Genomic DNA, 72,089 nt, shown 5'->3' with positions numbered 1-72,089 from the left:
AGGGCCGCCTTGTAAATACAACGCTGTTCTCATACCTCTCTCTTCCTTTTTATATTGTCATAGGAACACCTACCTTGCCACTGAGAACGCCTACATTGCAACTCATTGGAGATACGAGGCGAGCCCTTAGCAAACCGGCTGATAACATGCATTAATGCATATTAGCTTCGCCTAGTAAATAGGGCGATATAATTTTCACCGCATTTTTGGCATTTTAAAATAGATTGCCACAAAATGGCACTTGTTAATATGCCCTCAAGTTTGCTATGACACAGCGGGAACCTCGACTCTCGCCCTGCCATAGCAAACAGCAGTGTCCCGGTGGTAGACACCCCGAGACACAACAGGAGCCACACCTGGGGGTTTGGTGTTCCCCAAGGCTTTCGACTGGTCCAGAATGGGGACCACGCGGCCCCCCCGCCCAAAATATAAAAAGCCCCGGAGGGTGGTTATCCCAGGGGCTTAGACGGACCTTTCAGCTCCCTCACCCATTTAGTAACATAAGGCCGCGGAGAACAATTCCACAGATGCCGAGCTGAATCTAAAAAAGTGTTTGAGAGATGTCTTCTGCTGGATGGATCGGAACCACCTTAAATGTAACACCAATAAGACAGAAATTCTCCCCATGGGAAAAAACCCAATTCTGTCCCAGCAAATGGTGGCCTGAGGACTCCCCTGCACAGGTTCCCGCTGTGTCATAGCAAACTTGAGGGCATATTAACGAGTGGAGAGGTGTGGCTCACTGGTTAGAGGCGGCAGACCCGAGTGCAGAGAACGGCCCGGGACCAGGGTTCGATTCCCGACGCGGCAGGGTCTTGGATCAGGATCAGCGGACTGATAATTCTCGCATCGGTGCCTACTCCGACCAGGGAGCACACTCGGCAACTCTGGGCATTAGCTTGCCTCATCTCCACAACGGCCCCACACAAACGCCGGGGATGCCTGGTTTCACCTTGGAGACCCCCAGGAGGGACTATCTCACAGGGAAAGCCAGGACGGGTTCCCCAGCGGTCTATAGCGCTACGAGGCCTCCGGGTAGCAGTGCGCTTTATAAGACACAACAATTCACAATTCACCCCCTCAAGCTGTGGTATCAGCTAGGAATCTGGGCGTTCTATTTGACGCCGATTTATCCTTTGACCAGCACGTTAGGAATGTTGCAGGAATCTGCTTCAATATTATTAAATCACTGAAAAAGTTTTTTTGACTTTCTACCCATAGACTCAAGAAAGGCAGTGGCAGTGGCCTTAATCCTTGCACGTCTTGATTACTGCAACGGCTTGTGTTAAAAAGAAAACCACTCTTAAAAACCTTCAAGGCGTTCAGCACGCAGCGGCCAGACTCGTTCTCAAGTTACCCAGGAGATCATCCACTTCGGCCGCCCTGAAAACCCTCCATTGGCTGCCACTCCCCAAAAGAATATTGTTTAAAATCCTAATCATAGCCTTCCGTGCATTCAATCGCACCGGCCCGACCTACCTTATCAGACGATTTCCTCACTATAATCCTGCAAGGACCTTAAGATCCTCTGGTCAAAACTTGATTAAGTTGCTGAAATTCAACTACAAAACTGAAGGAGGCAAGTCTTTATCCTTTTTATCTCCCAAAGCCTGGAATTCAATTCCCAACAATCTCAGATCCCTAACTCAAGAAAACCAGTTCAGAAAGCAGCTTAAAACATGGATCTATTCTCTCCCAGATGATCATATAATGACTTTCATCTAGTCTCCTAATTTTAACTTTTGCACACTGTCTATTTATCGCCGGGATGCTCCTTTCGGAGATTGTTGCGCTTTAGAAATACAAAATACAAATACAAATACAAATACAAGCCAGGTAAGATATTTCACAGCTGTTTTCTGCTGCTATATTCCACCATTGGATTTCCCGGAGTTAACTAAATTGTGTCAAGTATTTTAGTGACACGCTGAATATCTGCCTGAACAATACAATGGCATTTATCTTATAGTGACACACCGAGCTCCTTTTCAGCTGAAAGGGTAAGAGTCTACTGTTGACACTTTATCGAATACTGGGTAGCCACGTGGTTTTCTAAGGAATAGCACGGAGGCTCTGTAGTGCACGACAGTGTTTGGAAACGGTTGCACTTTTTTGTTTATGTTACTGGATCTTAGCGTATGTGCATTTTCGCTACTCACAGGACAGCATGCAGAGTATATTTGAACATATAACTGTTTGTGTAATTTATTGAAGACACATTCGGGAGCTGGCATAAAGATCATATCGATGTGGGCCTGAGTGTGGTGTGCTGCTGAGGTTGAGTGTATTGGGTTTCCTGCGGGTTCCATGTCCTCCATATGTCATAAATACTCATGGTTTCTGTCCAGGTTTCCTGCGGGTTCCATGTCCTCCATATGTCATAAATACTCATGGTTTCTGTCCAGCTTGCCAATTGCTTGGCATATAGAACCCATGAGGCAGAGGGGGTCCCTGTGGTGTCGAGACTGTGCTGCATGACTGCATTGAAGTCTCCTCCTACCACCTTTGTTCCTGGCGGCAAGGAGCTAATCACTTCACTGGTGTAGCCTAGAGTCTGCGTGTGCGTGGCACAGATGGTGAGGACAATGAGGGCGTTTTTGCCCATTGTTCCGGAGAGGGCAACAAAGCGTCCGTGGGATCCCTGGTGATTTGAGTAGGTATGAAAGGCAAGTTACGCCTCAGGAGGATCGCCACTCTCCGTGAGCCCCATGTGAAGGCTGAGTGCCAGGTTCTGTCTAACACATCGCGAGGAAGGGATGTGAAAAGCAGCAACTCTCCTAAGACCACCAATGCTGCTCAGCGCAGAGACACTTTTAATTCACTTCTAGTTCTCTATTAAAAATAACGAGGCAGACGCTAGAAACTGGAAGGCAAGAAAAAGGTTTATTACTCCAGAGGAGAACACATCGACTCAGACACTGGGATGTCTGGGGGAGGTGCTCTAACTGCATCTCCGTGGCTCGGCCTTTTAAACAGTTTTTAGGTACATTGCATAAGTTTATTAGCATGGTTACACATCCTTGGAATCCCCGCCCCCGGCAGGTTCCCCACACAAACCCAGCAGCAATCGTCCCCCACCCAGATCTAACAGATAATCGTTATCTCGCAGCTGGACATTCCGACAGGATCTAAAAACACGTGGGATCGGTCAGATCTAAGGGTCCGTGCCATTGATTAAATCAGGTCCCTTTGTTTAGCAAAACAAGTCCTGCCGTTTGTGGGTAATAAACCATGTCCGCAAGGGTCAGTTAGTGCCTGGGACCGGATTGAGTAGCCAGGTGCGGTGAGGGAGAATATCAAAAGGACTTGTCTGCACCCAGAGATGAAAGGACGAACAAGTTTGGGGCGGGAAGTGGCACCGGGGCCTTGTCATGATAACAAGGTTTTACAGCCCCCAGCACATCATTCTGGTTTAGTCAGAGCGTTGGGGGGATGATAGCGAGGACAGGGTGAAACATAGGTGACCAGCAGAGTAAGAAATTGCCGCAATGTCTAGAATGGCGGCCGCTTACGCGCACGAGCACGCAGAGGGTCTCGCTAAGCAAGATGGCGCAGGCAATGTTCATGTTTGTCGTTTTATAACTAAGAGGGACAGAGATTACCCATGAGATGGGTTGACTGGAGCAAGAGTATGTTGGGCATGTTGCAGAACAGCGGTCCGCTTGATTCTGTCCAGCAGGCCGTTGACATTCCATGACACTCCGCGGAGAGAGTCCTCTCTATGTACCGTCTATGCCATGGCCCGTGTGGGGGGGCCCAAGGAATCCCGGGGTCCCGCCGTTGTGAAGGGAATGCTTGGGGACGATTACTAGTGGAGCTGGAGGCCTCGCCTGATGGTGTGTAGTTGGAGTGTAAGGTGGTTTTGGTGCAAGGCTGAAGTGCTGTGAACCTTGACCTGCTTAAGTAGGTGCAAACCCAAGCCAACGGTCCAAACCCCGCAAACCCCCACCCTATACTTAGAGAACAGAAGCATCTGTCATCCTATAACTGTAGAAGAAACAGGCTAAACTATAATGTTTAATTTCAGGGTAGCATGGAGGACCCCCCTCATTACAGTATAAGATCGTATATCGTCCGATTTATCTGATTGGCGTGGTGTGTTGTGTCCATGTATAAAGAGGTTGTCTTGGCCTGGAGGGCACCGGTCATGGTTCCTCGCAGGGCATGTCAGCCGAGAAATGCCGGGCTCTGGGAGAGGTCTGAGTCTGTGGATTCGGCGCCCAAAGTCTTAGGAGAGTTGTCTCTCATGGACGAGTGATCTCGAGAGCCGGTCTGCAGTGGAGAACAGGCTCTGGTGGACAGCTACCGGCGTGGAGGGTCCAGGGCCCCAGTTGCTGGCAAGTCTGCTTGTTCTTCGACCGTTGCGGGAATTCCTACGCCTTCTCTTGAAGTAGGGGTGGTAGTGGAGGTGGCTCGGGCATTTGAGAGCAGGATCACAGCTCTGAGTCTGAGAGGGCATTCTTCGGTCAGCCAGGTCCAAGCCGATTCCAGGGTGTCAAAGAAATATGTTTTATCCTGAAAGACAATGCGTAGCCGAGCCGGGAAGAGCAGTCTATATTGTAGATTAAGAGTGCACAACTTTTGCTTGACTTCCATGTACGAATGTCTTTGGGTTTTGACCTCCCTTGTGTAGTCTGGGAATATCATAATAGTATGGTTTTGGTAGGATAGGGTTTTCTGAATGCGAGCATGCCGTAAGATAGAGTCTCTGTCTCTGAAATTGAGGATCCTGGCAATGATGGGCCGGGGGGGAGAGAAGGTGTTTTGTGCCAGGGAGCGGTGGGCCCGATCTACTGCGAACTAAGATGATAAAGCGTCTTTGGGCATTCATGAGGTGATTCATTGCTCAACAAAGGACTCCACCGGGCCTTGTTCTTAGCCCTCCGGAAATGCCACCAGGTGCAGATTGTTGCATCTAGGTCTGTTCTCAGCCCTTTTATGTAGTTCCTTGGCTTGGGTTTGTAGTTGGGTTATCTGTTCTTTCAGTCTCTGGGCGTCATCTTCAAGCGAGGAGATGCGGGATTCAGTTTCAGTAATGGGGGACGTCACATTGAGGTATTCCTGTCAGAGCAGGGCCATATCCACTCGGACCTCCCCGATCTTTTTTGCCAACAGAGGCACTAATGGCTTGCAGGATCATATGAAGGTCGTATCCGGCAAGAGCAGGCCTCTCGACGGTCCCCGACAGGGGCCGAGCATCGTTGCTAGTGTATTGGTTGATTTTGGTCTGTATTGCAGGAGGTTTTGGACCGCGGTCTTTCCCCATGGTTTGCAGAAAAGAAGGGCAGGCAATGGATATTGTTGGGGCTACTTAGAATCAGGTGGTCTTTACAGTGATTCCTGTGGTTGGTTTGGTCCAGGTGTCCTGTGGGTTCACGTGAGTCCTTGCTGGTCTTTTGGGCGGTTGGGGGGGGGACCCTGTTATCACCCAGGTCTGGTCGCGTGGTGGTGTTGAGGTACGTCCCGATGTTAGCAGAGCAGGGCCCCAAAGTTGATGCCTCAGAGCCACAATAAGGATGGGGTAGGCAAGTCCTTGGGATACGGCCACTTCAGCCCGAAGTTTCACTAGATTCTCCGATATGTGAAGTGCAGGGCCGATCGGGTTGGCAGGGGAAAGACAAGGTCCTGGAAGAGTTTAAGCCAGGCGTTGCCGCCGTGGCTGTAGTGTGCGTTTCTCTTCAGGGCTGAGCCTCCAGTGGCAGGCATGATGGGCATCGCCGGGGGCAGTGGTGGGGGGAAATTGGACCAATTCCACTCAAAGTCGGGCCTTCCCCACTCAGCCACCCGGGCTGTCCCCCGCCAGCAGTCAGGGCGGTCCAGATTAGACTGGTGACAGCTGCACACCCGGTAAGGGATGCGGCTGCTGGAAACCAGTTGCTCCCAGGGCCTAGTCAGGTATTCATCCCCTGCTCTGCTTGGGGACTGCTGCCTGTAGGATGCAGGTGAAAGAGTTAAAGTCTACAGCCTGTAGGATGCAGAAAGGATCTACTCGGTTCCCCTTGGGCATCCAGAGTCCGGTTGGGGTTTTCCGGTTGGATAAATGGAGGGGATAGTGAGCATTAGCCAGGTAAGGATGCCAGAATGCGGAATATCGGGGAGGTATGGGGGGGTCCGGTCCTGTTGCCACTGCGGGCTCAACGGGGGAGGGAGGGAGGACAAATGCCCACTGCTGCATGAGCTCGCAGCTGATCTCCCTTACCTGGAGGTAGTCAGGTGTCGACCCGTGTCGCTGCACAGTAGGATGACAAAGCCGGCTCCTCTCCTCTGGCAGTGTCAAAGCACTGGCTCTCCCTCGTAGAGCTCACCACCCCCTCAGAGCCAGGGCAAGTACCCCCACCCCGGATTCCCCCCAGTTAAGGAAGAGGGGCTCCCATGAGTATCCGAGCTCCCCGGAGCAGGAGACGGCAGCAGCCGAGGAGTCCCAAGGAGACCCAATGGTCAGGAGAGATAGAAGTGGGTGTCTCCACCCGAGGCCCCACTGCGCGACCACCACAGCCAATCCTTGGCCTTTAATAGGTGCGGTTGGGTAAGTCTTAAGTCACAATCTCCCTCAGGGTCAACTCCAGTGCACGATCGGGCACCAAGGGCTCGGATGTAGGCCGGTCTATACGGAGCCTCAGATGTGATCACTCCAGTCGTGACAGGCTCCGGCCAGGAGGGCCCCCATTTGGAATGTGTGTAGGACCCCGTCACTCACAGGTCCATAAGAGAGGTGACACCGTGGGGGGGGAGGGGGGTGGTTCCTGTTTCGCACCAGGCCAGGACCAGAACACCAGGCGTGCCCGCGGGGCAGAGCCCGATTCTGGGCTCACCTCGGGGGTCGGAGGACTCAATCGCCATGTAGTTTTGTCCCCGGTGCTCCCAGGGCCTCTGATTGGTGCTTATGTTTGATGCGGGGGCCTCAGGAATGTGGTGGGCCACATCTACGTCGCTGTGAGGTGGGAGGGTGATCTCTGGCCTTTATGATTTGGTGTGTTGAGTGTGTGCCGCCAATTTGTCAGGGGTGCAGTCGGGAGGACCAGGGCGGAACCGACTGCTGCACCCTGCGTTGCTTGGGTCGGCTCCATGCCAAAATCCGCCCCTGGATGCTGTTAGATGGGTATCTCTGCTGGAAGGGAGGACAGCTACTGATGGTGGCGGATACTCGGAGTGGATGACATAGGGGTCTGCAGAACTCTCAGAATGCGACCGCCATCTTGACGCTCCACGCCATGCCCTCCAAGAAATTTAGTTTTAGAATAAATATCTCAAAAATAAAAATAGTACCTTTTGCCTGGAAATTAGGAGGCACTCGAGTAGATACAGCATCTACTTACATTTATTTAGGAAGAGTTTTCTCCCAGTCTATTGGAACTGCCTCGCATTTTCAACGGACTGAATTAAAAATAGTATCCCATGCTTGTGCTGTAAAAAATTTATATTGATCTACAGAGAGGCAACATTTTTCAGCCCTCTTGGAAATTTATTGGACAAAGATTACATCTATTTTTAGGTATGGTTTAGAATATATTCCTATAAATCGATGTTTTTTTTAAATCTCAAGGAGGGAAAACTCTTACGTATGTTTACTAGTAAGAGTCCAGCCACTTCTATTCACGCACTCCGACTGGAATTAGGGGTAGTGAGTGCATATACAAGAGCTTTGGCAAACCTTTTCAGGTGGGCTTATAACATATTGCATGCACCTGAAGGTACGTTGAGAACAATTCTATGTCAAGAAACTTTTAAGGCTGGGCCAGGAATAAATACGTTTAAAGGAAATTTAGAGATTGCTTTGGAGCACTTCCAGTGCTTCATTAATCTTTTACAAAGTTGGTCTCCTCAAGCTGTCTAAATAGCAGCTTGGTCCATGCCCGCAATCGATTCTTAAAACCGATTTGCACAAATTAAAATATTTTTAGAACAATGGATCTGGATTGAGAGCCCGGAGACTGAAGGCTTTACAGGTTTCTCACAGTGCTGCCCATCTATGGTGGAGTTTTGTGAGATAAACAAGCAGGCACACTCTTGTATTCCCACATGTGAAACTGGAGCGGTGCACCTGGCTCTCGTTAGTACTGGTAAAAAATATGAGAACTCCCCTACAAACGCAAGGGGTAACAAAGATGGGAGATCTTTTTCACAAAGTAAAGGATGGGAATGGGAGGAATATCCCTGAGCAAGGCACCCGCCATCAGCCCTGACTCGATATCACTGCCATAGAGTCCGGTATGAATTGGGAGAACTATTAGGACAAGACTTGCAAGAGCCACCAGACATGCCGGCACGTTCTGCCGCGATACAGAAAGAAGCCCCTGACAAGTTAGTAAGAGTGCTCTATGCTGATGTGCAGGAAGCGCGCAGACCCAGTGTGATTGAAGCAAGACCAGACTCGCCGAGAGACTTGGGTAGGCCCTTAGAAGATAAGGTATGGCTGTAAATGGGAGACACCAGTTGATACACTTTAAGTACATAAGCTGTGTGTATTACACGCTGGAAAGATTATTCCGATATGGTCTACGGCAGTGGTTCCCAAACATTTGACTCCTGAGGACACCCCCATTGAGTCACCACTGGAAGCTGGGGACCCCCAAGCAATTTGTAGGATTTAAATTTAATTAAAACAGTAACTTGAAAAAAATAAACATGTGCACACTAAACAAATACGCGAATTACTAAGGATTTAAGTATTTTATATTGAAAGAATTGCAAAAAGTGATATGTTTTAATAGGAAGGTTGGTGCTGCGTCTCCCCGACTGATTTTTAAATGGTTTGTTTTATTTCACGGTAAGAGGCTCCTGACAGGGGCGACTGGAAACCGAAAGCAGTCCTGGCAAATGTTTTCAGAGCAGTCCACATACGGCGCACAGCAAGCAGCTCTTTAACAGTTTATAAATCACGGTGTTAGATTACGATTGTAACTTATGAACTGTGCAGTAACAAAAGAATCTCAGTGAGAAAAGCAGTAACTCACTGAGCTATGCACATAAAATAGTTTTTTTAAACTGCATGGTACATGTTCTTTGCAGTAGGCATATTAACCCTCTGTGCTACCTTAGATAACTCAAAGCTGCTACTGGACAAAACTCTAATCTCTCTCCATCAGGTACACTAATCACTGGCGTTCTCTTGCCACTTTTATTGTTGCCCAAAAACTGCTAATTATACAAGGAACATTGCGGAGCTTATAAACTGTGGCCTGTGGACCCCCTGGGAATGTGTCACAGACCCCTGGGGTTCCGTGGACCCCAGTTTGGAAAATACTGGCCTACGGGAATCTGCAAACTGCCTGCGATGCAATGAGCAGGAAGCAGGGGTTATACATGTTGCTTGGTACTGTCCAGCGATACTTCAATTCCGAGAGAGAGTTTTCCAGGCATTGACGGCTATAACAGCCTCACTCTACAGATGGAACCAATGCTCTCATCTTATTTCCTCCTATTGTTTCCTTTTTATCTTGGGTTAATTTCCCTATATAATTTTCTATACTATACGTTCCATTCTTTTATAGTTTTCTGCATTGATACCTTTCCTTTATTATTCATAATTTTCTTCCTACCCACATTTGCTTAAAAATTACTTTTTATCTCGCCATAAGTCATCGGAGTTTTTCAATCAAATACCTTATGGTTTTATTCACAACTGAATTCTTTTATCCTCCTTTCATCGTATTATTGTATTACTTGTATTAAAATAAGATACAGTCTTCATCCTCATGAATTCATATATATTTACCTTTATGCGTTACTTCCAATGTAATTTATGTTATCATATTGCACGTTTCTGTATTTTATTGCTTTTATTGTCTTATATTTAATAAATGCTAATAAACAATTTCAACACAAAAAAAGCTACTCGCTATTGGACTACTATTAGCTAAGCGCAGAGTAGCGATGCGCTGGGCAAGGGGCCCTGCCCCAAAATTGGGGGATCGGCACTCGGACAAGGCACACTGTAATGAGTAGTTGGATACTTTTAATGAGCTTCAGTCTGCGGAGACCCGCCCTAGGGACTACTGGGCCCTTTATAAGGCATACTTAGTGGACAGAGGCGAAAATGCCGAGGAGGAAGGGCACGCAGAGGAGTGATGCTGGACAAAGGATACTAAAAGATGATTGCAGGTTGCAGCGTGGTGGGCTATGGAATTGGGCTGCGGTAACACCAGACCCCTGCAAAGGACAAACAAATGTATGCAGTTGAAGAATGTACGGATGACAGGTCCTGTGGGGCAGATGTGCGTGGGGATAGGTCTATCGAATGACTGTCAGCAGCAGAAAGGTATACTGAAGAGCGCCACTTACCACTGAATGCTTTGTGCTACTTTCTGTATCATACAAGAACTATGTTTTAAAGTGGGACTAAGAGGTGGTCAAATGTGCATGTGCGATCTTTAACATGTTAATAAAAAAGAATTTAAAAAAAACAGCAGCAAGGGAGTTGGGCAAGAAAAGAAAGGAAGCCCCTGAGAGTGTGAAAGATGTTTCTGGTCTATACAGCCATTTCTGATATTTCAGGAAATGCCTTAAATAAATAAAAGCTCCAAACTACTTGCGCGTGGAACGGTGGAGGATGAGTGGAGCCTGCAACCTGCAACCAATTCTCAATTGCATTTTGTTTTTGGTGGGCTGGTAATGGTGAGCCGCAGCACAGTGAACATGAAATGCAAAGTGCCACAGAAAGAAAGTGCTTGTAGCTACTAAACAAACAGGTTTAGGCGATCCTCTAAAACAAAATGTTTGTTGATCCTCAGTTACAATTTACACACATACATTGTTGTTCCTGTGTCGTAGCAAGCATGTAATGTAGCGCAGATGGTTAACGCATCCACTGCGGATATCTGCAGCTCGCAGAGCACAGGCTTGAAGCCTTTTAAGATGCAACACATCCTTGACCCTTCTTTTGTGAAGGCGTCCCCTCCTTGTGATGGGGAATGCTATACAACACGTGGATTGGAGTATAATGGACATAAGGTGTGGATATTCTTAAAAGTGTTGATGCGTATGTGTGTCTGTTTTGTATTTCCAAAACGCTTGCAGGTATAATCCAATGTGCTGTTCATTCCCACTAAAATCTAACTTTGCAGTTGCATTTAGGAAGAAAACTGTGTTGTTAAATGAAACATATGCGAAACTTATTTTAGGTAGAATGAAGTCCTGCATGAACCAAGAAGAAGTAGACGAAGGGTTCCTGCTGCTCAGGCGTCGGCACTGCAGTGACTCGTAATAATGATCATTTTATCTGAGCATGGTCCTGAGAGATCGACTCTCTTTCCAAAATGTACAGCCCTCCATCAGTGCTAGCAGTGACGCCCAGCTCAGGTTTATGCATATTTGTGAAAGACCAGGATGCCATGAACATTTTGCAAAGGCTAAATAATTTACATTTCTCAATCTATGGCCGTGCTAATATATTAAAAATGTTGATTTTTCCAAAATGTTTGCATTTATTTTGAACAACACCTCTTTTGTTTTCGTCTTTTTATTTTATTAAAATTGATAGAATGGCATCCAGGTTCCTTTGGAGTTATCATCGAACCAGACGGGCCCTGAAATGGTGCTCTCTTCCGAGAATGAAGGGTGGCTGGGGAATCCCCAATTTCAGGCTATATTATTGGCTTATCTCATTAAGATATATGGGGATATTAATCTTTCCAGACGATATCACGGAAGAACCGATCCATCCTTCAATTTATGAAATGCTATTAGGTGAGGAAGTCTCTCAATATTTAGTAAGAATTGTAGAGCCCAGCTACTATAAAAAGACTAAGTTCAAAACTTTAATAGCAGCCTCGGTAATCTGGAGGCAGATAAAAAAGAAAATTATTCGGTGTGGTGATCTAAACCATTTCTCTCCAGTTTTGAATAATCGTATGTTACCTGAGATTTTTAATGACCAAATTATGAAAAGATGGCATCTAGCTGGGATTTGTTTATTTGGGGACTTCTATCAAGGCACTCAAATCGTCTCATTCTCTATTCTACAACTAGAATATAAACTGTCTAGAAATGATTTTTTCAAATACCTCCAGGTACGGAGGTTTCTGGAATCTAAGGGTCTTCTTGACCATAAATGTATGAGTAAAAATAATATTCTAGAAATCAGTAGAAGGGTAAAGAAAATAGGTTTTGTTAATCAGATGACTGTAAATCAATTGGATGACGATTTGAGTTTGATTGAGAGTAAATGGCAGAGGAAACTTGAAATTGAAAAAGTTGATATATGTAGATCTATTGAACTATCGATTAGGATGGAATTTATTTGCTCGCGTCAAAGCGAGCATTTCATGTCAATTTATGATTTATATTACTCTCCGGCTAAATTGGCTAAATGGAAAGTCAGTAATGGGGATCAATGTAAACGATGTGATGCAGTAGCTGCTGATTCTATACATATGTTTTTTAACTGCCCGAAACTTTCTCAATTTATCTTAGATGTCGAATGTTTCTTAAATAAAAGTTTGGGGATTACTATAAGATTAACTGCCGAAATTATTATTTTTGGTCTCCAAACGGATCATATAGGAATGAGATCAGCCGCTGAAGAAGGCTTTTTATTTATCTGTATGTCAGTTTTTCGTTTTTGTATTACTTCTCGCTGGTTAGATCCTGAGCCTCCAGCTTTTAATCATTGGCAATTAAAATTGTTATCGATATATAAACTAGAAATGGCGATTTATAGATCTAAAGGTTTAAAAAGGAAGACATTTGGTCAAAAAGTTTGGGCTCCTATTTCAAAATGGATATGATTGGATTTGATCATGTTACGTTATGCCAAGTGCTCTCTGCAAACATATTGTTATTATTTGTGTATTGACTGTATAAACCATTATGCTATGTACCATGCTCAATTCACAATTGATTGCTGAATGAAATTAAAAAACACATCTTTTAAAAAAAAGACCAGGATGCCATGAGCTTAGGTGCAATCAAATTAAATCACTGTTGTTGGGCTGCTAATATACAGTAATTTACAGGGTCAACGGGCCCCTCACAGTCCTGGGCCCCGTGCCACTGCACCTGCTGCACCGTTAGTAAAGTGCACAGAAGCATGAAGAGTCAACAAGCACCAGCAGGAGTGTGCGATGAATGGACCAAGAACAGCAGGAGCTTCTGCCATCCGCTGGGAAAACACAAACATGGAATTCAAACAAAATATCTCCAAGTCTAAGGCTGAAAGAGATATCTTCCATCATGAGGAGCACATATAAATGAATGCTTGCAGTGATTTATTTGTTTAAAAAAAAATCCCTGTGCCAGTGCTCATGCCACCGCTGTTGCTGCACACGTGCAAAGCTGGCGCTGCACCATTAGTTTAGTGCCCTATTGGCTAGTTCTCCAGCTGGGGGAGTAAATCATTAGGGGCCCCTTGTACAAAGCATTTTTGCAGTCGGAAACGTCCAACCACAAAAATGCTTTTACAAATGTACCAAATACAAATTGTGATTCGGTAACACGCTACTTACTTGCAATTAGTGTGTGCAATTTGGTATTTAAAAGGGGCGGGTGTACGGCATTCCTTTCAATTACTGAATCTGAATGGGCTGTATGAATGTTTTGCGACTGAATCATGGTCAAATTTTACTGACTCCCTGAAGTAGGTGGTACCCCATTTGCAAATAGATAGGAGTCCTTTGAAGAATGGATAACAAATATTTTTAAGAGCAGGCAGCTGTCCCACGTACCCCAATGTCTACTCCTAAAAAATTAAACGAAAAAGCGTATTTTTTTTCCCTTTTTAAATGCATCCCATTATCCTTTAAGGAAAATGGGCTGCATAAAAAAAACAGACTGCTTATTTTTTTAATCATTTTAAATGCATCCCATAATCCTTTAAGGAAAATGGGCTGCATTAAAAAAAAACAGACTGCTTTTTTAAAAACCAAATCATAGACGTGGTGGTATGCTGACCTCAGTAGGCTCCATCTCTGTGATGGTTTTGATTCCAAATGGGTCTCGAATTGCGACCTACCACACTAATATGCATGAGGCAGGTCTATTTGACACTCGCTAGCAATCGCTAATGAAACTTAAAAGAGTTTCATACATTACGAATCCCAATTTCCAAATTGCAAATCGTAGAATATCGCAAATAAGAAATCGGTATTCCTGATGCTAGTTCATCCTGCCCTAAGTCTTGGTGTATTTTGCATTCTTCGAATGAGGAAAGCAAAAAAGGGCTGGGAGCTGAAAAAAAGAAATTAAAAAATCAGTCTGGACACAGTACTTACTCCTTACAGGAGGTAAATCAAGTTATACCTGGCGGCACTCATAGATAGAGGGCTGCTCAGTGGGTTAGCTGCTTTCCATTTGGTTGTAGCCGCACTCTTCACTACCGAAGCCTGAGCGCTGTAGAGCTTACAGAGCGACACAAAAATAAATGCGCGCCCTCTAGGAGGGGATCTTAAATGCACAGAATGCTGACTCAAACCCATTGAAATGCAAGATACAGCAGGATTTATTTAAGAAAATATGTCTATATACATCTGCAATAACCACAGTTCAACTACTAACTCTTAAACATATGTTGTAAAAGGTGTGAAGGGAATGTAAAAGAGCCCCTGTTTCTTTCTGCAGCTCCAACGGTAATCATGCACAACAAAGAGCGAGCAGCACCTGGGCTGAAGACAGAAGCAAGTCTGTTCCGCGAGGCGAGTACCTCTGTGCGCTGCAGAGGGGCATCGGGCTTCGATTTGTTAGCACATTGGCATCTGCAAATAGGGGGCTGTGCTGAGAGCCCTAGCTGTGAGCTCAAAGTTGTTGTGACGTGTAAGTAGTAGTTTGGTGTGTGATTTGTAAGATGGCAAGAGAGCGTTGCGGCTGTGCCCTCATGTAACGGCGTGAGCGAGGTAGTAAATGAATCCTATATTCGGTTGGTACAATAGAATCAACTAGCAGTGAGAAACACTCTGGACATTTATAAAGAAATAACACGAGGGTGTGATTGGTTACCGATCATATCTCCTTACATTCTTGTATGGGCGCTCGCAATCACGCTTCACAGGTGACCAGAGCTGCAATTACGGAACCGGGAAAATGACTCATCTGAATGATGCTGCCTCACTGGGGGCACATATGACTAAGCATGCTTGCGGCAGGGTCAGAAATTACTTCTCTAAATACGTTTAGCACAGGCATACCATTATGCACCGAGTGCTTGCTTTTTGAACACTTTTAGCTGGGACTTAAACATTAGTATGCCGCACATCATGCCCTTAAATACCGAAAAATGCTAATTAGTGCATGGCCTTTTAAAATAAATGAATCTGAAAGGGACGGATCACGCCCGGAGAGCCACAGCTGCCTGTAAAGCCCTGCAGCCTCTCTCAGAAACTAGTGCAGCAAACGGCATGCGAAGAAGAAGGATGCTGCACAACTTGTGTCCCTCTGCAACTAAATACACTGCCATTTAAGAGGTATGCTGCAACATTCTCCCTCTTCCGCTGTGGTATGTTGCTAGGCCCAAGATCTGCTCTCTGTGCTCCTTCACGCAAGAGATCTTTTTTTCCACGCTGCTCGCTTGTGAAAAGCAAAAGCTGCAAATGGTGCCTCAGTGATGAGTGAAGTGTATGTGCTTTGCAAGGCAGTTTGCGCACTCGTGGTTATTACACTATATGCACGTACCCTACAGGGAACACTGGCCATTAGGCATTTTTGACTATAAGCCCTCGCTAAGTTACAACATTCCAGTAAAACTTACTTTGGGGTAAGCAGGACATAAGATTGTTACAGTGAAAATGGATCTATCTTGTTTGTATTAATTGGTGTTGTAGAAACTTTCGTTTTGAGTGAAGTTCCTGGCATAAACTGTGCAGTGATAGGGTTCAGTTTAGTGTGTATTATTTGGTGCCGTTGCATATGTGCCTTACCAGTAAAGCTCTTCCCACACACTGTGCAGTGATAAGCCCTCTTTCCTGTGTGTGCACTTTGATGCCATACATGGCCTTTCTTTCTAAGAAAAGCGCTTGGAAGACACGTTGCAGTGATAAGGTTTCTCTCCAGTGTGTTTGGTGTTACAAGACTTGACTTTTGATTTAAGCTCGTCTCGCACACAGTGCAGTGAAAAGGCTTCTCTCATGTGTGTACGCTTTGATGCCGTACAAGGGATCCCTGATAAGCAAAGCGCTTGGAACACTTAATGCAGAGATAAGGCCTCTCTTCGGTGTGTGTTCTTTGATGCAGTACAAGGGTTGCCTTCTGAGAAAAGGTTTTTGAACACACAGAACAGTGATGAGGCCTCTATCTTGTGTGTACGATTTGATGGTGTACAAGGGTCGCCTTACGAGAAAAGCACTTTGAACACTCAGTGCAGTGATAAAGCTTCTCTCCTGTGTGTGTTCTTTGATGCCGTACAAGGGAGTTCCTGTCAGCAAAGCGCTTGGAACACAGAGTGCAGTGAAAAGGCCGCTCTCCTGTGTGTGTTCTTTGATGCAGTACAAGGATTTTCTTATGAGCAAAGCGCTTGGAACACACTGTGCAGTGAAAAGGCCGCTCTCCTGTGTGTGTTCTTTGATGCTGTACAAGGGATCTCTTATCAGTAAAGCGCTTGGAACACACAGTGCAATGATAAGGTTTCTCCCCTGTGTGTTTTCTTTGGTGCTTTAGTAGATGCACCTTTTGATTGAAGCTCTTCTCACACACAGTGCAGTGAAAAGGCTTTTCTCCTGAGTGTGTTCTTTGGTGCTGTAGTAGATTTGCCTTTTGATTGAAGCTCTTTGCACATACAGTACAGTGATAAGGCCTCTCTCCTGTGTGTACACTTTGATGCCGTACAAGGCTATTCTTATGAGCAAAGCGCTTGGAACACTCGGTGCAGTGATACGGCCTCTCTCCAGTGTGTGTTCTTTGATGCTGTAAAAAAGTTGCCTTTTGACTGAAACACTTTTTACACGTTTCGCAGGGATATGGCCTGAGGCTGGTATGTCTTTTTTTGTGCCTCACAAGAAGTCTCATATTGATAAATTCTTTGTCACACACATTACAAGCAAAGCGTCTCTCCTTCATGTGCATTCTGCGCCGTTTCCTTAAGTAGATGTTTTGAGTAAAATTCATCTTGCCTCCGGAACCTTTATGGCTTTCTTTCCCATTCATATTTTCTAGATGTGATTGTTGTTCTGCAAAATAGAAAAAACATTTAAAATTACATGAAGAAATTATTTCTTGAAAAAGCTGCTTTGATATAATATGGAGAAGTGAACAGTTACAATTCAGGGGAAAAAATGGATGTTCTAGGAAAAAGTCACACTTCCCTTTGAGACACAAATGGTGGCTAGTCCTCCTACACAAAGTGCGTTGACCTGGTCCTGCAGCAGGAGCATGCTGGGAAATCAAGTGATTCCCAAGAACCACTGTTCGACATGGGGTTTCTGGTTGGCTAGGGTAGGCACCTAAGCCAGGCAGAATCCACCAGTCTAGTCAGGGTAAGCCAGATACACACCTGAGATAACCTGCGCTCACCCTCTGGTAGCTTGGCGCAGAGCAGTCAGGCTAGTTTAAAGATGCAATGTGCAGAGCATTTGTGCAACACACTAGTGCAGCAACACAGTGAGTAAACCACAAAAGGGAATCCACGCAGGATTAAGTAAAAATAGATTCTATATTACACACTTACTTTTATCTTCGCGTTGCAAGTCGTCACAAAATGATTCGCTTTACCACAGTCTATGCATATCTGTCCAATGGCGGGACATTTACCTTTGTGTGGAAATTACAGTCCGTATCTGTAACACGTTTTGTTTTTCTGTGGAAACTGGACCTTGTTTCCCTCGGTCTTGTACCTTGGCTTACTTTTCGTGCTCATGACAGACGCACTTTGGGCACCTACGGCCTCCATGTCAGTCACTTGGCGATAAGTACGCTTGTCAGCGCAAGCAGCCATGAGGACTTGATACAAGCTCAGTTTCCCTCAGCATTCGTCGTTGAAATGCTTCTGACAGACATCCATTGATCACTCTGAGGAGGGCAGCCTCCTCATCATAAATTAATTGAATTTACAGTGCTTTACCAAATATCCAGTCTTTCAACAAACTCATCAACGGTCTTACCTGGTCTCTGGATGAAGATATATCTTTTACATTTCACATTTGGCACTGGCTTAAACTTGACAATAAAGGCCTTTTCGATTTGATCATATGTCTTTTCACCTTCTTGTAAATTCTTTTTCATGGTTTCTTTCACTCCTTTATCGGCCAAGATACTTTATACTCTTTTTCATCTATTGCATCTATGAAATCTTCAAAAGTCTCTATCCATCCATCTATCGCCAATATTCTGTTTTTTTTCGCAATATCAAACACAGTTGGCGGATTTAAGAATGCAGCAGCCGTGTATACATTGGAGGACAGTAGTGGTCTCTCAGGCACTCCCTGTGGAACTTCATCAGACAGAGCTTCTCTAGCGCCTCGCGATGTGCTGGCTTTGAGGTCAGCCTTAATGACTTTTGGAGCTTGGATCTCGTCCTGGCTCTCCATCGGAGCTCTGTATGTTATGTTGCTATCTATGGAGTTGTTCTGGGCCCCTTATGCAGCAGCTTTGGTGGTGGGCCGCTTCGTCTGGGGAAACTCGGCAAACCCAACCCGACCCTCTTTCTGGGACTCTTCTCCGGCATGTTGTGAGACAATGATTTGGTGATGATTTAGAGAAGGAGATACATCTTTGTACACTACAAGTACATGAAAGCAGATAACACTGGTCGATTTTGTGCTTAAATGTTTCTTCAAAAACATCTGGTTAATCTCTGCTTCACGGAATGTGAATTTCAGTGTAATGTGAACTGAACTATTTCTGTGTGCTTTCCTTGTCCACCTTTAGTTTTCTTACTCCACATAGCGTAATCGTATTAATTTGCGTAATGGCGTCATATATTCTATTAGAAGCGGTTTCGTTCAGTTCCTGTCCAGCGACATGTGGACTTTCAGTGTCGCTGTCTTTATTTTTAAGCATTTTATTCAGGCTGGCATTGCACTGAGACTCCACCAGTGCCAGCATCGATTCTGCACTTCAACTGAGGCACATGTGGCACGCACGAGCAGTGTGCTTGACCACGGCAAACTCTCTGGAAGAGCGCTTTCAGTGTACGGACTTCATATCCCCGATCTTGTCACCAGTTATAGCTTCCTGCGAGACCAGGTACTCACCAATAACCAAGCCACACGTGGAGAGTAGTTGAACACATCTTGATTACACTACGTGACTTCTGACCATAATCAGATACTGTTTGAATTTAAAACTGTGGATAGTAAACAAGCGCCCGACAGTTTACATTCCTTAGATATTTATTAACAGATTCTGAATGTATTCTTGGCATTAAAAGGCATACAAAGGAATTCATAATATTGAATATTAATTCAACAACTGTTAATTTTGTATGGGATGCATGTAAATGCAGCATTAGAGGCTATGCACAACAATATATTTTAAGGGACAACGCTGAAAAACGTGGTGTAGAAAAACTGAATACATCTAATATTTTATTTGTTGAACAACAATTGGCTGATGCCATAACACAGGGCAAAACTAATATTGAAGAGTTAGGATTAGGATTAGTGTCATTGAGGGCGGCACTAAAGAGAACCCTCAGGGAGAAATACAGCTCAAAAATACACAAATACAAGAAGGCACAGTACGAAGGGGGAGACAGAATTGGCAAAATTTTGGCTTACAAGGTAGCCGATAAAAAAGCCAAAACTACTATAAAAGTAATAAAAGGGCTAGACTCTAAGGGATACAGAAAATCGGAGCAGATTCTAGACCAATTCGCTAAATATTACTGCCACCTATATACTCCAGAAAACTCACCTACTTCAGAAGAAATTAGACTATATTTGGAGAAGTACCTACCCGGGAGATTAGATGTGGAAGCAATCAGACAACTTGGCTCCAAGATTACAATCGAGGAAATTGAGATAGCTATACAAGCATTGCCTTCAGGTAAGGCCGCGGGAGAAGATTGTTTGCCTATAGAGATTTATAGGATTTGTGAAAAGGAATTACTTCCTCGCTTCCAGCTGGTGATAGACTCTATGGGGCAAACAGGAAGTGCTCCTATATCATAGCGTACTGTTAAAAAGAACAAACCGCCGGAGGAACAGGGGTCATATAGGCCAATCTCATTAATTAATACTGATGCGAAAGTGTTTGCCAAAGTCTTGGCAAATCGCCTCGCTCCTATTATGCCAGATTTGGTCAACTGCCAACAACATGGGTTTGTGGTGGGGAGAGACACAACTATCCATATTAATACTGCTGTTACTGCCTTCGACGTGGCTGCAGCTACTCTCACCCCACTCGGAATGGTTATGTTAGATGCGGAGAAAGCATTCGACCGAGTGGGGTGGGAGTATTTATGGGCAACGCTGAGTGCATTTGGTATACAGGGGCAATATCTCGGATGGGTCCGATCTTTATATGAATCACCAACGGCAATAGTTAGCTATGTAGGAGCCAACTCGGCTAATTTTTCAATCAAAAGGGGGACTAGGCAGGGGTGTCCTTTATCACCCCTGCTTTTAGCTTTAGCTTTGGAGCCATTCTTAAATGCATTAATAGCTCAAGATAATATAATCCCAGCAGAACATGGAGGCAAGAGTTTGAAAATTACAGCTTTTGCTGATGATATAGCTATATTTACCACCGACTTAGTCCTGGCCATTCCTACGATAATTGAGGAAGCTTGCAAATTTGGGGGCATATCGGGGTACAAGTTAAATGTGAGTAAAACTCAAGCAATCACCAACTATAAACCTACGCAACCGGTATTAGGGCTTTGTCCAAATGCTATTTATCTAGGAGTTAAGCTTACTGCCGATATAGAGAAAATCATAGCACTGAATTACGACCCTCTACTCAATGAGATAACTGCCACTCTTACAAATTGGCATAAGATACCACTTAGCTTGGTAGGACTTATAATTCTAATTAAAATGAAGATTGTACAGAAGCTATTGTATCTATTTAGGTCTATCCCTATGCAACTGAATAATCTATATATTAAGAGAATAGAGAGCATATGTAGTAGCTATATTTGGGGCTATAAAAAAGCCCGTAGATCAATGGCCACATTGAAACTCTCAATAGAAAAGGTAGGATTACATTTCCTGGATTTCAAAATCTATTTTTTTGCAACTTTTGTCCAACGTATACGTAGTCTTTTGTTAAAGGAAAGTTCCTTATTCTATCACCAATTTGTTTCGTGTGCATGACCCCAATTACTACAAGAGGGTCAAGTTTAAGACCGCAAGAGATATTAAAAGAATGTGGGATCAAATTATGATCACTGACAAGATCTCATTTTTTAATGCTGAGCTACAAATCTGGGGGAATCCAGGGATTCCAGGCATATTTTCTGATGGCGCCAGCGCACAATGGATAGGTCATGGCATAAATACTTTAGGCGATCTATATGGGCCGGATGGTCTTTTGAGCTTTAGTACACTAAAAATACTGTATAAAATTAGTGATGTTATGTATTTTAAATATATACAGATACAAGATTTCTTGGTTAATAAAATGAAAATAGAGAGAGTAGAACACTCAGACACTTTACAATGTATTTATTCTAGGTATACTAAATCACTTATTAGTAAGAGCTACGCTTGTCTTAATAGTGGCCGGGTAGGGGATTGCGCGAAAATGGCGGATAAATGGACCAGCAGACTAGGAGTCAATATCAGTTCCAATCAGATTGCAGGATCGCTCAAACAAATAAATCGAGTGGTCCAATCTTCAAATTTGAGGTACAATTTCATAGAACGGTTACTCAAATTTACGATACGCCTCAAAGAATTGCTAGTTGGACCTCTGGAAATATTTCTAGTGAGCGTACTAAATGCCCAAAATGCAATATGGAAGCTGCTGGTATAGAACATATGCTCTATCAGTGTCCGGAACTTACAGCATTCTGGAAAGGAATAACAGGGGCTCTTAATAGTAGGCAAATAACAGTACCGGCACATTTGATATTGTTAGATATACAAGATATTAATAGTAACTATAAAGACCTGACATCCATGGTCTTTGCTTGCGCTAGGTTGGTCATCGCGCGGACTTGGATCTCGAAGGAACCTCCTAGTGTCATGGAATGGTGGAATCTTATCCATGAAATACATACAATGGAGTTATCACTGGCTAAACTTAGTGGTACTAAAGCATTGAAAGGGAGGGAAAAATATGGGGAACGTTCATTAGATAAACATGTCATTGCTTTGAGAGACCAGCACATTAGCACTACTGTTAAGTCAAGTCAAGTCAAGTCAAGATTTGTATAGCGCACTACTCACCCGGAGGGTCTCAAGGCGCTTGAGGGAGGGGAGGGGGTGGTTGTTACTTATCAAATAGCCAAGTTTTGAGTTGTTTTCTGAAGGAGAGGTGGTTCTGTGTAAGGCGGAGGTGGGTGGGGAGAGAGTTCCAGGTTTTGGCCGCCAGATAGGAGAAAGATCTTCCTCCCATGGTGGTTTTACGGATACGCGGAATCGTGGCGAGGGCTTGATTGGACGATCATAGTTGGCGAGTGGGGGTGTAAAAAGTCAGGCGGGTGTTGAGGTATTTGGGTCCTAGGTCGTAGAGGGCTTTGTGTGCATGGGTGAGAAGACGGAACGTTATTCTCTTGTTGACGGGGAGCCAATGAAGGTCTCTCAGGTGACCGGAAATGTGGTCGTGGCGGGGTATGTCTAGGATGAGTCTGGCGGAGGCGTTCTGAATGCGTTGGAGTTTTTTCTGTAATTTGGCTGTGGTTCCAGCGTAGAGGGTGTTTCCGTAGTCCAGTCGGCTTGTGACAGGTGCTTGAGTGACTGTCTTTCTTGTTTCAGTGGAACAACCTCACTGGGATGTTAAAGAAAGCCCTCACTCACCACCTAGTGATGACATGCTTCATCATCGGGCTCCACCAAAGAGACCAAGTGTCTCTTTGGTGTGCTGCAACGCTAGATTTACTGCAGAGCGGGATGGTGAGTTCAGGACGTGTTGTGTGAAAGTAAATTAGTGAGTGATGAGGGTATTAAAATAGTCAGTAGTGTATCAGAAGGTAAATATTTATTCTATGACCACTAAAGACAGTATTAAAATTTTTATGTGTATGGAAGCAGTCCACTTTTAGTTGAATGGTAGATTCCTATATATTGGTAGACATGTTTCTTGCCATAGAAACGGTGTGATTTTACTCGGCAATTCTTCAGGACTATAAGTGTTCTATACCTTGAAGTTGTGTGGCTCACTGGTTAGAGGCGGCAGACCCGAGAGCAGAGGACGGCCCGGGACCAGGGTTCGATTCCCGGCGCGGCAGGTTTCTGGACCAGGGTCAGCGGACTCGATAATTCTCTCGCCTCGGTGCCCACTCTGATCAGCGATCACACTCGGCAACTCTGGGCATTAGCTTGCCTCATCTTCACTAACGGCCCCACCAGACCGCCGGGGATGCCTGGTCTCACCCTGGAGATACCCATTAAGGGACCATCTCTCAGGGAAGCCAGGAAGGGTTTCGCAGCGGTCGAAGCGCCTTGGGACCCTACGGGTAAGTAGTGCGCTATATAAATGCCAATACATTTACCTTGGCGGTATGGACACGCTAAGGCCCACCCTTACCTAGGGACGTGAAATTAGCTCTGGAGGGTAGATTATCCCCTGAGTGCAGCTGGGTTCATAATTGCTACCGCTCAAACATTAGATGTAAAAAACTAACCACCAAAATGAGCAGACATTTTTTGAAACTGAACCATACTACCAACGACATGCAATGGACTATCATTGAACATTTGCATAGCGGCAACAACATGAACAACCGCCTTTTCGAGAAAGAACAAAGGTGGGTGTACAGACTTGGTACCCACCTCATTGGTTTGAACGATGACATCCCCTGGAATACTGTGATCAAGTGAAACAATTAGTGAGTCTAGCATCGGTCGCATGGAGTCAGATTAATCACCCCACACGCCTCTATCATTGGTCATTTGACAGGAAGCTAAGCTCCACTTCACTCACAGCCTGGAATAAAACCAGCACTTTATATCACACAAGCGGCATGCTGTATGAATTTTAACCAGGGGCAGACATCCCTAAAATCATTGATTGTCTCCTTGTTCTTATTTATCTGCCGCCCGTTTTTATCTCCAGGCCTGCTAAATTTCACCTAGCATCAGCTATGAGCTCTTTTGAAGTAGTAATGATATCCGATTTATGTGAACCATTAATATAAACGAGCCGCACCAATGTATCACTTGATTCCGTCTCTTAAGACTATATACAAACTAATTCAGGCTGAAGCGCGATCATCTTGTTTATTTTTGTTCACTTAGCAACCAACTCCCAATGATTTCCACTCATGTGACTACAACGTCACCAACCCCCTGTCATTCTGATTGGCTGTGACAGGCCGATGACGAGTCACTTTTCAAGGCCACGCCTACCTGGAAGCAATCGCCGCCTCGCCGCTTTACTTACATAAACAGCAACCGGACCCCAAGCTTTCATCTTCAGGGTCCGGTTCAAGGGCGATGCAGGTAGACTGAGGGTGCCGAGCGTCAAGGGTGTGAGTAAATCCATGCAAACAAGACCGCTAAGCTAAGTACCGATCCTGCTACTAATAACTATTGGTATTTACAATGATGTTACATCTCTTGTCTCTTCCTATGTCCTGACATTGAACAGGGTGTGCCGAATACTCTCCCACCCCCCTCCTGAGACCCATGGTGATTTATTTTAATACCTACAAAGTGAGACATTTTAATTTGCCTTTTGCGATCGTTCTATGACCATTAACTTGATCGCTAAGCTGAAGATTTTCTCCTTGAAGATTCTCTTCTCTCTTTTTCTTTTAATAAATCCACAGTCACACTTAGTTCATATCACGCATAGTGCACTGCATTTCCCACGGATTAGCAATTATGAACCCAGGGATAAAAGGTGGTGATAACAATAGCGCTATCTAACCACATTCGTTTCTATGCCACCAAATGGAGCACCATAGACGTACAGTTGCAATCAGTACCAGTACTAAATGTCTGTTATGTCCTATATGTATGTCTTTGTCCCCCTTTCTATTCCAGGTGCAGAAACCGCAAAGTTGAAGCCTCCTAAACCAGGAGTTATTAGGAAGATATTTATTCTTCCTAATTTTTTGCACTGTTTTCACCTTTTTGTTCTTTTTCACTTTCACGTCCCTAGGTAAGGGTGGGCCTTAGCGTGTCCATACCGCCAGGGTATAGAACACTTATAGTCCTGAAGAATTGCCGGGTAAAATCACACTGTTTCTATGGCAAGAAACATGTCGACCAATATATAGGAATCTACCATTCAACTAAAAGTGGACTGCTTCCATACACATAAAAATTTTAATACTGTCTTTAGTGATAATAGAATAAATATTTACCTTCTGATACACTACTGACTATTTTAATACCCTCATCACTCACTAATTTACTTTCACACAACACGTCCTGAACTCACCATCCCGCTCCGCAGTAAATCTGGCGTTGCAGCACACCAAAGAGACACTCGGTCTCTTTGGTGGAGCCCGATGATGAAGCATGTCATCACTAGGTGGTGAGTGAGGGCTTTCTTTAACATCCCAGTGAGGCTGTTCCTGTATCTTAAGTTTGTTGCTCCCTACTGTGGTCAAGCCTACTCCTTAAGACACTCTTTTGTTGTTTATTGATGATTAACCGGGGAATAAGAGTGTCACACTACTCTCCCTACCTCTCTTCTTGGTGAAGTACAATTGTAATCAATGCAGGCAACGATACCAGGTACAATGCAGGTCGCTGGCACAGATAGCAGGGCAGAATGCAGGTCGCTGGCACAGATAGCAGGTCGCTGGCACAGATAGCAGGGCAGAGTGCAGGTCGCTTGGCACAGATGGCTGGGACGAGCTGCGAGTGGAGCGACCAGTACTGTAACCCTCTGCTTGTATATTACTGGTTATTTAATGTTCAGATACTTATGCAATGATGTATGTATAACAAAACATTATTTTTTTTTTGTTTTTCTCTTTCTTGCGATAAATAAAAAAATAAAAAAAAGATTACACTACGTGTACGCCAGAACTCAACGTTTTACACTGGCCTTTAACTCCTCTCTCCAGCGCTTACGTCCTTACCGATGATATACCTTGGAAGTCACTCATGAAGGATCGATGCTACTACTGCAAGAATAAGCTTGTTAGTTGCACTGAAGAAAACAGCTATTGAATTTGGTAGACATTGCCCTCTCTACAGGATCACCCCCAAACTGGTGCCTCCACCCTTCCTATTATTGCGGAATTTGTTTCTGTAGGCCTTAGGACACCCTCCTGTTCTACGCCACTGTGAACCCATGTGGTACCCTTCGTAAAAACTCTCATGACCAACTAGGCTACACCACTGGTACTTACTAACTGCCCGCGGCCAGGACCAGGCCCTAGACCATCCAGATGCCACTGGTCCTTGCCCATCCACAGAGTGGGGGTAGATACCCCTGGCACATAGTAGCCATTCTCCACTTTTCCCCTCATTAGGGCAGTTCTAGACAGCCACTGATCCTCCAGCCTAGGGGCCGTACCCTCAGGCTGACCAGAAGTCACGGGCGAGGCTCTCCTCCCCCTACCTCTCCTCCTATGGTTCAGCACTCTCCTCCATTGAGAGGCCCCCCAGAACACAACTCTCCCACCAGTTCAGGACCTCTCTCCAGCAACTGGTCTCTCAACCTAGGTCTAAACCCTCAGGTTGCACCGGGGTCAGAGACGAGGGTTCCCTCCCTCTGCACCCCCTTCCAGAGTTCTGCACCCTCCCACCTGGAGTGGTACCCCTGGAAGTCAAAATGGTTAGGACACTGGTTACAGATGTCCCTCCCTCTAGGTCAGGCAGATCCTGAATCTGTCCTGCCAACCAAGGGTCCAACCCCTCCCATTGAATACTTGCCTGGTACACCAGGACTTCTGGGGGCGCACACAGCCTCAACCCCATGAGGGTAACACATGACTCATGTGTCAAGTGAAAGTCTGCCTGGCGCAGATCTCCGACCCCTGTTCATCTGACAGCACGCGAAGATCCCCCAGGACAGAAGTAGTGTCTCCATTGCCATTCAATGGTGACTCAGTCCTTCTGGCTGGCCCCTGACCCACTGGTTCTTTCACTGGGGAACACATCCCCCTCTCACCCCTCAATCCGGACTTCTTGCACCCTCCCAACTGGAGCGATACTGCCAGACACTAGGAGATCCCCCTCAAATGGCTTCCTAGTAAAGCCTAGGCCCTCAACCTGGTGTTCCCTTTAGGGAACCCTCCAGGCCCTGAGACTGGGTTTCGGGCACCTTGGGACACACAGTCCTACACTCACTCCTACTCCACTGAGACAGGACGTGAGCCCCTACACCCCTCCCACTACACTGGGACCTAGCTGGGCTACACTGAACCTCTTCCCCCACACAGGACGGGAAGATACCCAAGCCGCTACTTTTGGAATCACTCTCCAATGCTTTAGCAGAACTTCGGGCACTTACCCAGAAGTGTGCCTCCTGTGCAAGTTCCCAAGGATTAAAGGATTCACACTCCAACAGGTGTTGGCACAACTCTGGCAAACAACGACTGAGCATGTGCTCTTTGATAACCATATTGATCAGTCCCTAAAAATCCTGTTCCGGGTTAACCGTCACCCAATCAACCAGTGCATCATAACATTCATCCGCAAACTCCCCCCAAGACTGGTGAGACAGTTTCCTAATGCCCCTGAACTTTAACCTGTACTCCTCTTCTTGGGAACAAGGTACCATACTTTGGGAACTGGGAATGGGACTTCCGGCACTGGACTCCATATTTCTGCCACCACTGGACCCCACCCTCACTGGTGAATCCAGAAAACCACAACTGCACTCAGGGGCTAATCTCCCCTCCAGAGCTAATTTCTCCCTGGCAAAGGCCCTCTCAGCCTCCGCCATCTTCTCCTGCGCTAAGACCCTTTCGGTCTCTAGCTTTAACTCCTCCACCCTCAGCTGTGCTATCTCCTTGGCATGCTCTAACCTGAGCTTCTCCACAGCCAGCTGATGCTACCGTTCTTCCCTCTTAACTAGCCATTCTTCTGGGGATAGGGAAAGGGACACTGGACCCAGCTAGAGACTCCCTATCTATTGGGTCCTCACTATCTACTTGCGTCCCGGTCCTGTCATTTTCTACCTCCCCTTCAAACTCCACAGGCCCCCCCTCAGACCCACCATCCTTGGCGGGCGGCCAGGGCCCTCATCTCCTCATTGTGCTCACGTTCCCATTCGTCCTTTTTCCATTGGATCAGGTTTTTGAAGTTTTGACGTGGTGTCCAACCCACTCACTGCTATATCTCTCTCCTCACAGAACCCCATCAACTCCCACATACTGTATCTAAACAGACCATAGAAATTAAAGGCAGACTTTATTTTGGCAGGACACTCAGAGAAACGAGCAACACAGGAGACCTAGGTGCAAGAGCTGCAACAGGGGTACGTAATTCAAAAATGACACTTTTAGGAGACAAAAATAAAATAAAATAAAACTCGGAAACAATAATCCCCAAACACGTGATTATCTAAATGCAGGGTTTGTAGTGCAACCAGTTGTCGCTGTGGTACAGTGCAAACGCAAGTCCTATCCTCACCGCTGACCACCAATGTCAGAAATGGGATCTCTGGTTGGCTAAGGCTTGCGCCAAAGCCAGGCAGAGACCACCACTCTTGTCAGGGCAAGGGAGTTACACACCAAAGATAACCCCTGCTCACCCGCTTGGTAGCTTGGCACGAGCAGTCAGGCTTATCCCGGAGGCAATCTGTAAAGCGTTTGCGCAACACACACATACACAGCAGCAACACCCTAGGCACACCAAAAAAGGAACTCCAAACAAGGTTATATAAAAAAAGCCTTTGTATTGTCATAAACCCATTCGAAACATAATCACATAATATACACTGTGCCAACTGGCACTAGGCAATATTCACAGGGGATTATATACAGGACCAGGCCAATCGGGCCCTGGTCATAACCATCAGAACAGGCAAGTAAAACACAAGTAATGAAACAACCAGTAACTACTGGTACCATAATGACCCCAGCATTATCATCTGTAATAAACACATTATGTCTGCATCACTTTGGCAATTCACACATTACACTATCTCATTAGGCATAAACACATTAGGATAGACCTCATACTCCTAAATCACCTTAGGGCCTGGCGCCCTACAAACCTATTAGCCCCCCTGGCCAACTGGCCTTCTCAGGGGCTCTAATGCCCTATGTTCCAAATGTCAGGGCTGCTGCCAATGCAGCAGAATTTGCAGTGTGCAATTGTGCTGGGCAGAGGAGTGCATCTCACTCCAACCTCATTCAGAGATGCCCCCAAAGGAGTGCTGTCCTAAACGTGGCAGCTGCCCTCTACTTGCTGGGCAGCTGTGAAATCCAAAAAGTTGGGCACTGGCACCCTCTGTTCCCCACTGGGACTCTAACAAAATAAATGGTCCCAAACTTTGCAGCTGCCTGCGCTTCGCAGGGCAGCTGTGGGAATGCACCGGCTGTCCTAGCACTCACTGTGGCTCTGGTGCCCAAAATAATGCCCCACAAGCAATGACGACGGGCAAAGTGCACATGGGAGTACCGCCCTGGGACTCTGAAAATAAACTCTGTTGTTGTTGCCCACTGTCACGCGGGGCATCTGGAACGAAATCTGGCCAGCACGGGCCTCTAGTTGGAGATTAGACTGGAGAAGGGCCCAAAACGTTGCACCTGCCCGCTTCGGCGGCGCAGATGAGAAAATGCCACAAGTACCAACAATGTGCTCGAGCGGCACCAACATGGCGGTGCATTCAGCCCCCCTCACTCACTGCACCGCACTGGCAGATTTGTCTGGGTTCCGGTGGGTGGGGTAGGCACCGACAACGTGACTCGTCTCTCTCCCAATCCTGGGCCCCTCCTCACCTAGTCGGGCGGTCTCTCTCTTCTTTTGGTCCAAGAAACGCGGGGTAGGCTCCCGTCCGCTTCCTTTCTCCTTTTTCCACAGGAGCGCGGGGTAGGCTCCCATCTGCTTCCGGCTTCTTGCAGAGCGCCCCGCTCACAACCAGGCCGCTCTGCCTGGCTTCCAGCCCCTCTTGTAGATCCTCTATGTTCTCTGCACCTCACGCGGGGGGCCAGAACCGGCGGGGTGGGCTCCCACTTCGTTTTTTTTTTTAAAGTACTAATACGTGGAAACAGCGGCAATGCGGGGTGGGCACCCGCTCTTTCAATAAAGATGATTGCGGGGTGGACACCCGCCGGCAGCACACACATTTGCAGGTGGGCTCCCACTTCAATAAGGAGCTCATGGGAGTATCCCACATGCTGGGATTCCCTCGCAGCCTCGCGCTGCAGCAGGCCCTGCTCCTCTCCCTTTAGGTGACCCAAATACAGCGCTCACGAGGCGCTAGGCCACAAAAGTCCTCAAAAAGCCAGAAATAAGAGTCCTTGGTGCCGGGGAGACCCCAGCAAAGTGCAGCCAGTCAGGCCAGCACGGAGGGCGGTTCCTCCTGGCAGAGTGTCCTCCCAAAGTGAGACCAAGCACAACACTGTCATGGGGTCATAGCCCCTACATTAATAGGCCAATTTCCTTTGTGTTACAGCATTAGGCTTGGGAAACCAGATGCAACTGATTTTGGAGCACTCTGTTTACCAGGCTCCTCTTTCCTATTGTTAGGTGGGGGTTTAGTGATCAGACGCACCACAGGGGGCGGAGCCAGCATTGTGGAGGGAATGCACAGCCCTATTCAGGTCCCAGGTGCAACTCCTCCCTCCCATCTGAATGCAGATCTCTCTATTCATTACTGGGCGGACTCACCCTGTCTCCTGGAGCCACTCACACCATCCTGCCCATGTCACTCACAAGCCAGACATGCAATTCACATCAGGCAGGCAGACACACAGCAATGCCAACTTCTAAAAGTGGCATTTCTCCACCACTCATCATAAATTTGTGCACACCATTGCGCAGCATTTATTCTCACAAGTTCATACGTACTAAACTCGACCCTGCACTCCTCTCATACCAGTAATTACCATGGACGCACATATCCCCCATGCATTCCTATGGGAGGGCAGGCCAATCTCACCATGCACACTCTACACTGGGCCACAGTTCTAAAGTGCCCAGAGGTCTAAAATCAATACCACCATGTCAGAGCTCAAGGCAAAAAGTTCAGGGGTGAACCTGCCAAAAGGGCCAAGTCCAACACAGATGAAAAGTGGGTGGAGTCTAGGGAAGAGCGAGCGCCGCACTCAGCTTTAAAGTTACAAAATAAGCCTTTAATGGCACGGCTAAAGCGGCAAAAGGAGAGGGGGTTGTGTGTAATGTTGCTTCTGGTGTGTGCGGCAGCAGGGGGGTAGGGTTGATGGAGCAATGAGAAAAAAATATGAGTAGACTGACAGCAACATACTGGTTACCTTGAACTTCTGTGCATTATATATAGGGCTCCCGGTTTTTATGGTATTTCTTTTTTTGCCATTTCCGTCTGTATTTATCCATATTTATTATTGGGGCATTTTTTCTGTATTTATCCACGTTTATTTTTGCCACAAGCAAAAGACGACGCTACAGCTAGTATTTTTCCACATTTATTTAAATTGACAATGCACACATGCGCTCACTTAAACTAGCGATTTGTTGTGGCTTTAGTAGTACTTTAAATGGTCCGGTACTGAGTAATATGAAAAGGAGAGTACCTGTGCTTCTCATTTCTGATATAAAACACTTTAGCATTGTGAATGGGTCAAAATATGTGTAGAATGACGTGTTGAGAAAACAAAGCAACATTAATACCAACGTGTGTACCTTGACGTGGCAAGGGGAGGTTGGGTTTAAGGAGGAGACCTGTGGTTTCTAAATATTCCATCCCTGAAGATCATCCTTTCTTATCCCTATGTCGTCGTTACAATTGTGTAAGATACTTTCTATATCCTCTTGCAGCCTTGAAAAAGGCTCTATTACAAAACACGTGACGGCTGCCTGTCTGTAATGGATTTTACGTCTCCAACGCAAGAAAGGTGAATAATTGTGGAAACAATAAATCACAACAAACATCTCTGATCTTGCAGTACTTCTTTACTGGCCACAAGGCATGGCCATTGGACTTCGCTGAGTGCTTCGGTATTCCTCTGCTCATTTGGAAGCGAGGTGCTGGCAGGATAGGCCTCTTTGCCTTAACGAGGGGGAGCAGCTGTCACTTATCACAGTTGCACATCACAAAGGCTCTGCATCAGCCCTCGCACAAAGGAGTTATCACTGGTCTTTTGTGACTCCAGACAAGCTGGATCCAGGGCAAGGAGGAAGCGGATGCCTGACCGGTCATGGCGGTGGAAGCCTCTAGAAACTCCTACTAGTGGGCGCCAGGTATAAATATTGGACTCCAGACCGCAAAAGAATAAATGAGGTCCCAGTGCCACCTACTGTCCCTTCTAATACTTTATGAAAGTAAAAACAACTCTCAACAAAGTCCCACAAAATTATAGTGTCAGAGACAATTTACATCAATGACACCTAGTGACCCCTCCCAACATATCTCACCATTAAAATGAACTCTCAACGAAGTTCCACAATGCTAAAGTGCAAGATGTTATCTTGCGAGTAACTGTGGCTTTCTATCTACACTGTTATCCTAAGCCTACATGGGGATTGTTTTGCCCATCTTATTCCAATATTATCTCGTGCATATACTGTCATCTCAAGTTGATGCTGCTTCCTATCCTACCATGTGCCTATAGCAGTGACCCATCCTTTGTGATGTCTACTAGTCTACGCTGATATTGATATACTACCTATGATGTGGGTGTGTAACTTGTATATATGCCCTCGAATATAAAGGACGTTTCTGCAGACTGACCAATAAACTCCATCACAACCTCCAGCTCAAAGATACCATGGCCAAGAACCCAGTGACATCAACAGCCCCTACCGGTGCTTTTCGGCATTCAAGGCCCCCTTTTCCTCAAAGGGATCCTACCAGACCGCCTTGGTGACCTTCTTCACAAGCCTCTGACACTTGGATCCCACTCTTCCAAAGAAGTGCCCACCAACCGTCCACTGAAAGGGCCCAATGTTACAATCAGGCAGCCATCTCAGCTGTTGGAGGCTGCCTCTTGACCACTATGCACACCTCTGAATGCTTCTCCTGAAGTCTAACCTTGGTTATCCCCAGAAACAACTTCTGAGTATCACTTCAACTTCGGGAGCGTGGAAAGATACGCCCCCAACTCATTTCTGCAAAACCTCTCCAAACATGCTGCCTAAAAGTACAAACACAAAATCCTTAAAGAACACCCAGAGACACTAACAACAGACATCTACAATCCAACACACGGAAGTCTTAAAATGGACTTCATCTTCTACACCACGAAACCCACCAAAAGGAGAGAAAACGTCATTCAACACCTTCATGTAACTAATGCCACCAATGTCCCTTATGGATCTAAACAAACTATATCCCTATCCCAGAACTTTAGCGGAGATCTGTCCATCGTTATATACAGAAATGGGAACATCCTAATCCAAGCCACTGAACAAAATTATCTATTTTCCACTTTCCGGCTCTCTGCGCCGCCATGCCATTCACTCCCACCACCACCTTTCCACCCTCTCCCATGCACGCCCTCATCTAGAGAAGTGTGGCTCAATGGTTAGATCGGCAGACCCTGATGCAGTAGTCTGGCCGGGACCAGGGTTCAATTCCCGCCTCGGCGGGTCTCGGGCTCAATTTCCTCGGACCTGATAATTCTCGCTTCGGTGCCTATTCTAATCAGGAGTCCCACTCTGAACCTCTGGGCAATAGCTTGCTTAATCTCTACAACGGTCCCAACAACGCTGAGGATGCCTGACTTCACCTTGGAGGTGCCCAGGAGTTGGCTCCTCACAAGGAAAGACCAGGAAGGGTCCCTTGGCGGTATTCGTACAAGCGCCGAGATGCCTACGGGTAGTGATGCGCTATACAAGTGCGTAATCATCATCATCTACTAGCTGAACCTTCTACTCCCAAACCCCCTTGCACTGCCCCCCCTCCACCTCCCCTACAGCCTCTCTGATCCCCAGACGCAATGAACCTTCTGTTTCAATATCAAAACGACTTGCCCCCTCTGCATGGCACACTTCCACTGCCCAGCTTGACTTATCTATCCCACCGGAATCCTCTCAGTCCTCCAACCACCGCAGGCTAGATACTATATTAGCCCAGGAGTGGCCAGTGCAGGTAAGAGCGGTGAGGGGCCAGGGGGAATGCGAGAGACGACGACAAGGGAAAATCAAATAAATCATTTCCTCCCTCATGGTCGTCTATAGAACATGCCACCCCCACCTGGCCCCACCGCTCTTATCTGCACGGGCCGCTCCTGCATTAGCCTCCGCCCCAAACTCTGCCGAGCGCCATCACACTCCACTTCCTACCACTGACCCAACCGCCACTCAACTGATCCCTACAACAGCCCAGCTTGAACTCACAATCAACACTATTCTGGATGAAATCTCATCACTACGTAAGAACGCAAAGATTACCTACTTCCTGCCCCAGCTTCACGCATCTATAGCAAACACTGATCCTGCCACAAACATACACTCTGATCCCCTATCCTTTACACCTAGACAAACTATCCCCTATATCCATCACCAACTCAATCATAGATGCACCACGACTGAAATCACGCAACGGGAAGCTGAAATGCTGAGCAACACGTATGACAATGCCCCGAGCAAGCCTTGCCGCCGCAAGATCCCGGTCATCCTTGGCACGAGTAGATCCCCGAACACCACTCGCCCGCCCAGGCGGCCTACCCAAATAACAACCATCCAACCCTGTCAGCCTGGTCCAAGATCACTACCTACGCGTTGCTGCATGCTACTAAACTGTCAGTCAGCAGTCAAGCATTCCACTCAAATAGCCAAAACCATCCTAGGACACAAAATTGACTTCTGCTTTCCAACTGAAACATGGCTGAATGACCACTCATCCACTTTTATCAACTTCCTCAACCCACAGGGCTTCTCAATCATCCGTACGACCGTTAGGATAGTATTGGCGGTGGATTAACCATTATACACAAAAACTATCTGTGCTTAACTCCATTCCTCAACACAAAATACCTTACATTTGAATATGTAGGAGTTCAACTCTTGTCCAAAGGCCCCAACTCTATCAAAATTCATGTCATCTATCACCCTCCTGGTGAAAAATGACAAATCTTTGAGGACTAAACAAACCTATTAATGCAAAACTCCCTTAAAGGCAGCGCAGATGTTCTACTAGGAGACCTGAACCTGCACTTGAACAATGCCGATGATCCAACAGTACAAGCCCTTTCCACCCTCCTGGAAGCGAACGATCTCACCCAACACTCAATAAACAAACTCATACCAAGGGCTCTACCCTTGATGCAATCATCTCTAAGCAGAACACCTTATCCCTCCATTCTATCCTATCCACCGACTGGACTCACCACTACCTAATTCTTTTCAATCTCAATGCCATCCAACCAAAGGCCCAAGGCACAAGCACTGGCCGAGTAACATACATTGAATCTCCCAGGCAGAGTTAGAAGCATTAGTCAGTTCCCAAATTCCAAGGTGATGATTCACCGCCCACTACAACAGAAAAATGGGAGACCTCCTTGACATAGTCGCCCCTTTGAAACTCAAGAAATCAAGAAGTATCCCTTCCAGAACATGGTTTAACAACAAACGTAACAAAGAGGCAACAATGCCGATTAGCTGAAAGAAACTGGAGACAACAACCCTTGTTAACACATCTTGCGATACCGGGAGCTAAACGCATAAAATACAAAAAACACATCGTCAGAGAAGAATCCCCCTTCTTTTGAGCCCACTTTGACCGTTCTAGGAACAGACATAAAGACCTTCTCAACGTCATTAAACAGCAAACCTCCTCTTTCCCTCAACACTCAATAAATGACTCTACCATGCGCTGCGAAGAGTTTGCAACATTCTTCTCTGAAAAAATATCTAACATTGAAATCTCTCTTGACCCACCCATCTGTCCGTCCTCCACCAAAGATGTCCCCCTTAGCAAAGAGTGTCTACCCACGGCCCCACCTCCAACTAATGGTCATCTCACCAAACGCACCCTATGCCAGTTGGACTGAATTTGACAATGTCTTTTCAGAAGAAGTGCTCAAATTACTCGCTTGCATGTAATCAACTTCGCACATTTCTGATCCTCTCCCTCCTGAGCGTGTCAAGAATCTCAGTTACATCATATCTCGCCTGCATGGACCAAAATCATCAACTCCTACTTTTCGAGAAGCTCCATGCCAACCTCCCTCAAACTTGGCCAAGTCACCCCCTCATCAAACAACGCAGACGCCGACAAGTCACTCCCCTCATCAAACAACAGAGACGCCGACTAGAACAACCGTAACAATTACAGACCTATATTTATACACATTTACCTTCGGAAGCAAGTCTCATCAAAGCATAAGAGTGCCTGACGAACTTAGTAGTCCCTACGCTGGTACTTTTCAGACTTGATTATTGGAACTCTTTCCTGTCTGGCCTTCCCCGAGAATATTAACATCACTGAGAGAAATGCTTCATACAGTTATCCACTTTGTGACAGGTCACAACATGTTTTAATCACATTTCTTCTATACTTCGCATCCTACAATGGCTTCCCATTGAAGCAACAGACCAATGTAACACTGAATGCATCACCCACAAAGCCCTCCACAACTCCACACCCTCCTACGTGGTTGAAAAACTCAAAATCTCTGGATCTGAACAAGGATCGAGAATTTGTAAAGTCCTCCTGCTGGAACAAGCGACATTCAGGCAAGAACGCTTCATAAAGCTCGCCTTCTCTGCCAGCGCTACAAGGATCTGGAACTCCCTCCCACAACCACCTTGAACAACCACAAGTCTTGCCACAGTTAAAAATGAACTCAAAATCCTCCTACTTGAGAGATGCTCTGAATAATAAATCTGTGGTCACTTTTCTGCATCCACTTTTCCAATGTATCCAGATATTGACTGTTTGAACTTTCTCCCCTGACGTGAACTGTGGGATTAGTCTATTGCTTATCTGTTATTTTATGGCACATCTAATCTGCATTTTGGTCTTTCTTCTTTAGAAAAGTGCTTCAATGCCCTTCGGTCAAGATTGTACTGTATAAAACCACAAAAATAAACGCATTTGGTGTAATAAAGAGAAACCAGAAAAAACATCTTTTTGAAAAGTTTGTGCAGATTTGTCAAAAGATTCCAAGATTATAAGCAAAGAAATAATTGCTTTTCAATAGAAACTCTTATAACCACGATGTGGGAGGGAAGGAAGGAAGAGCAGAAGAGAGAGAGTGATAGAGCAAGAAATAGGAAGAGAGAAAGATAGAAAGAAAGAGAGAGTAAGAGAAGGAGAGAGAGAGAGACATAGAAAGAAAGAGAGAAAGGGAAAGAGAGAGAAAGAGAGAGAGAGAGACAGAGACAGAGAGACTATGGTTTAAGTGAGTTTCAAATACTTTTAAAACATAAATTAAGATGTTAAAAACAATCCCAATAATAACTTCATTGTAACCTTTGTGTTTTAGATCCAAGACTGCCAGACAGCGCTCAAGACATCGTGGGGATATTCAGGAAGCATCAGTGGGAATACATTCCACCCATTCCTTACTATTGGATTTGTGGTTCGTAACTCAAATCCGTCCCTCCCGCTGCCCAAAACCTTGTTTACTGTATTTTTCCACAAACACACTTTTCTTTCTTTGAGGAAGCTTGCTGTTCACTTTTCTTCCTATGACTTTCAAAAGGAGAGAATTTATGTGACAATTCTGCTGAGTATCCATGCAAGAGGAGAAGGTGTAAGATTTTTTTCCTAGCACACAACAAAAAAATAAGCACAGGCAAAGCCAATTGGTCTTGCCTTGCAAACCTACTGATTTTGCAAATGACTTTTAGCAGTGGCCTACACCATCATTCAAAAAAGAAATATCCTAGTGCATTTTGCGGGGTTACAAAGATTGGCACGTAGTTACTGAGGCCTACCCTTTGAATTTCAATCAAATGTGGTGGATATGATTAATGACAATAGAATGGCGGGAACAGAGAGTTATTACTGTGCCATCAATAAGCTCCTTAGGTGCTGCACCTAAAAATGCTGATATTACATTTTTTTTCTGAATGCAGGGAAAGGGAACTATGAGTCTGATAAGAAACTAGATATGGTTGCTCTCTGTTGCAGGGAATCCCAGCCCACAATCAGAGCCTGAGAAGTCTCTCCCCAGTGTGAGGATGTTATTTTTGAAAAGTAGTTTGGCCGAGCCGTCATACTTTATTTGACTGTTTTCCTCAAGATACCACTAGCAATGCGCCCAATAATTTGCAAATCCGCCCACGGGCTTGCCGTATTGGATGTAAATGCCTGAGATGTCCTGATGGTTTTCTGCTTCAATATGGCCACCACGCAGGCAGCATCGAGGGCGCTGGCCTTACAGGGCGTGAAGGTAATTTTTCGGCCCTCACACACCTTCTTCTCAGCAGGCACCATGTGTGTGTGGGGGGGGTCTCCCCACACTCAGGTAAGTTATTCATTTATTAATTCAGTGTTTTATATAGATTGAACATGACCCAAATGGGTATCAGAGTGCTTCACAATTCTATAGCATTGTACTTCTGACATTTGGTTTGATTAGTCCTTTAAACAAACTACCAAGTACATATATTCAATGTTAAGTGGAAAACATTTCTACTTTACAAATAATACATGTCCTGAAGATTACTAGAGATCAACTTGCATTACAATAGTATGTGTCCTAAATATTACAACATTTGACATTTTAAAAATACATGTACCAAGAATGCTTCATATCATTTAGTACAGTGGATTGTACATAGCAAACAGACTGGTTACAGAATACATAGCTATTATCCTAAACTGCTTTTGGCCTGGAAACATCGTACAGATGTGGCAGGGTCGCGTCATGATGCTGCTGGGGAGATTGCCAGAAGATGCTTTAATGGCACGGCCCTCTGTACATGCCGATGTCCCCTCCACCCCAAGCCGTCCTTCCATTACCTTAGGTGCCAACTTTACAGTCAACAGTGAAGTTTCTGGTCGGCAGCAGTAGACATGAGCACTTTAGTTGAAACGGCTGCTACCATTATGCGAAGGGGAGGTGGTGAAGGCAAGAAATTGAAGTAATTTGCTTTTATAAATAACCAGCAAGGAGAGGCAAGCAGCGATGAGTGAGACAGTGAGGAACTGGCTCTCTTACTTGGAAGTCAGAGAAAGATCAGGCTTTTTAGGGGAAACATCATCTGACATTTGATCTCGGTCTGTGAATGTACAGCAAATGTGACGAGATATCTACAACACCCAACGCCGTGCCACTAACTTTTAGCCATGCCGAACAGCAGTCACGCTGGGGTACATAATGGCTAAAACACGTTGCCAAAGCCAATAGCTTTCGGATAGGAGACACCGATTTGTTTTGCCAATGCTTGTTTTCAGTGGTTTTTTTCTCCCATCATATACACACGCAACAGTTCCCTGCAGCCAACTCCAAGCAGGCACAGGTGTTCAACGGTGCCTGGGCACAGCAGGGGATTCCCTAAAGGGCCTGGCTTATGTTTCTTTATTTTTTATTTTTAAGGGTTCCCGGACACTTTCTTGGGGTTCTCGGACCCTTGCAAACTTGTGTATCCTTATTGGACATCAATGGGGTTTCAGACCGAGCAGCAGGTCTCCCAACATCACAAATGCCCACCAGGGTACAAGGCCAATTACTGTGCCTGCTCAGACACCTGCCTAAGGTTTGCGGACCTCAAGGGTCATGATGTGGAATCAAACCTCTGTCTCAAAATCAGCAATTTCTTTCTACATTTTAACATTAGGCAGCCCCTGTGCCAGGGAGAGACAGGATGGCACCACAGCTCTTTATGGCTTCTTTAGTATTTTTACAGAATGCAGGGAACAAGTCTCTTCATCATGTAATGGTTCAAGATGTAGCCAGCCAATCAGGGAGCTTCAGGTCCGCAGACCCAACTTTGGGTTTACGTATCCGAAATGGATGACGGGAGAAAAAAGCTCGCTCATCCAATCGGATCCAATAGATTTTTACATTTGGGTTCGCGAGTCCAGATGCACGGACCATTCATGGGCTAAAGGTCCAGCTAGATCTATCTTAAATGACTAGTGGCTTAATTTGAGGACCACAAAAAAACACTGCATGAAACTAGTCATGCCAATCCCAAATAGTTTTGTGCGGATTCATTGAACGGTACCAAAGTTATTATATATATATATATATATATATATATATTTATATTGCATGGGATTCTGTAATCCCTGTATAAATGGCAGTCTCGAATTTCTTTATAATCAGGAATTTGTGACGTACCAAGTCAGTGATTATGAAGAAAAGACGTCAGAACTCGGCTTTTAGAAGTTATTACAGTCGACTCCTGAGGGCACAATGCCTGCTGCCAGGGCCAGCAGCTGATGTGAAAAGAAGGTCAAGTCACGAAGCATAATTGAAGCAGCTGTTCACAGCAACAAACAGAACTTTGCTTTTATTACTTCTGCTGTATGTTACTAGCCTACTATGAGAAGCAGAGGGAATATGCTTATTAGTTTCCTTAGATAAAGTAAGGGTGGAATATTTCTGCATGTTTCTACACGTTTCGAGCTACTGCAGCTTTTTTTCAGTGGACTTTTATTGAACAGTTTCTAACATCTTTTTGGAAGAAATATCTAACAGTTTTGATGTTTACTTTTGCACAAGATGTTTTAAGTTCATTCTTCATGTTTGCAAACATGTTAGCTGCTGCATATGTAGGAGCTACGCATCAAGATTTTTTTATGAACGGTGATGGTGTGACCATGTATTATACGGGATAAAGTACCACCTGGTGCATATAATAAGATTATTGCAAGTCACCTCAGAGTTCCAAAACCTTTGTGTATCTGTCTATCATGAGGTGGTGTGCACTCCTGGAGAACCCTGCAGTGACAACAACATCCCTGGTCAGCCCTGCTGTTGCGGCCAAATACAGACTAGGATTTTTATATCAGGAACTGCAGACGAATGCGTCTTACCCAATGCAACTGTGCAACTGGAAACACAGTTCCCTCTCTAGACTGAGCATGTCTGCTATTCTCAATGAACACCACATCCCTTGCATCCGACTATTACTTGTGATTCTGGCCAGTAATTCCTTTCATGAATAGCGCTATTTCCAGTTCCTCAGCCTGGAATAGGGACGATCATGGAACGTCAAGAGCTACTGGCCTATTTGCCTCATGCAGAGTCCCATTACCAGGCCTGTTTCTGCACAAGAAGGATGCAGTCCTGTGTGGAAACAGAGGAGGAGATTGCAGGGAAACATCTGCACCGTGTGTACTCGTACTCTGGGGGTCAGTATAGCTCAGTGGGTTCCTTCAAAACCATAATCCTCCCCTCAGAGACTTTCTAAAATCTGCCCATACACCTTTTGAAGAGGTTACATGTGTTAGTATGCACTCCGAGAGTCCATTTATAGTGAAACACATACCTGGGGTAGCTTCGAACAGCAATAAATGTGCATTAGGGAATTCCTGCTTCAAGCATAGGTGTTGCTGTAGGCACTGGGTTTGTTGTGACCTCAGCTCATCAAAGGACAATAGCCCAGACTCCAAGTGTTCGTCTGATGACTTCCCATCAGGTGACACAGGTTGTAGGCACTGCTTCTCCTGGGGATCTTGGAAATGAAAACACATCAGTTCTTCTTCCAAGTGATCATCAGGTCCATTCCCATCTGGTAGCGCGCGTTGTATACAGTGGTTTTGCTGTGGTTCGTGTCCTTCAGGAAATAGTGGGTGTGGGCAGAGGTTCTGTTGCTGGTCCCAGCTATTAGCAGACAATAGGGATAGTTCTTGCTTCAGGGGCTCATCTGGCTCCCACTCTTCTGGGAACGCTGACTGTACGCTCTGGTCTTGCTGTGGTGTCTGCCCATCAACACATTCTGAGTGAAGACACAGGTTTGCCTCCAGTGATCTGCCTGGAGGATCTGTCAGAGGGCATCTGGATAGAGTACAATCCAGCTGTACTCCATTTCTATCTGGAAACCCAGGTTGCATGCACTGGTCCTGGTGTGGGTGACGTAGATCAGGAAACATTGGCTGTAGACAAACGCTTGGCTCATATGGAGGCACTTGATCATCAGTTGGCGAGGAGAGCGTACAGTCCTGCTTTGGTGCATGCTCATCAGAAACCACTGTCTGGAGACACAAGCTCGGTTCCCCTGGCCTATCAGGTTGAGGTGTCGCAGGAGACCGGCTAACAGCACAATCTCTAATACTCGCCGGACAGACCACCTCCAAAGACACTGCGCCATTATCTAGGGAACCTTGATCCTTTTCTATAAAGATTTTCTTAATCAGCCCAGCGACTCTAGAAGGTACGTCCTCCATAGTATTCATCAAGTTATCCAGTTTGGCTTCCAACTCCTCCAGCATGGATAAAAGGATAATATGGGGCAGGTTCTCTGAAAGCGGTTCCAGGTCCTGGTCCCTCTGAGCATCATTTCGGGATCTTGAAGTTGAGACGTCACGAAGAGGATAAGATGGGACTGTGGCTCTTACGGATTCACGTGAACACTGCGCTGTCACTTTCTTTTCTGGAGCCCGTCTTCTGCCCATTCTGGTAAATTGATGTTCAAGTCTCAAGTGTCTGCAGAGGAGAGGAAAAGAGAAAAGACAACACGTTATCACAGGACAGTTAGGTCAAAATACTCCTGATCAGAGAAAAATGCGAAATTCTAAAACCTGAAAAAAATGGAATCATTAAAATTTCACAATACCGCAACATAGTTCATATATTATGAAAGGCACGGATTTGAAATGTGTTTCCAACATTACGTCTGTTCCTGCTCAAATTGTACACTGCGATACAGAAAGGGGGTGGTGATGAACAGAGTGTCTGAATTAAGCAGACCACTCTTACCCAGTCCAAAGATCAGGGCTTGATCCATCACCGTTATTTATCTCACTGCCCCATCCCAGCTCAGAACCTGGCTATATGCAAATTAGTCTGTCCCTGGCCCAGTGCATCATGGGAACAGGGCAGACCAAACTACCAAGCCAATTCTTCACCAGAAAGGAGACAAGCTACCGGGGACCGGTTTCTGGCATTTCAGCCTCTTCGGCCCGGCTTGCTTGAATCCTGATGGAGCAGTGAGAAAGGGACTCATGTCTGAGTATACCCTGCCACACCTATAGTGGCCAAAAACGATACAGAAAGGGGGTGGTGATGAACAGAGTGTCTGAATTAAGCAGACCACTCTTACCCAGTCCAAAGATCAGGGCTTGATCCATCACCGTTATTTATCTCACTGCCCCATCCCAGCTCAGAACCTGGCTATATGCAAATTAGTCTGTCCCTGGCCCAGTGCATCATGGGAACAGGGCAGACCAAACTACCAAGCCAATTCTTCACCAGAAAGGAGACAAGCTACCGGGGACCGGTTTCTGGCATTTCAGCCTCTTCGGCCCGGCTTGCTTGAATCCTGATGGAGCAGTGAGAAAGGGACTCATGTCTGAGTATACCCTGCCACACCTATAGTGGCCAAAAACGATACAGAAAGGGGGTGGTGATGAACAGAGTGTCTGAATTAAGCAGACCACTCTTACCCAGTCCAAAGATCAGGGCTTGATCCATCACCGTTATTTATCTCACTGCCCCATCCCAGCTCAGGAACAGACTAATTTGCATACAGCCAGGTTCTGAAACTGGGATGGTGCAGTGAGCTAAAAAACGGTGTTGGATCTAGCCCTGATCTTTTGACTGGGTGAGAGCTTTCTGCTTAATTCAGAGACTCTGTCCCTCACCACCCCTTTTTGTAAATATTTTTGTCCACCCTAAGCGTGGAAGGGTATTCTCAGATGTGAGACCCTTGCTCATTGCACCATCAGGATTCAAGCAAACCGGGCCGAAGACGGCTGTAATGCCAGAAACCGGTCCCCGGGAGCTTGTTTCCTTCCCAGTGTAAGAATTGGCTTCTGTAGTTTGGTTTGTCCTGTTCCCATCATGCACTGGGACAGGAACAGACTAATTTGCATACAGCCAGGTTCTGAAACTGGGATGGTGCAGTGAGCTAAAAAACGGTGTTGGATCTAGCCCTGATCTTTTGACTGGGTGAGAGCTTTCTGCTTAATTCAGAGACTCTGTCCCTCACCACCCCTTTTTGTAAATATTTTTGTCCACCCTAAGCGTGGAAGGGTATTCTCAGATGTGAGACCCTTGCTCATTGCACCATCAGGATTCAAGCAAACCGGGCCGAAGACGGCTGTAATGCCAGAAACCGGTCCCCGGGAGCTTGTTTCCTTCCCAGTGTAAGAATTGGCTTCTGTAGTTTGGTTTGTCCTGTTCCCATCATGCACTGGGACAGGAACAGACTAATTTGCATACAGCCAGGTTCTGAAACTGGGATGGTGCAGTGAGCTAAAAAACGGTGTTGGATCTAGCCCTGATCTTTTGACTGGGTGAGAGCTTTCTGCTTAATTCAGAGACTCTGTCCCTCACCACCCCTTTTTGTAAATATTTTTGTCCACCCTAAGCGTGGAAGGGTATTCTCAGATGTGAGACCCTTGCTCATTGCACCATCAGGATTCAAGCAAACCGGGCCGAAGACGGCTGTAATGCCAGAAACCGGTCCCCGGGAGCTTGTTTCCTTCCCAGTGTAAGAATTGGCTTCTGTAGTTTGGTTTGTCCTGTTCCCATCATGCACTGGGACAGGAACAGACTAATTTGCATACAGCCAGGTTCTGAAACTGGGATGGTGCAGTGAGCTAAAAAACGGTGTTGGATCTAGCCCTGATCTTTTGACTGGGTGAGAGCTTTCTGCTTAATTCAGAGACTCTGTCCCTCACCACCCCTTTTTGTAAATATTTTTGTCCACCCTAAGCGTGGAAGGGTATTCTCAGATGTGAGACCCTTGCTCATTGCACCATCAGGATTCAAGCAAACCGGGCCGAAGACGGCTGTAATGCCAGAAACCGGTCCCCGGGAGCTTGTTTCCTTCCCAGTGTAAGAATTGGCTTCTGTAGTTTGGTTTGTCCTGTTCCCATCATGCACTGGGACAGGAACAGACTAATTTGCATACAGCCAGGTTCTGAAACTGGGATGGTGCAGTGAGCTAAAAAACGGTGTTGGATCTAGCCCTGATCTTTTGACTGGGTGAGAGCTTTCTGCTTAATTCAGAGACTCTGTCCCTCACCACCCCTTTTTGTAAATATTTTTGTCCACCCTAAGCGTGGAAGGGTATTCTCAGATGTGAGACCCTTGCTCATTGCACCATCAGGATTCAAGCAAACCGGGCCGAAGACGGCTGTAATGCCAGAAACCGGTCCCCGGGAGCTTGTTTCCTTCCCAGTGTAAGAATTGGCTTCTGTAGTTTGGTTTGTCCTGTTCCCATCATGCACTGGGACAGGAACAGACTAATTTGCATACAGCCAGGTTCTGAAACTGGGATGGTGCAGTGAGCTAAAAAACGGTGTTGGATCTAGCCCTGATCTTTTGACTGGGTGAGAGCTTTCTGCTTAATTCAGAGACTCTGTCCCTCACCACCCCTTTTTGTAAATATTTTTGTCCACCCTAAGCGTGGAAGGGTATTCTCAGATGTGAGACCCTTGCTCATTGCACCATCAGGATTCAAGCAAACCGGGCCGAAGACGGCTGTAATGCCAGAAACCGGTCCCCGGGAGCTTGTTTCCTTCCCAGTGTAAGAATTGGCTTCTGTAGTTTGGTTTGTCCTGTTCCCATCATGCACTAGGACAGGAACAGACTAATTTGCATACAGCCAGGTTCTGAAACTGGGATGGTGCTGATAGAATTCACTTTTTGATGCTCTAATTACCGTATGATGACGTATGAGTTAGCATCATATGACTAACTAATGCATTTACGTAAACACACTTATGCTGAAACACACTTATGCTGAATTCATATTCTTACCCATTTTCGTATATATGTGTGATCATATTAGTTTCTTAGCTTAGCTTGTGTGCCACCATTTTGTGTAACTCTCCGTGCCTGCGGCCTCTGCTCGCTCATGCCCCTCCCGCAGGAATACAGAAAATATACCAAGACAGCAGTTTCGTTTCTCGGCTCACTGTGAGCGAAACTAACAATTTATGTTATCTGCAAAGTTCTCATGCCCAGAGACGCCGAAGCCTAGCTCCCTGGCCTTGAGCAGAGATAATAATGTATCCCTCGCAGGTGCAGATGCCTGTTGTATGAGAGCATTGTTCACTGGTCTGGGGCTCGGTAGTTTTCCACAAGGGGCGTACCCCATTTACTGTATTGCATTATAATGTATTGCTGTGATGCAGAGAGTCAGTCCTCTCGTTCGCACTCCTAGGAGTGAGGTCGGACAGGGCCCTCTCATATGAGTGTTGTTTGGCCTAATAAAGACTTTTTGTTATACTTCTCCACTGTCCGGCTGACTTCCTATAAGGTAATTATAGGTGAGTGCTGTAAGTCACTCCAGTGGATTTGAGCCACGCTTATCAGATGGCGCCCGAATAGGGACCCCGCGATAAGGATCTTTTCTCACCCGTAAGTGGGTAGCAGAAGACCGGGGACCCGCTGGTCGGCACGGTGGGCCCGGGATCCCATTTGATGCCGAGCTTGGTTCTCGCAGCGCTGCCCCACCCTGCTGATCGGGAGAGGTCCCGGTTCGGATCTTACGCCGGGGTCCAGAAGGCGGAACTTGAAGCTGACTGTGTTGGTCCTGACAGCCGGAGGTGGAGAACGGTAGAGGTCGGTGCCGCATACGGAAGGTGAGTGGTCCACCTGTGATTGTTGCAGGAACGGGAGTGTTCTGGGAGACTAGAGTGTCTCTAATGGTTTGAGGAGCCGGTGTGCTCCTGGGGCTAGTGTGCTCCGGGGAACTCAGAGTACGAGTCGGTACTCTGACAGACTTGACGGGGTTGGGGACGTATTTCGAGGTAATTGTTTGTAGCGATCCGACCGAATGGTACTGTGGTGAAGGCGTGGCTCACTGTGGGTAGACTCTGGTGCGCTTCCCCTGAACTCCTAGTGTGGTGATTCAGTGGCGGTGTGATCCGGGTTTCCCGCGGTAAAGTGCGCAGCGATCCATAGTGCCGCACGGGTGGCGGATCCGTTCCCCGTCCTCAGAACAGTTAGCGTACTGTTCGGTCTGCGGTAGAGTCCAGGTTCCCCAGGACTTGGTCGACGGGCCTTGTCCCATTTGGTAACACGTGTTCTGGAGAAATTGTATATGTGTATGTGGTTTGTCTATATGTTTGTGTGTGAATGAACTTGAGTTGTGATTCAAGATAAAGTAAAGATGCCGTGTTTTAGCAAGTTGCGATGTTTTGGATGCTGTTGTCGACCCTCAGACACTAGACTGGCCGAGAGCCAGCCAGCACCTCCTGAAGGGACACCGAGTTTTGATATGTATGTTAAACATGGACTGGTCCCGATTTTGTTTGGTACTTTGTGGCATCGATACACTGCTGATAATGTGGATTTACAATGGCCTTTGACGGGTTCTTTTGATGAAGCTAAATTGGATTATTTGCAAGATAAACTGTTTGCTAGGCGTAGCCGCCAGAGTATGTTCGACTCTTTACGAGTATGGCAGAAAGAGGCCAGGAAGCGCAAGATGCGAGAGGAGAAAGAGGAGTATAAAAAATCCACGCAGACTATGGCGCAGAAAGCGAGGGAACAGGTGGGGAATGAGAATGCACTACGCATGGAGCGCGCAGATAGACTCTGTAGGTTAAAAGAAAATAAAAGTTACGTAGTACGTGAGGACGACCCAGATGAGATGGAGGACATTTTGAATGCCCGACCCCCTCCCCCTTATGCCCCGCAGCCCTTGTACCCCTCTTTGCCACTTTCGGCCCCTAGTAGCGCCATTCCAGGTCCTTCAGCGAGTGCCCCCCAACAATCCCTGCCCTCGACACCCCTCGTTTCTCTACTTCAGCCCACTTCACCCGCCCCCTCGCCATTTTCTTTGGCACTCCCTACTGTTTCAGCTAGCACCACCCCCAGTCAGGAGATGCTAACACCGAGTCGCGGCGCAGGTAGTGGATTGCTCTCACACTTACGGAAACTGCTTACACGTTCTACAGTTGGTTTGGATGAAAAAAGTTTGGTGGCTAACCAGGCGTGTCAATGGGCCAGGAATAATATTTATTCGTTCGAAGATATCTGGTCCACCATGAAAGATTTTGAGCCGTTAATGCAGCAACACGCTTTGTGGCACATGGCTAGCGTATTGATACCGTTATGGGAGCAGGGATATGGAGGTGTGGCTCCGGCGGTTTTGCGGGATATACAGGCTGGAGCGTACAGAACGAACACAGGGGTGAGGGAAGTGATGAGTAGTCTGCGCGCGCTTTTGCAATACAGGAATGAATTGCCCTCTGCCGGTACACCCCATTTCCCAGGTCTTCACCCAATGCGAGAGGTGCACCCTATTTTTCATCCTGAGGTCCCCGAGTTGTTAGACCCAGTCACGAGGGCTGTTACAAGGAACAGAATTGATGCGCATTTTCAGGAGCAATGGGTGTATACACCATGGAAGAGAAGTGAGGTGTTGTCATTGAAGGCTCAGCTGCCGGATTCTAGAAAGAATCCGACCGCCTATTACAAAGAGCTTACGGAAGCGGCGTCTTCTACTGTGATGACGTTGGCTGATGTTGAATTGTTTTTCGGACTTTTGGTCCCGGTTGATGTGTGGCGACAAGTGAAAGGTGCGGATCATACGGAGGAGCTGGGTGGTACATGGCAGGAGTTGCAGGATTGGGACAAGGAGCGTAAGCCAGGGGAGAAGCCGAAGGCTGAGATATTGGCTTTGCCAGGGCGTATTATTAAATATATGCATTCTCTCATTCCCCCGAAGAAGGTGGATTGGGACAAATTAACGGCTTGTAAGCAGAAAAAGGATGAGGCGGTCTCTGATTTCTTTACGAGGTTTGAGGAAACGTTTATGGATTTTAGTGGGCAGGATGTGTCACAGGATGGAGGGTTACGGCTCTTCGTCAACAGGTTTGTCACAAACTTATTACCTGAAATATCAGCTAGACTACAAGCGTCGGAGAGCACGTGGACGACGTCCTCTCCTTCGGGGATACTAAGTATGGCGCAATATTACGAGCACAGGGAAAATGAGAACAAGGATAAGCAGGAGAAAAAGGCTAAGGATTTGAAGACGAGGGTTTTGTTGCAGCAGGTGGCAAGAGGCAGAGGAAGGGGTGCGGGGCCGAGCCGCGGAGGTGGATTTGGAAGAGGTGAGAGCAGGGACAGGCTGGGACCGAATCAGTGCGCCAAGTGCAAGGAGGAGGGGCACTGGTGGAGGGATTGCCCGCTGCTTCAGGCGAGCGCTGGTGTTGGGCGCGGACGGGGAAGAGGTGGTGGTGATACCGGAAGACAGGTGGTACGATCGGAAGGAGTGAGGAGGCCGGGGGGCAACTACTTTGACAATAATGCAAATAGGCAGCAGCTGCAGAGTGATGGTGCCCAATACTATAACGATGATTACTCAGTGGATGATTTGACAGGGTTCTCCCACAACTAGGACAGCGTAGGACAGAGTATGGGACCAGTACTTATGGAAGTTGATCAGAGGGGACCTTATGTCGAAGCCGACTTACTAGGGTCTCAACAGAAATTTCTAGTGGATACGGGTGCAATGAAAAGTTCAGTGGCTCGTTCTCGGGTCCCAGGGGCGGCTCTGTCTGGCAAGAATAACATATCTGTGGGTTTCGCAGGAACTCCGGTGATTAGCCCCATTTCTAAACCTCTCACGTTAACGATTGGTCCTTTTACTGTTGATTCACCGTTTTTATTGACATCAAATTGTGGTGGAAATTTGTTGGGTTTAGACTTATTGAAGAGATTGCATGCCACCATCTATTGTTCCCCGGATGGCGTGTACCTTACTCTAGGCCCCAATGTTGCCCGCCCCCTACAGTGCTTTTCAAAAGACGACCCGCTGCCACCTGAGTTTCGAGGCATACCCGACAGCTTGTGGGCCGTCAGTGATAATGATGTGGGGAGAATGGACATTGCCCCGGTGTCAATAAGAGTGAAGGTGGGAGCCAAATTGCCCAGAATACCGCAATATAAAATACCTAGGGAGGGTGAGAAGGCATTGTTACAAATAATTCATGATTTAATACAGTCTGGAGTAGTGGAAGAGACTGATTCGAATATATGTAACAGTCCTATTTTGCCTGTACTTAAAAGACGGTCACCTGATGCAACCGATAATACTCCTGATGTCTATAGATTTGTGATTGATTTGCGTCAGGTAAAAAGAGTAGTGGAGCCACAGTATCCGGTGGTCTCGGACATCACTACGATATTGACAATGATTCCACCTTCAGCCAAATATTTCTCTGTCCTGGATTTGAAAAACGCTTTCTTCAGTATTCCAGTACATGAGGATAGCAGGTATCTTTTCGGATTCTCATTGGCTGGCCGTAGTTTCCGCTTCAAGAGAATTCCTCAGGGGTACACTGAGAGTCCTAGTATATACAGCCAAGCTCTGAAGGCACAATTGGATGATATGGAACTTCCACCGGGCAATGTTATGTTGCAGTACGTGGATGATATCCTGATAGCATCGGATGAAGAGCAGGGTTGTAGGGATGCTACTGTAAAATTGTTACACCACTTGGCTAAAAGGGGGCATAAAGTGTCCCTTCCGAAATTCCAATACTGTCGAACGGAGGTCACCTACCTCGGTCACCTCCTTTCGAAAGTGGGGAGGTGATTGACGCCGGAGCGCATAAAAGCGATCACTAATATGCAGGTACCTAACACGCAGCGAGAGGTGCGCGCGTTCCTAGGCATAACATCGTATTGTCGTCAGTGGATACCTAACTATGCGTTACTAACAAAACCCCTATTGTATCTGACTACCAAAGAAGTGCGCGAACCCCTACCTTGGACCCCCGCATGTCAGGAAGCGTTTGAGTTACTAAAACAGTCTCTGTGTTCTGCGCCAGTTCTTGGAACACCTGATTACCAGAAGCCTTTTGTTCTTTACGTGCACGAGGCGGAAGGTTGCGCGTTGTCTGTCCTAACTCAGTGTTTCGGGGGGAAGCAGAGGCCGTGTGCGTATTTCTCTGCAATACTTGATAATGTGGCAAGAGCGCTGCCGAGCTGTCTGAGAGCCACGGCGGCTGCTGCGGTCTCTATAAGACAATCGGCAGGGCTCGTGCTGGGAACAGATCTCACAGTAATGGTACCGCATGCTGTGGATATTTTACTAAACAGGACACAGACGCAGCATTTAACAAGCGCTCGTCTGACGGGTTACGAGATGACTCTTTTTGCACCCCATGTGACAATTAAAAGGTGCGCCACATTGAACCCCGCCACCTTGTTACCTATCCCCACAGATAGTGACACACATGATGATGACATACATGACTGTTTGTATAAGACTGAAGAGGAGACAAAGGGGAGGGTGGATCTGACAGACAGGCCCATGGAAGAACCAGATGGGGAACTGTATGTTGATGGATCCTGTTTTAAATTACCAGACGGGACATCGACGGCAGCATATGCAATAACGACATTACAGACGGTGGTAGAGACTTCTAGAATACCTTACAATTCTGCTCAGGCTGCCGAAATTATCGCCTTACTGAGAGCATGTGAGTTGAGTGAGGGGTTGGATGTCAATATTTACACTGATAGCCAATACGCCTTTGGCGTGGTTCATAACTATGGGCGACTTTGGGCAGAACGGGGATTCTTGACCTCCCATGGACAACGCATCCAACATGGCCCACTGATATTACGACTGCTAACGGCACTGACTTTACCCAAAAGATTGGCTGTGATAAAATGTAGTGCACACAAGACGATAGTGGACGACGTCGGGCGAGGCAACGCTTTTGCCGACGAAACAGCAAAAGAGACTGCTAGAGAAAAATTACCACGAATGTTTGTGGCAGGGCCAGCACGATGGGTCCCAGATATTCATATGTTCGCAGACACGGTACAGAGTGTCAAGAACATACAGGGCAAGGCGACGGATGAGGAATTGAGAGCATGGAAGGATGGGCAGGGACGACTGGATGCGGATGAATGTTGGACAGATGTGACAGACAAGAGACGATGGATGTTACCGAATGCGTATGTCCTTCCAGTAGTGACGATGGCACATGGGCCTGCCCATGTGAGTGCGAAAGGCATTTGCAAACTATTAGACCCGGTATGGAGCAATAAGAATATCTCTAAGATGGCCACCAATTTGGTTCGTCAGTGTATGGTGTGTTTGAGACACAATCCTGGAAAGGGTACCCCTGTCCCGACTGGAAATTTTGCACCTCCCTCTTTCCCTTTTGAAGTGATTCAGATGGATTACATCGAAATGGAAAGAGTCAACAACTTGAAGTACGTCCTTGTAGTCGTATGCGCCTTTAGTAGGTGGGTGGAGGCGTTCCCAACTAAGGACTGCACGGCTGTGTCTACTGCTAAAATGTTGATAAAGGAGTATTTCTCCCGCTTCGGATTACCTAGGGTGATCTGGAGTGATAATGGCACGTCCTTTAATGCTGAACTAGTGAAGAATATATGCAAAGGTCTACACATCACCCAGAAGTTCCACTCAGCCTTGCACCCTCAGGCAGCAGGACTGGTGGAACGGTTTAACGGCACACTCAAGTTAAAAATGGCCAAGATATGTGAGAGTACAGGTCTCCGTTGGCCAGATGCACTTCCCTTAGCTTTGCTTTCCACAAGAGTCACTGTAAATGCAAAAATGGGCGTCTCCCCGCACGAGGTGGTATTTGGCCGCCCGGCCAATATCTGGGGAGTGCCCCGACCAAAATGTTTTTCAGAAGTACCTTACCCTCTGTTGACAGATTATCTGTATGCTTTGACTAAAGATCTTCGTTCTATTCATCAGCAGGTAGCAGACACTCTGAAGCCGTTGCCGGAGGGGCCTGGACACACCATCCACCCAGGGGATTGGGTCGTGGTGCGACGATACCAGCGGAAGTCCTGTTTGGAGCCGAGGTGGTCAGAGCCTCGTCGGGTGCTCCTCACCACGCGCACGGCGCTGCGGATCGACGGCAGAAAGGCGTGGACCCATGCCTCTCATGTGAAAAGGGTCCCGCTCCCGTTACCCTATGACCAATGGGTACAAGATGGCATCGCTGACCAGGAATTTGAGCATATCCCGAGGTATGTTCCTTTCTCGGATGCTTCACTGATTGGAGAAGAGCAAAGCGGAATTGAAGATACTGTGAGCTCTACCACTCCTTTTGTTGCTAGCAAAGAGATATCGGAAAGTTCAGCATCTGCCGCTGATACACCTGCTTTGTTTTCTGATCCTGAAGTGCCAGGGAGCACTCGTTATAATTTCCGGCCCCGAAGAAAATAAGTACAGTGTTGAAATATGATGGACTAAATACTGGAAGAAGGGCTTAGTGGACATTCTGAAAAAGAAGATTTAGTGATAGGGATGGACTTGTAAGAGCCCTGGTGTTTAGCCGAAGATTGTGTTTTTGAGACTAAAGCGTGGTGCGGGGCCCGAATAAAGTGCTTCCCTTATTTCAAAGTGTTGACAAGCGACGTTGGAATAGGTATGAACGGTAAAAGCCTGCCTGTGAGGCTTTGAAGGACACAGGGAAGAAGATCCCTTTTTAAGGGTTGAAGAACCCCTCTGGCCGGTTGAGGATTGTCTGGGACTATTTTTTTTTAGTAGTAGTGCGATTTTTATTTTTGATTTTTGGTGTTGAAAAGTATACAGAATGTATCCCTTTGGGCGCCCAATTCCTGATGAGGAGCAGCCTTTTGCAGCTCCCCCGAGACGTGAGCCTGATTCCCCTTGGTTGGCCCTTTCCCGAAATGGAAAAATTGTAGTGGTCGTAACATTTTTAATTGCCTTTCTGGTGACTCTTGGAATACTGTTTTTCGTAGATAAATACTATCCTGTTCATACATTTGCACCCACACCTACTGCTGTTCCGGAACACCAAATGTTAACAGTTGAATATGGTGAGAGAATGATACGTGCAAATTATAAAGATAATGTTTTTATTAAGACTTTGCATCATGCACATGCCACTACCAACATGACAGATTGCTGGGTTTGTGGGCTTTTGCCTTCTGCTGCTTATAAGAAAGATAGATTCCTTGCTCTTCCTTTGACTCCGGTAAATAGTTGTGTGGGATGGTATACTCTTATAGGTCTTGTCAAATATTTCCAACAGCCAGATTCCCTAACTCCCCGACTGCAGAATAGGGGGTGGACAATGACAATGCGAGTACGCCCTTTGCCTTCAGCTTCCCTTGGACGAATATATACTGACGGACGTTTTGACCAGACCTTTATAGAGACATGTGAGAAAAAGTTGGGTCGATTCCTGACACCTAATGATACTGATCGACTCAGGGATAGTTTCATGAAATTGAACGCCACGTTGTCTTATAGGCATCCCCCTAAGAGTAACAACGGCTCCAAGTCTTTGATACCCCTGGCTGTGGTGGGTCCCCCTCCGTTTTTCTGTATAGAAGGAAGGGGTCCCATAAAGGTTGGAAATAGCTCTTGTAATGTGACTGCCTCAATACGCCTGCCCGTTAGCCCCTCATTGATTGCCCCACCCAGTGTCTATTTTGTATGCGGTGAAAATGGATACTTATGGTTGCCCGAGGGTTGGGGTGGGGTGTGTTACCTGGCTTATCTGATTCCTCCTGTGTATGTGGCCCCCTCTGATTACCACAGAACTCATCGACGATTCCCCAGTTCTCAAGAGCAGCCGCGAGAGCAGCGTAAAAGGAGGGAACTTCAGGTGGAGGACGTTGATCAGACAGATACCTCGTATCAGCAATGGACTGATTTTTCTAAGGGTCTGCTTCCTTTCTGGGGTCCTATATTCAACAGTAGAGCTATTAGACGACTTTCTAGGGTAATGGAAAAAGTGGTTCTGGTTGAGGCTGACATTACGACTAACATCTCTGTTGAGGTTCAGGCTATGAGATTATTTACGATCCAGAATAGGATGGTCCTTGACGTCATGCTAGCTGATAGGGGCGGGGCCTGTCGCGTCATCGGGACCTCTTGTTGCGTTTATATCCCTGACTCCGCCCCGACTGTTAACTTGGCAGTGCAAAAATTGCATAGATTAGCGACTGAACTGCACCAAGATAATGGGACATGGTCTCTCCAAGGGTGGCTCTGGGGTGCCTTTTCTTCCTGGGGCTGGAAAATACTAATGGGTTTGGTTGGAGTGGTGAGTGTAATTCTGTCATGTTGCCTTTGCATATATTGCCTCCCTCCATGTTGTTCAATGTGTGCTGCAAATATACGTCCGAAAAAGAAGTTACATGGTCAATATACCACTTCTATAATTACTGAAATTCCTGCTGATGCAAGTTGGTTAATGTTTATTGCAGAAGATGTTCTCGACTGAAGTAATGTAGGCCTGCCCCTAGAATGTATGTCGACACTACCTTTTGGCAATTAAATGAGGCCATAGTTAGCCAATGATGCTAAAAGGAGGGTCTGATAGAATTCACTTTTTGATGCTCTAATTACCCTATGATGACGTATGAGTTAGCATCATATGACTAACTAATGCATTTACGTAAACACACTTATGCTGAAACACACTTATGCTGAATTCATATTCTTACCTATTTTCGTATATATGTGTGATCATATTAGTTTCTTAGCTTAGCTTGTGTGCCACCATTTTGTGTAACTCTCCGTGCCTGCGGCCTCTGCTCGCTCATGCCCCTCCCGCAGGAATACAGAAAATATACCAAGACAGCAGTTTCGTTTCTCGGCTCACTGTGAGCGAAACTAACAATTTATGTTATCTGCAATGTTCTCATGCCCAGAGACGCCGAAGCCTAGCTCCCTGGCCTTGAGCAGAGATAATAATGTATCCCTCGCAGGTGCAGATGCCTGTTGTATGAGAGCATTGTTCACTGGTCTGGGGCTCGGTAGTTTTCCACAAGGGGCGTACCCCATTTACTGTATTGCATTATAATGTATTGCTGTGATGCAGAGAGTCAGTCCTCTCGTTCGCACTCCTAGGAGTGAGGTCGGACAGGGCCCTCTCATATGAGTGTTGTTTGGCCTAATAAAGACTTTTTGTTATACTTCTCCACTGTCCGGCTGACTTCCTATAAGGTAATTATAGGTGAGTGCTGTAAGTCACTCCAGTGGATTTGAGCCACGCTTATCAGTGCAGTGAGCTAAAAAACGGTGTTGGATCTAGCCCTGATCTTTTGACTGGGTGAGAGCTTTCTGCTTAATTCAGAGACTCTGTCCCTCACCACCCCTTTTTGTAAATATTTTTGTCCACCCTAAGCGTGGAAGGGTATTCTCAGATGTGAGACCCTTGCTCATTGCACCATCAGGATTCAAGCAAACCGGGCCGAAGACGGCTGTAATGCCAGAAACCGGTCCCCGGGAGCTTGTTTCCTTCCCAGTGTAAGAATTGGCTTCTGTAGTTTGGTTTGTCCTGTTCCCATCATGCACTGGGACAGGAACAGACTAATTTGCATACAGCCAGGTTCTGAAACTGGGATGGTGCAGTGAGCTAAAAAACGGTGTTGGATCTAGCCCTGATCTTTTGACTGGGTGAGAGCTTTCTGCTTAATTCAGAGACTCTGTCCCTCACCACCCCTTTTTGTAAATATTTTTGTCCACCCTAAGCGTGGAAGGGTATTCTCAGATGTGAGACCCTTGCTCATTGCACCATCAGGATTCAAGCAAACCGGGCCGAAGACGGCTGTAATGCCAGAAACCGGTCCCCGGGAGCTTGTTTCCTTCCCAGTGTAAGAATTGGCTTCTGTAGTTTGGTTTGTCCTGTTCCCATCATGCACTGGGACAGGAACAGACTAATTTGCATACAGCCAGGTTCTGAAACTGGGATGGTGCAGTGAGCTAAAAAACGGTGTTGGATCTAGCCCTGATCTTTTGACTGGGTGAGAGCTTTCTGCTTAATTCAGAGACTCTGTCCCTCACCACCCCTTTTTGTAAATATTTTTGTCCACCCTAAGCGTGGAAGGGTATTCTCAGATGTGAGACCCTTGCTCATTGCACCATCAGGATTCAAGCAAACCGGGCCGAAGACGGCTGTAATGCCAGAAACCGGTCCCCGGGAGCTTGTTTCCTTCCCAGTGTAAGAATTGGCTTCTGTAGTTTGGTTTGTCCTGTTCCCATCATGCACTGGGACAGGAACAGACTAATTTGCATACAGCCAGGTTCTGAAACTGGGATGGTGCAGTGAGCTAAAAAACGGTGTTGGATCTAGCCCTGATCTTTTGACTGGGTGAGAGCTTTCTGCTTAATTCAGAGACTCTGTCCCTCACCACCCCTTTTTGTAAATACAAATTGTACACTGTGCAACCACAAAAAGAGAATACTCTAACGGCCTTGCAGCAATGAAAGGTTTATAATACCCTGGCAGACAAGACTGCGCTATCATCCTCAATTGCACTGTACACCTTTCTTTTGCAGTATTCAGGTCAGTGACTGAAGCACGCGCCAACATGCCAAACCTCTACAGGATCTACAAAAAGCTTGTTATGTCATTGCATATATAGAGAGCATGTTCAACCTGGGGTTTCTTGGAACTGAATCAGAAATACATAAAAGAGGAGAAAACGAACCATAACGGGGAAGAATCTAGTCTGAATAGGCTTGTGGGCTGTCAGATTTCTGGATGAAAGGAACTTGTACCAAAGCTGCGTCCACCTGATCTGATCCTCTGTAATTTTGCAATAGCAAGTAAATTCAAGTGAGGAGATCTCTGCTTTTGTACGGGTTTATGCATTTACACCTGGTTTGCAATGAAGTGAGGGGCTAGACATCACATCACTTTAGGGCTGAGGCAGTGGGTCTGATATTGGATTTGTTATTTCAATATAGGTGTGGCGCGTGCCCACCTCTGAAGATGATGTAGTACACAAGCTGCGTCGCTGTGAAATACTTGTAGTCTATGAATGGTTATATTGGGTATTCTTACATATACTCTGTTGGCATGATGAGATCTAGATAGGACTGCGGCCACCGCTATTGATTTTCTTGTCTAAAGTGGGAGGAGTGGGGTTAGTTTCTGAAGCAGTTTCAGTATAAATCTGCATTTAGATCCTACTGCTCCAGCCTGCTGGTTCTTGCTAAGATTGATATTGATTATCACTCAGAGGCTTTTAGCTGTGGGTTTAGGCTCCGGTAGCAATCTCATTTTTTTTGGAGAGTAAAGTTGGCTCCAAACGTTGGTCTTATTCTTTCAAATTACAATCTCAGTTTTGTTCACATACGGTTTTAGCTGATTCAACCTCATCAAGTAATCATCAAATTGAATCATATTTTGAGACTGGAGTTGTGAGGCTGACATTCCATTGATAAGAAACGGTGTAGTTATAAAGCCTGGAACCTCTTGAAGACAGGTCTCTGACCAATGGTTTTTGAAGGTTAAGGGAGCAGAGATATTGGCCTATAATTCCTGGTTATATCTGGGACTTCTCCCTGGTTTTTCAGTAACGTGAGCACTGCAGCATTTTGAAACGCGCTTGGAGCGACAGCTTGAGCTGCTGAATTGATGAAAACGCTCTGCAGGGGATTGCTCAAGACCTGGCTTTTCGACGGAGACGCAGCACCCGCAGCGCCCAGATACCCTTGGGGTCTGCCTTATAAATGCTGATTGATTGATTGATGAGGTCAGAGATTCCATGACTGCTGGAGGGCAAGGGTCAGTTGGTGACCCAGATTTGACCTTGATCATTAAATTCATGAAGCCCGTTTATTTCTTCAAACAAGGATAAGGTGGTTGAGTTTTTTCAGAATCAACTTTAGAATTACTGCTGCTGTATTTGTTTATACTATCTTTAAAGAATGTTTTTGTTAAGTATTTAAATTGTCACAGAATGCCTCGATAGGGGTCAGGGAAGTTCTCATTTCATCTGGGAGCGACTAATCATTCAGGATTTCAAAAAAGTATTTTCATTTGCTTCTAAGATTTGTTTTGCCTATTAAGAAGACTTTGCATGGAACGGGGTTTGCCTTTATATTCCTCAAGCTCAATTTAAAAATGTGATTTTGCTCTCTTTAGCATCACTTTCCCGCCAGGTTTTGCCTCCTTTTACTCTGGCTTGTACCAGGGCACTGGTCTGGTGCGGTTTATAACACGCTGTTGGATTTGCAGGGTGTGGGTCACTAGCATGTCTGAGCCACAGAGTGGATTATTTTTCTTTGGAGAGAAAGTCTTCAATTGATGGGAAGAGGGTGTTGCGTTCTAATCTAGGACCCTGATCAATATTGTGACCTTATGCCCCTATATGGCTATAATCCCTTTGTACCCCTATATTGGCATAACCGATCAAATGCAAAATTCAGAAACTCGTCTCTGGCCTAACACGAACAGAGCCACATTTCAGAATCACTTCCTCTGCAGCTTCCTCTGTAGCTCATTAGAGCAAATGACACAGCAGAAGCCACTATCTAAGATTCCTAGATTACACTCCGAGTTCTTCAACAAGATAAAAACTCAGCAACCTGGGAAAGCCCCGCTTGCTATGTTTTGATTAGTAATAGAACTCTAATGAGCACTGAGAGACGATCACTTCCTAGTGACATCTTTATTGACGTCTTATGTCCAAAAACCTACGTCAAACAAGGCACCTTTCAGGTATAAATATTACCAACGTTGCCTTAAGCAAACGCTGAAGCTGAAGCGATCACGCTGCCACGCTGATACTGATGCTATCGCCGCCTTAACGACATCAGCGAGCGATGGTGTGGTGCACATAGGAGCAGAACAGCTGTCCCCTTCATAGCCCAGCAGATACAAGCTGCCCGCGGACGCTGCCCCTCCTCCTCTTCCTCGACGCGCTGAGAGAGACGCTGTCTTTTCTCCTGCCGAGAAAATCCAGCTCCGGCGTTTCCAGCCTACTCTTGCGAGTGACTGGGATATCGAGTCCCTGGAAGGAGATACCAGACCTCTAACATTCTATTTCAGAGGTATGGTGTTGACTAAACCCTTAGAGAGAATTCTTGAAGCAAACCTTGGCAAAACCAACTTAACTAAAACTGCTACTTACTTACTCCCTCCCAAGTATTAGGCTTAGGTCAGGTACACTGGTGTAGGCGTAGTTAGAAGCACCAGTTGAGTACGTTAGCCTAATGTATATATGAATGTATATATGTTTTATTCATTTTAAACCATTGTATGGCTAAGAAACCATATCAATGCTTTTACAGTATTATTTCGCAATACTCATCTTACTGTACGCACTTTTTATAATAACTAGTCTTGCAATTGTGGCAATTCATTTCTCTTGCATGAGAAGAAAGACTGTTCAATAAATAATACCTTTTTATTGAAAACGCCCTTCTCTCTATTCTCTGCATATTGGTGAAAGTAATCTGCACAAAACTGACTGAGTAATATAACTGTCTATTGTTTCACACGACCCTAGAGATTGACTCTTATTCTAAGGAGCAAAGTTGTCATGTTTATGCGGTTGTTGGAAAACTGAATCCCTTCTCGTCTGTACCAGGGAAGCTGATCACTTCCTATTCAGTCAAGAAAGTTTCCAGTGACCTCTGAGCTAGTTGGTAACAAACCCAATTAAGTTTAGCATAGTCAGTGGAGACCTGGAAGATCCGCACTTCTACGTCCATACTACTGTTTATGTTATTCCAATGCGCAGGGCCTATTGGGAAAATAGGAACTACACTACATGGCGCCCAAACGTTTGGTAAGGCGATAAACTAACGCAAGATGTTAGAGTAACTCAGTCGTGCATTTTTCACACAGACCCCTTTCTCCCGTAAATACTCCAATCGACGTCTGGAGTGGGTGAAAGGTTAAAATCCGCCCGACCTTAGTAGGAAGAGATTCCTATGTAAAGCTCTGGTTTATTCAACGTTGAAGGATACAGTGTTCCAAAATATTGTGCACCTAATCTTTGTCTCCTTGGAGACCTGCTCTGCAAAACCTGCATTTGTAAAATCAGTAGAAAACAACGGAACTGATGCCGCAGTAGATGCGACTCAGCAGGGTCCCGACGGGACTACTGAACTGGGTGCAATAATCATCCCGGCACATTTAAGAAAATCTATAACGTCAAAACTTATAGAAAAGGGTCTGACCACACAAGGTGGCACAGTCGTCTTCGTGATAGAGTCACACGAATATCGGCAGACAGAGGTATTCTATTCTTGGATAAAATTTCCAGCGGCAAACACCGCAACACACGAGTTCCACTACTATATAGTAGGGGATCCACCGGAAGAGTACGCTCCTTTCGAGGAGATTGAAATCCCATTAAAATTCCAAGAGCACCTGCTCTGGTTTAAAGGCGCCCTAAAACATAATGATCATATTACCAGGCTCGGTCCACTAGGTAGCCCAGGAGCAACATGGCCGGTTCTAGCCAGCTACACACCACACCCAAACATTGATAAAATGTCTAGAGAAGAACTCTTAGCACAGCTAAAAACATTAATTAAAATACATAGGCAATTAGTCCAATATGTAATGCGGACTGCTACAGTCCAATCAACTGTTAATGTACCACAGCTGACCCCTCATCAGGGGAACACTAATAAAATTACACCACAGAACATACAGTCATGTCTTGGTAAAACACCCATAAAACGGGAACAAATTCCTTTCTGGTTAGCGCAGAAAATCACTCAAATAGAGGCAGTATTTCCGAATACTACCCCTATTGAGAAACACAGAATCTTGACCATCTGCCTTCCAATGGGGGTCGCACCACACGTGGAGGACTGTGACACTTGGGGTACAGTCTTTGCTACCATTTACACAAAAACACATGATTTTCCGTCCATGGCGGTAATACCAGAAGTGCTAAAACAGATTCAGAATGAATACGGTCCAGAACCTGCTTTAACTCTTGGTATGAAATTACTGAAAGACTTCAAGCAGGTCTCGGCTATATTATTAGCCAATATAAAAGGAGAAGCAGCATCTGTGGCGATCCGCCAGAAGTTCAGAATTTGAAGGAAACAGATATAACAGATCAACTAATTGAGCTTGCCAGAATCATAGAAAAATGCTATGAAGAACTAGGTAGAGACAGCTTGGGTGGAAAACCAGTAAAGCCCCAACTGCTCGAAAATCATGAAAAATTATTTATTAAAAATAATTCTAACACTCCTAAAAAGAGCTGGGATGGAAATAAACAATCCACTCCCAAGGAAAACGTTTTCCAGTCCAGAGGAAGGTCTCCTCGACGGAGGGAAAGAACTCCGACTCGAGAACACCAGTCTCCCCAGAGGGAGCCCTCTGAGAAAACTTTAGAAATAGGGATAATTTGAAGAAGCCTGATAGATATCAAAGTATTGATACAAGTCCCTCTCGATCTTTTTCGCAGAAATCGGAAAGAAGAGGACGGTCAGACCCAGGAGAGCACACCAAGTCCAAAGACAAGGAACCCTGCTCAAAATAAAAAATCTCAATTTCCAATAAAGAAGGTAGCCAGTATTAGAGTAATCGAACATGCTGAGAATACTGAGGACACAGTTGAAAAACGGGGAGTGGGCACAGACAATGTTAGACAGTGCAGCAGAAATCAGTATAGCCCGCAAGATCCTGATGAGTCATCTGGAGACAGTGGACACGAAAGAATACATTCATGTTGTAACTGCCGACACCAGAGTTAGCGAGCCCCATAAGATATACGAAATAACATTGCGAATTTTTACAATATGAATATGAATGTCCTCTGCCAATTGAAATCCTGCCTCTAGAAGAATATGGAAGTATTATATATACTGACGGATCAGCACAACCCGCAGTTGGGGGCAAACAAGCTTACAGTGCTGCGTGCGCGATTGTTAAAGGTCGCTGGCACAAAGGAAAATTTAGACCAATGGTCACTAAAACACAATCTCTAGGAGATTGCTCAGCTCAACGAGCTGAATTGGTAGCATTTAAGATGGAGCTAGAATACCGATCGCGAATTCCCCACACTAATAGCGTGCGATTCCTATTATTTCGTACAATCTTATAATGAATACTTGCAGAATTGGGTGGAAAATGGTTTCAAAGATGCAAAAGGTGGCACAATAAAGCATAAAATGCTTTGGGAACAAGTAGTTGTTTTACAGAAAGAACTACAAAAGACTCACGTGATACACACTCTGAGTCATCAACGTGATGGCGTTCACGTTGCAGGGAATTCATTGGCTGATGAAGTCGCGAAGGCAGCTGTGCAAACGGCTTCCGTAGCTGCGATTACTCGCTCACAAACAAAAATAGACAGCGACATTCTACAAGCTGTCAGTGCGTCAGTAAAAGATAATAAGAAAACACTCCCAAAAGGCTTTCCTGAAAAGTACTTATATTTAACAGATACAAATAATGTTCCTTTTGCTCGAATCCCTGGAGTGGGGGATAGAGTAATTCCAAACATGGAACACAGGTTAGGACTAATCAAAGCGGCACAAGAAGGGCTTGCCTCTGCACACGCTGGCGTTTCCGCAACAATATCACTATTAAAACAGAGATATTGGTGGCCTCGCATGAGAATACAAACTAAGAAGTATGTATTAGAATGCGAAATATGCCAAAGAATGAAAGTATCAACAGTAAAACGACCAGCGCAGACACCCCTTCTCATCTCGGATAAACCATTTGCATGTGTTTACCTGGACCACTGTGGTCCCCTACAAAGGGACGGCAACTATAAATATATCATGGTCGCAGTGGATTCCTGTACGAGATTCATATGGATGTGGCCCCAGCGCTCGGCTGACGCCAGAACGCTTATGAAAGATCTGCAAGTCTTTATCGGCACATACGCAATTGCCATGTTCCATTCTGACCAGGGTCCTGCTTTCAGCTCTCAAGCTTATAAGGAGGCCATGGCCAGCATGGGAGTTGGGTTGCGGTATTCTTGTCCGTCACACCCCGAAGGGAACAGTGTGTTAGAAAGAAAAAACCGGGACATAAAGCAATCTATAACAGCGAAGGTATTAGGTTCAGGTGCTGGGTGGGTCAAACATTTAATAAGTGTCCAGTTAAGTCTAAACAACTTGCCAAGAAATTCTCTAAAAGGTTTCAGCCCATACGAACGATTGTTCGGAACTAGAATGCTAATTCAGGACTTAGATAGTCAGATATCAGTGGCAGAAGATAAGAAAACAGACTTTGACATCAAAGATCGTTTGGCTGTTTTACAGGACTTGAATGAAACAAGAAAATCCTTAAGCAACATAAAGTTAAAGCAACAGCTGTGAGAAGTTGGCCCGATATGCAGCGTTCGCTATTCTAGCGACCGCTATGTATCGTTCCAAACGACCCTTATGGTGATTGGTTGTAAGTCAACCTATAGACCAGCTATCCTAGTAGCGTGGATACGAGCAGTCTAAGGCTAAAGACTCGAGAGGGCGCGTTAAGCCAGCTGTTTACCACACATGTACCCCTTGAACACCCAGTGAAAGGACACCACACAAGTGTTATGAAAATAAACAGTATATTTATTAAGAATCACAACAGCCCTGTACTCTTTATGAGGACAGGGTACTAAGCACAAACCAAATCTCTTAGGAAAATACTTCAAGTGCACAATTAAAACAAGTGTCCGAGGACACGGAAAGTTTAAGGTCTCAGGCGGACCCGATAAGGCAAGTCGGAAGCGAGGGACTCGGGACCCTAGAGTAAAGAGGCTATGCAGGCACCGAAATGCCGAGTTACCTAGCCACGAGGGCTGCGGCTGCACAAGTCTTACAGGCGTCGGGGTCTTCGCTGACGAGCCAGGAGCCGGAAGAAAAGGAGTTGCTGGCCGGCGACCAGTGATGAATAGTTCGTAGAGATCCAAGCCTGGATCAGAGATGGATGATACCTGAAAGCAGAGGGGACCAAGTTCGTACTACTAGCCAGTAGTCAGAGGGTACCAGGAAGGCACCGGTTGGCCATCACCTCGACCAGGTGAGTGGGCGACGCTAGGCTCTGCAGTCTCACGGACCAGGAGGCGTTGTCGGCGACCACGGTGGAGGTGCGAGCTGTCCCACGAAGGATGATGCTGTCGGCGTCGCTGGGCCCAGGATGGGGCAACAAGCCTTGGCAAATCTCAGGGCCACGTGGTGGGCCTAAGATGGCGTCTTGAGTGGACCAGGAGGGTCCGGGGTGCTTCTTGCAAAGATGGAAGCAAGGGCCAGTCTGGAGCAACCAGACCAGCAGTGATGATTGTCGGATGTCGTCACAGAAGGGCACAAGCCAGCGGCTAGTGACCAGACAGCGTGCTGAGCAGCGAGCAGAAGGGCCCCACGCAGATCGTGGAGATGCTGGGAGACTGCACTTCGGTGCTGGAGCGGATCAGGGTCGGGGCTTCTCGGACCCCAGAGCACTCACCAGGGAATTGCTTCGATGGTCGTGCTGGTTAAGAGCGTGCAGGTTCTGATGATGGCCGGTCCCTCGAGGTCTCGTCGCACCCACAGATCACAGCTGAGCTGATGACGTGGGTAGAGGTCAGAGGTGCCAGGGAAGCCGGTTCTCGTCGAGCTGGGCCGTCGGATCCTTGAGGAAGGACTTGCAGCAAACCGCAGAGTTCTTAGATGGTGCCCGCTGATGCAGGGTGACTACTCCTTAGTCACAAGGGAGAAATCTTGAGAAGAGTCTTGAGTGTCCTTTCGTAGAAAGTAGTTCTTGATTCAAAGATGATCTAATTTGGAAGGGTCCCCGCTCCGGCCTTTATCCTAAAGAAAGGGGTGGGTACATGACTAGGTCCTGCCCTAAGGGTGGGACCAGGAAGGGGGGTAGTTACACCCCTCTCCCCTGCCGGACTTTCCCCAGGCCAGGGCTGGCGCCCCTGGAACTGGTTCTGACCGGCAGATGCGTAGTGAGCACCGGGGTGCCACTCCGCAGTCACCTTCTCGCAAAAGCCCTACCTACCCAGAATACACAAACCCTGTCTGGGACGGTGCGAACACCGCCCTCGACAGGAAACCCTTTGTCCAAGCGCTCCTCGCTGGAAGGACTCCCAGCAGCAGGAGGTCAGACTCGTGTCTGTGGTGGCAGCATCCATTTTGTGGAGCTGAGGCTTTCGTTAACTTTAACCGGGGTTCACAGTTACGTACATGTCGTGTCCCTCTAGAAGGGCGGAATGCTAACCTCGTCGCCAGGGTTGGTGAGAGGGTAGCATCCCGATTCGTATGACACCTTACTCGACATGTCTTGATAACGCGACACCGAAGTTACCGATGTGGTACGCGTTATCATGGAACAGCCATTGGGTCCTTTATCCGCAAGCTGCAACCGGGCTCGGCTCGGGCCAGAGCACAGTTCACACGAGCCCACGCACTCTGCCTTCAGGATTGTCAAGGCCTGCCATAGGAGTGACTGAAAGGAACTCGGGTGTCCATTGTGTGGTTAGATATAGGGCTACTATATCTAAAGCAAAGGGTGATTACACGACTTCGCCCCAGCTGTCATGCAGCCAGTTGTGTCAAATTTAGGAGGCCAGCCAGGGGTGGCATAATACATGCTGCAGCCCCTGTCGGCCCTGGGTACACCTATGCCCTGAGTTACAGGGTCTGATAAGGTGGCCCAGTACCAAATGGTAAATGCACCTAGGGTACATCTCGTAATTTAGAAAGAGAACAGCCAGGCTGTGGGTCTGATTAGCAGGCCCACAGCCAGAGAAAGTCGTAAACCAGTGAAACAAAAGCAAAAAATCTGGGTGATCATAGGATTGCAGACCCTACTCTCCTACAACAGCCAGCTACCACTGACGAGGCACCACCAGCCCCAGCAAGGCTTGTCTGGATTCCAAAGATTGGGGATCTAGTCAGAGAAAAAATAGCGGTGAAGAAGGAATTTGGGCCTTCTTACAGAAAAGCAGTACCTGTCTTAGCAATCAACGGAACAAGATCAGTAGTACTACCGCCCCTTGCTGGTAAAAAGGAGAACAGAGTTGTATCAATCGACCTGGTAAAACCACAAGCATGTGGCCTATAATCAACAGTAGGCCCAGTGGACTCCCGAGAAACAACAGAATACCCAAACTTGCAACAATCCAAGAGGTTCAAACTGAAAGACTAATCCCATTTAATCAGCCTGCAGTGCACAGAGAGGGACTACGCAATAATGCCATGGAACTCATGCCTCTTGAGACACAGATTGAAACAGTTCGTCAAGAAACACCAGTCTACAATGATGTGGCATCAGAATGTGCTACCGAAAGACAAATTGAAAGAACAATCCCAACAATTGACAGAACTGCCTCTGGCTACTTCATCAACTTCGACAACTTTTCTGAGGATCAAAGCAACACCGAAGTGATGCCGGAAACAAAAAAGACTTTTAAAGAAAAAGCAACAGAACTCTTTCAACAAATCAAAGAAGTATATCTGGATGCACCATTGATTGAGCATTGGATTATTTCAGGGGTATTCATACTCCTACTATGCCTAATTTTAGTTTTAATTTTAGGAAAGTTTATTACAATTCAATGGACACAGCAAGTCAGAACATCAACTTAGTCCTCAAACCATACAGATCATCCCACGTGAAGAAAAGAGAACTGTCAACAGTAAATGTCACAGCCATTCCAATAACCGGTGGGGTAGTATGGGAGAAAACGGACTATGAAATATATGGTCCGGTCGAAATCCTGAAGTATCCTCATCAATTCAAGGTTTCCTTAAGTGACTTTGTAAAACCTAGTACATTCTCTGATGATTGGGACTTTGAAAGTATTAATAATATGATGTTTGATTTAGTAATGTCAGCTAGATTCACAGAACATGATTGTTTACAAGGTTCGTCTAGTTATGAACAGATGTTCTGCTACACACACTATGGTGACCATTACTTGCATAAATCTGCACAGCCTAGAAATGTTTTAAGTATAACCAATGGGAACATTGTGCTACACCACCTAAAAGCAGTTCTAAAACATTCCATGAGAAATTCAAGTACTTCTCAGGGTTTAACACCAGTGATGCAGAAACGTTTTATTACAAACTGTTAGATAAAACAGGATTGAAAACAATGCTGACAAATACTAAATTGATATATTCAGAAGCATTTTATGAAAAAATGATGACATTTGGTTTTGATTATTGGAAAAATAACATTGAAACAAAAACAATCTGGGGCACAAAAGAGTGGCAGGTACAAGGCCTAGAAGCACTATTTCGAGCCTGCATGATCCCAGAACAAATAATGTTTTTAAATGAAACAATTCAACAAACAACTTGTCTTGGCCTAGCTAAGATCAAGGACCTTAACAAACCGTCTATTCCAAAGCCAATACCTGATAATGCAACAACAGATATTGAGAAAGACGTATCTAAAATGTTACATCTAAACAGAACACATCCTGATTGGAAAAAGTGGTTAATCTGGCCTACTGACACAAACAACTGTCAAGATAGATTCCTGAATAAAACACAGGGGTTCACAATGTCCAGACAAGACCCTAGATACTCCCAGAGACAACATCCAGGGATAGTAACAACATACAGTGTAGGGAAGCTGTGCCTTGAATGGCTAGAATCATCCACACTGGCTGAAATTAAGCAACACTTGTCTTTACTTAAAGATGGTGCTGATTTGCGCGATTTCATTATGGGACCACGCAAACAGCGTCAAAAACGTTTCATAGCGACCAGTATCTATGCAGTATACAACGAGGCTTGGAAAGTCACACAAATTGAAACAGCTGAAAAAATACGAGAAATTGATCGTATTAATTTGGAAAAATCACTTTCTGTTGTGGACAATGGGCTAATGACTCTGTCCTCCAGAATATATTCACTGGACAGCATTGTATCATCTGCCATAGATATAATAGACAAAGACTTGCTAATGTTACAGCATGGCCAGTCACAATTGCGTTCTATTGTACAGTTAGGCTGGACGCTGCAAAATCTTTGTTCAGGCTATGTGCCTTGGCGTTTAATCAACACAACGTCATTGTTTTCCATCTTTAACCTTACTGATAAACAAATCAGCTTGGCACAGAAAGGAGCAGACTATACAATCCTGAGCATCGAAAAACTTGAGAGATTACCTTTGACAATGTCAGAAAGTCCTGTCACTGAATGGATAATACACGTGATTATCACAATTCCGATAACAACTTTCCGATTTAAAAAATGCCTTGAATACATACCTACTGGCCAGTATGAACGATTGGGTAAAGGATACATTAAGTCAACATGGAAATTACCATATATACACACATGCTATAGTGACAGCAACAAAAATGTATTTCTTAGCGGTGAAAACTGTAAACGTTCACTAAGCGGTATACTTTTGTGCCAGGGTATTAATTTACACGGAGCCTGTGAAGGTAATTCTAACAACCTTTCATGCCACCAGCATGTCACACCTGCAACGCAGATAGAGCCTTTCTTTATGCAACTCGCAAATGGGAGTTACATTCTAATAACGGATCACAGATGTTGTGGCCTTTTGCCAGGAAAAGCCTATCTCGTAAGCGTAACATCCATGGTCAAATGCTGTATGCACGCATTGTTTCCAAACAGCCCTGGAGACACCGAGACTCCGATTTGCCTCGTTTGAATTTCTCTTCTATACAAATTGATACTTTAAGCAGAATGAAGTCTGTGCTTTTGCAGACAACAGTGCCCATCACGTCATCAAAAGAGACGTATGATCTCCTAGTTGCAAGGACGGCTACGGAGATACATGACCTTTTATCAACAAATTGCCCCGTGCATTTCACAGAAATGCTTAGCCAAATTCTTAACATGTCTAGTGCCATAGGCATCCCAGGCATATTTAAGACGATTTTTACGGGACTGCTAACACCATTCAAAGCAATTCTGGGAATCATTCCTAATTTTGTACATTCAGTCTTTGGCGGCATACCCCTATTTTTGGGACTTGTAGCAGGCATTTTATTTTTGACCCTCCTGCTCCGATATGGCAAGCCAAAGCTCAGACATGACTCCTACAAGGATGGAAGAAATGATCCTAGCAATCCGCTACCGGGACAGAATAACTAGAGTCCTTGGATTGGCCAGGCTGAGAGATCTGAACATGACCTGGATTCTTTCATTCAGACCTATATGGCAATCCTGCATCTTACCTGTGCTTCGATGTATGCTATGCGGAGATGAGTGCGTGTTGGACATCTGTCTTGCACTTCCATCAGCAGTACCAATGGATATCGATACTTTGCTAAGTCCGATATCGATACTTTGCTAAGTCCGATAACGGCTCATGTTATGTTATGTTATGTTAGGGGGGTATTTCTAGAGCGCACTGACACCGTGAGTTTCCTGGCGCTGATTGGGAGATCAGTGAGATAGCAGATAGAAATTAGCCGGATTGGGGGAAAAGCCAAGTTTTAAGAGATTTACGAAAGAGAATAAGAGAGTTAGCAGATTTGAGAGACAGGGGAAAGGAATTCCAGATTTTCATGCATTATGTTGTCCCCAGCGGCTACCAATCCTGATGACGGCATTCGTTGAGACTCCTGTGCTACGACTAGGTGGTGACAGTGGAGCGAGAAATAAAAGCAACATCACCCAGGTACGACCATCTGTGAGCATTGCTGATCCAGACTTTGATGACAGCAATCATTCTCACACCTGCCAAGTTACAGCACTATCGAACTTGGTCGAACTGTCACCTGATTTTGTAGACCAATTCTTTGAGAGCCTGTCTGATATGATGTTCTCCCCTGAACAGAAATAATAACTTTAGAGAAACATTCCGACACACAGCGTTCCCATGAACTCCGAATTCGGCTTTCAGTTTTGATCAACAAAAACTGCTGAAAAGCGTTGGAACCCTATTCCCCCGTTCAACAAGAATTTTTATTTTAATTGAACACTTTTTGAAAATATTTACCTTTTCTGGCACGAAAAATTCTTTGCTTAAAGTAGACCTATTCATAGAGCACAGAAGCTTCTATTTTTAGGTAAATCTAGAGACATAATAACTTTACATCAGCCTCTAGCACATTTTACAGCAATGCATTTATATGTGATGAAATTATCTCCCCTTTCTTTTCTGTATTAAGAGATATTTCATGTGTAATTTTTTTGCAAAATCGTTCATTGATTACATATGCTATAATTTTGAATGACTTCTATGCTTAAAGACGTACAGTACCGAAATTACCACGTAGTTCAGATACGCCATTTCAAATGCATATATATATTTTGGGGTGGGTAATGTTACACATGCATCTTTTGCTATAGTTTTAGTAAATTGATGGACATAAATTCGTGGAGTGGGTGTCACGTTCTAATCTAGGACCCTGATCAATATTGTGACCTTATGCCCCTATACAGCTATAATCCCTTTGTACCCCTATATTGGCATAATCGATCAAATGCAAAATTCAGAAACTCGTCTCTGGCCTAACACGAACAGAGCCACATTTCAGAATCACTTCCTCTGCAGCTTCCTCTGTAGCTCATTAGAGCAAATGACACAGCAGAAGCCACTATCTAAGATTACTAGATTACACTCCGAGTTCTTCAACAAGATAAAAAGTCAGCAACTTGGGTAAGCCCCGCTTGCTATGTTTTGATTAGTAATAGAACTCTAATGAGCACTGAGAGACGATCACTTCCTAGTGACATCTTTATTGACGTCTTATGTCCAAAAACCTAGGTCAAACAAGGCACCTTTCAGGTATAAATATTACCAACGTTGTCTTAAGCCAAAGTCAAAGTCAAAGTCAAAAAGCTTTATTTCGATAAAATTTCATTATCATAAAAGCAAGTTTAAAAAGAATTAATACATAATAAAATTAGTTAGACATATCCAGTTAATAGCAAGAAATACAACATTTGCTAAAATTAATATGGTTTAAAAAGGATTAAACAAGGTTTTTAAGCTTTCTGGCTCGAATAGCCCAAGCCCAGAATAGAAATTTGGCTAAGGCACAGACATAGGGTACATGACTGTCTGAAACAAGTATCCTGATTGCCGCATCGTGGCTCCTAGTTCCCAGTTGCCGGCACAGGTTCTTCAACCAAACCCTTCTTGGATTGGCATATTCGCTACAGACAAATAGGAAATGAGCCAATGTCTCTGGATGGACTAGACAAGAAGGGCACAGGTCTGTTTTGTAAGGACAGGAGTTCCATGTTTTAGTAAAAGTGTTCAATGGCAGGGTACCCGTTCTGAATTTAAAATACAAAGACCTTGCAAACGGTTTCCCAATT

General features: G+C 45.7%; 1 protein-coding gene across 1 annotated transcript; it reads right to left on the bottom strand.

Annotated features, from left to right (window-relative positions):
• Positions 1-14,511: 14,511 nt before the first annotated feature.
• Positions 14,512-42,033, bottom strand: LOC147736788 (uncharacterized). The gene is made up of 2 exons (XM_086953493.1): positions 41,469-42,033; positions 14,512-17,090 (listed from the first exon to the last, which is right to left on the bottom strand). The coding sequence occupies exons 1-2, from the start codon at positions 42,031-42,033 to the stop codon at positions 16,216-16,218; spliced, it is 1,440 nt and encodes a 479-aa protein (XP_086809619.1). The 3' UTR covers positions 14,512-16,215.
• Positions 42,034-72,089: the final 30,056 nt, after the last annotated feature.

The sequence above is a fragment of the Lissotriton vulgaris genome, chromosome 1_2 (assembly GCF_964263255.1).
Source record: "Lissotriton vulgaris chromosome 1_2, aLisVul1.2, whole genome shotgun sequence".
Taxonomy (NCBI): Eukaryota; Metazoa; Chordata; class Amphibia; order Caudata; family Salamandridae; genus Lissotriton; species Lissotriton vulgaris.
The sequence above is the reverse complement of the archived record's forward strand: the minus strand, read 5'-3'. Positions and strand labels throughout refer to the sequence as shown.

What these genes read in the sequence shown, in the direction of transcription:
- LOC147736788 (XM_086953493.1), bottom strand. Translation starts at nt 42,033, where the DNA reads ATGCAACCTGGGTTTCCAGATAGAAATGGAGTACAGCTGGATTGTACT. An exon ending in GCTGTTCGAAGCTACCCCAG is followed by an intron (nt 17,091 to 41,468) that starts GTATGTGTTTCA and finishes TCTATTTTGCAG; the next exon opens with AACAACAATCACATCTAGAA.